The sequence below is a fragment of the Seriola dumerili genome, unplaced genomic scaffold (genome assembly GCF_002260705.1).
Source record: "Seriola dumerili isolate Sdu_G_001 unplaced genomic scaffold, Sdu_1.0 BDQW01000091.1, whole genome shotgun sequence".
NCBI classification, from domain to species: Eukaryota; Metazoa; Chordata; class Actinopteri; order Carangiformes; family Carangidae; genus Seriola; species Seriola dumerili.
Window position 1 is genome coordinate 2093221 of NW_019174346.1, and position 71602 is coordinate 2164822.

At 40.3% G+C, this 71602-nt stretch overlaps 4 protein-coding genes across 5 annotated transcripts in view; 3 read left to right on the top strand and 1 right to left on the bottom strand.

Annotated features, from left to right (window-relative positions):
• tmem164 (transmembrane protein 164) overlaps nt 1-10101 on the top strand; it is a 24477-nt gene extending 14376 nt beyond the window's left edge. Inside the window, exons 3-6 of the mRNA XM_022745869.1 lie at nt 4488-4554; nt 6217-6295; nt 8264-8364; nt 8684-10101. Coding sequence (XP_022601590.1) covers nt 4488-4554; nt 6217-6295; nt 8264-8364; nt 8684-8890 — 454 coding nt within the window. The 3' untranslated portion in view covers nt 8891-10101. The remainder of the gene's footprint in view (nt 1-4487; nt 4555-6216; nt 6296-8263; nt 8365-8683) is intronic.
• A 6835-nt stretch (nt 10102-16936) lies between these two features.
• Nucleotides 16937-28717, bottom strand: ammecr1 (Alport syndrome, mental retardation, midface hypoplasia and elliptocytosis chromosomal region gene 1). Its single transcript, XM_022745768.1, has 6 exons — nt 27237-28717; nt 21549-21659; nt 20340-20454; nt 19831-19921; nt 19615-19711; nt 16937-18128 (listed from the first exon to the last, which is right to left on the bottom strand). The coding sequence occupies exons 1-6, from the start codon at nt 27710-27712 to the stop codon at nt 18014-18016; spliced, it is 1005 nt and encodes a 334-aa protein (XP_022601489.1). The 5' UTR covers nt 27713-28717; the 3' UTR covers nt 16937-18013.
• A 5397-nt stretch (nt 28718-34114) lies between these two features.
• LOC111222234 (chromosome-associated kinesin KIF4-like) lies at nt 34115-48546 on the top strand. 2 transcript variants are annotated; one of them, XM_022745882.1, is made up of 32 exons: nt 34115-34303; nt 35024-35077; nt 36001-36145; nt 36283-36397; nt 36554-36744; nt 36907-36996; nt 37112-37278; nt 38062-38156; nt 38343-38462; nt 38693-38868; nt 39078-39139; nt 39257-39389; nt 39623-39681; nt 39964-40069; nt 41730-41837; nt 42103-42279; nt 42591-42694; nt 42848-42992; nt 43100-43210; nt 43347-43430; nt 43717-43830; nt 44035-44190; nt 44326-44423; nt 44826-44955; nt 45082-45252; nt 45363-45482; nt 45581-45658; nt 45915-46016; nt 46308-46457; nt 46862-46984; nt 47313-47417; nt 47680-48546. In XM_022745882.1, the coding sequence occupies exons 3-32, from the start codon at nt 36023-36025 to the stop codon at nt 47887-47889; spliced, it is 3723 nt and encodes a 1240-aa protein (XP_022601603.1). In that variant the 5' UTR covers nt 34115-34303; nt 35024-35077; nt 36001-36022; the 3' UTR covers nt 47890-48546. The 2 variants fall into 2 exon arrangements, with proteins under 2 accessions (XP_022601603.1, XP_022601602.1); XM_022745881.1 differs by lacking the exon at nt 35024-35077.
• A 9039-nt stretch (nt 48547-57585) lies between these two features.
• LOC111222357 (adenylosuccinate synthetase isozyme 2-like) lies at nt 57586-66050 on the top strand. Its single transcript, XM_022746066.1, has 13 exons — nt 57586-57835; nt 58373-58475; nt 59304-59372; nt 59492-59542; nt 59619-59685; nt 59774-59881; nt 61273-61354; nt 62584-62710; nt 62793-62947; nt 63778-63902; nt 64014-64111; nt 64987-65136; nt 65243-66050. Exons 1-13 carry the CDS (start codon nt 57626-57628, stop codon nt 65296-65298), a joined length of 1401 nt encoding a protein of 466 aa, XP_022601787.1. The 5' UTR covers nt 57586-57625; the 3' UTR covers nt 65299-66050.
• Nucleotides 66051-71602: the final 5552 nt, after the last annotated feature.

Here is a 71602-nt window from a genome sequence, read left to right on the forward strand (position 1 = left end):
ATTGTAATGAATTTGCCGGAGTTTATAGTCTCCTCTCCTCAACAACTGCTCTGGTCCGGGCAGTTAATTATTCAGGAGAAATGATTGTGTTTTTGCCAGAGGGAACACGATGTGGGATTTACACAGAAATAAATACAAGCAAGGGTCACTTTCTGCCGCCACACGGGAGTCTGTGGCTGCAGCAGTAGCTGTGTCTCACCTGAAGTAGCCGGCTAAAAATAAAACGGAGAGTCTGAGACGCTTCATGAAACACTCTCGTACTGGGAAAACAAAATGCTAAAGGAAGCCGGGTCAGAAACATAATATTCATCCATCAGGTCAAGATGTTGTCTCACACAGTGGACTTGTAATATAAAACTGTCATGGAGATTCCCAATGACAAAGGCATTTCATTTCTATCCTGGTTCAAGTGATTGACAGTTCTAGTTTGTGTAAACTTATATTATTATATTTTTTATGTATCTTACGGTGGCTGACGAGGGCTGACACGCCGCCACGCCCCAAAACATTTCCACCAGGAGAAACAAGCTGCAAATTAAATGACGTGCTGCAGGAAGTAAAAACAAAAACATGAACAAAGAAACACGCAGCAAATACAGAAACGATGCAACAACAAAAACACAGAGAAACAAATGCAACAGGCAAAAAACTTTGCATATCCAGACAACACAATGGAAGAGCTCCAGGCCTGTAGGGGGAGCTCTCAGTGGAACCCCCACAGACTGTATATAAGCTAATCCTAACACTTTTTCTGTTGCTCTTTTGTAATGTTGAAAAAACTACGACCAAATATCAAAAAGAACACAAACCTTTTTGTCGCCTCTTTCCTCCCTCATACTCTCTCGTTTGGTCAAAGGTCAAAGGTCGTAGGTCTGGCCTCTTGGGTCGAAGCTCAAGCTTCTACTCAAGGTGTTCCACCTAGAGCCCCCCCTAGAGGCCGGAGCTCTTCTCCGCTGTTCTGTTGCCTGAACACTCTTGTGTTTCTGTTGTTGCATCGTTTCTGTATTTGCAGCGTGTTTGTCCTTCATGTCTTTGTTTTGTCTTCATGCAGCACCTTTTTTCATTTGCAACACTTTTCCGTTGTTGTATTTGTTTTGTGTTTTCATGTGTTTTTGAATCTGCATCGTTTCTGAATTTGCAGCTCGTCTCTCCTGATGAAAGTGTTTTGGGTCGTTGCAGCATGTTGGCCCTCGCCGGCCACCGTAGTATCTGCATAAGAAACAAATGAAAGGTCAAGTGTAACTGCAGCATTTGTACCATAAATGATCAATCATCCAAAATATTAGATAAGGTATAAATAAAGTGGTAATCCCTAAAATGTCTGATTTCGTGACGTCCATTGTTACCACGTAACAGCAACAGTCCACGATCAACTGAACAGAAGAGCTGGTGCATCTGTAGACTCATACTAACACATGTTGTTTTAATAATGAAGTTTCCACCACGACGAGCAGCCGTGTTCTTCCAGGCGTCTTCCACACGGTCATTACTCCCTGATGAAACTCAGTCACTGGCAAATACATTTAGTTTCCTGTGATTGCTTCAAAATAAGAGCCCCCCACCCCTCGTCTGTCCAGAGACTCAAAGTGGACTCATGTTTGCTGCGTTTATTCCATTATATTACAACAGCAGATCAACACTGGAAACTGCACATTTACACTACCGTTCAAAAGTTTGGGGTCACTTAGAAATTTCCTTATTTTTGAAAGAAAAGCACTGTTTTTCAATGAAGATAACATTAAACTAATCAGAAATACACTCTATACATTGTTAATGTGGTAAATGGTTTTTAATGCAATATCTACATAGGTGTATAGAGGCCCATTTCCAGCAACCATCACTCCAGTGTTCTAATGGTACATTGTGTTTGCTAATTGCGTTAGAAGGCTAATGGATGATTAGAAAACCCTTGAAAACCCTTGTGCAATTATGTTAGCACAGCTGAAAACAGCTTTGCTGGTTAGAGAAGCTATAAAATTGACCTTCCTTTGAGCTAGTTGAGAATCTGGAGCATCACATTTGTGGGTTTGATTAAACTCTCAAAATGGTCAGAAAAAGAGAACTTTCATGTGAAACTCGACAGTCTATTCTTGTTCTTAGAAGTGAAGGCTATTCCATGCGAGAAATTACCAAGAAACTGAAGAGTTCCTACAACGGTGTGTACTACTCCCTTCAGAGAACAGCACAAACAGGCTCTAACCAGAGTAGAAAGAGAAATAGTAGATTAATAATAGAGTCTGTAGTTTGAGAAATAGACGCCTCACAGGTCCTCAACTGGCAGCTTCATTAAATAGTACCCACAAAACGCCAGTGTCAACGTCTACAGTGAAGAGGCGACTCCGGGATGTTGGCCTTCAGGACAGAGTGGCAAAGACAAAAGCCATATCTGAGACTGCCCAATAAAAGGAAAAGATTAATATGGGTAAAAGAACACAGACATTGGACAGAGGAAGATTGGAAAAAAGTGTTATGGACAGACGAATCAAAGTTTGAGGTGTTTGGATCACACAAATTATGCAAGAACTAGGGGTGGGCGATATGGCAAAAATATCATATCACGATTTTTTAAAAATAAAATCATGATTTCGATTTTATCACGATCTTAAATTGGAAAAAGAAAAACAGACAATTTTAGACCAAAGAACCTTTCTTAACAGATTTTATTTCAAATAGTCGCAGTTTTGCCTGCATGTGCAGATAACGTAAAGTTTAAGGTAAACAACAACAACATTCTGGTTCGTCGTGTTACCACCCGACGTGCGAACGGTTTCTGTGCAAACTTTGCAAATTACATTTGCTTGCGCTTGATCAGTTGCGGAAAATCCAAACCAATTCCATATAATGGAGGTGGAATTTTTTTTAACGACCAACTCCGTTTGGCTTTCAGCCATCGCTCTCCATGTGCTACCGCTACACACACAAACAAGGAGGCGGGTAGGAAAGCGCGTCACTGCCCGTAATTCGCTATGATTGGTCGGTCAGGTTGACGACGTCAATACGTCTGGTGCGTCGGTGCGTCAGCATAGAACTGCAATTTATAGAATGTGCCCTAGACGATCCCACGATCTCTGCAGTTTGAAAGATGGTCTTCACGTTGTAATCCTTCACGATCTAATATCGTCATATCGCCCACCCCTAGCAAGAACTATTTAGGGAAGAAGCAGGCAGCTGGTATTCTATCTGTAATGGAGTGGCCAGCGCAGTCACCAGATCTCAACCCCATTGAGCTGTTGTGGGAGCAGCTTGACCGTATGGTACGCAAGAAGTGCCCATCAAGCCAATCCAACTTGTGGGAGGGGCTTCTGGAAGCGTGGGGTGAAATTTCTCCAGATTACCTCAACAAATTAACAGCTAGAATGCCAAAGGTCTGCAATGCTGTAATTGCTGCAAATGGAGCATTCTTTGACGAAAGCAGAGTTTGAAGGAGAAAATTATTATTTCAAATAAAAATCATTATTTCTAACCTTGTCAATGTCTTGACTATAATTTCTATTCATTTTAAACTCATTTGATAAATAAAAGTGTGAGTTTTCATGGAAAACACAAAATTGTCTGGGTGACCCCAAACTTTTGAACGGTAGTGTATATATGAAGCACAGCAGATCATTATCAGCCATTCATGTGTTGGATTAAATTAAGATTGTGAGTAGAATTTACAGACACCAGACAGTGTTTGGAAGAGCGTCATTATTTAAACACAGTGATGAGGGGAAAATGTTGGACAGATGGTTAATGATCAACAAAAGTTGTGAATTTGAATATGAATCAGATTGTTTTTCCAGAAAGGTTCGGAGCCTGTCACAGTGACAGCTGGGTTTATTTGAACTGACACTCCTACAACGCCGCTGTTTTCCCACTGACCTTAGCTGTCACAACAGTTATTTTGGCTCATTTGATAAAAAAGAGCAGTGGGAGGAGAAGATGTGGGTCCACACTCCGACACATGAACTTTCATATGCGACGGCTCCCACAACAATTCCTGTGCAACAGATTCCTGGGCTGATGACGACTGTGTGCTAACCAGAGGCTTGGTTATGCCGGAACAGAATATGTAGAAATAGTGATTATGTCATGACATAAACTTTGTGGGATTTCCTGATGGATCATAAAAATGTCACATCCCTACAACAGAACACACACACACACACACACACACACACACACACACACACACACACACACACACACACACACACACACACATGAGAGGAAGTGACACTGCCAAAGAAAGAGAGGCAGCTGCTGCTAATGGCATCAGGGAGGACTCTGATCAATTTTTTTTTTCAGCAACATAGAAGATGATCTGCTCGGTCCTCCACCTGTTCCTCTGAGCTGCTATCAGCTCTAATCAGTTCAAGATAATGTATCAGTAATGCAATGATTACAGAGTTTCCTGGTAGCCTGAGACAGATGTGATGGAGCGTGTGAGGTTTATCAGATGTTTAACTTTATTAATACTGGCTTCTGTTTGTCCCGTGTGTTTTCAGGCTGCAGGTCCACATGTTGAATGGTGCATTACTGGCTTTAATGTTCCCTGTAGTCAACACCAGACTGGTAAGTAACCAGTGCTGGAAATATCTCCAGTAAAGCCTTGATCTCATCCACAGCTGAGCCTTTGTTCTGTTTCTGAAGTTAACAAGGATTCCTGTTCATTATCCACATATTTCATTTTTCATGACGGCTCAACGAGAGAGCAAGTGTTTAATCTTTGACGTGTTTAAAAAGACTTTCATCTCCTGCGCGTCAGGAACGTGACGCTACTAAATAAATGTTAGTGTCTCTACTGGAGCGTGAATGTGAAGAACAAATTCTAACATACAGGAGTCAGAATGTCAGACAGAAAGCAACAGAGGTAGATCTTCTGTTTTAAGTGAAGGAAACCAGCGCTGCTTGTTTTAAAGGCTAACAGCTGCAGACCAGGACCAGCTGCTGGAGATCACGCCCAAACTTCAAATTCAGTCTGATTAAATCAAATCAAGTTTGGACAGTTTCAGCTTTTAAACTAGAAGCCCCTCCTCATGGTCGTATCCCTCCGCCACTCAGACTAGTTCCAGGTTATAGTCACTGTTGAGTCAGAGAAAATATGAACCGTGTGTGTGAAACTTTGTCATAATTTCTTTGAAGTCATGAGTAATGGCTAAAAAGTGTTTTGTGAGGTCACACTGACCTTGACCTTTAGCCTTTGACCACCAAAGTCTAATCAGTTCATTCCGTTCAAATGAACGTTTGTGCCACATTTGAAGAAGTTCCGTCAAGGCGTTACTGAGATATCGCGTCGGTGAGAATGAGACGGACGGACAGCCTGAAAACAAAATGGCTCTTACTGTCGCCGGCGTGGAGGAATAAAAAGTTTTCCAGTCGTAATACGATCCCCGTGAAAATCAAATGTTCACCACAGAAATATTCTTACCTCAGTAAATTAAAGGTTTTCTGCCTCAACTCTGTTTCATCATCATCTAAAGACGGGAGACGTCCGGCCTGAGGAGGAGCCTCTTTTTAAAATCAATGAACATTATGTCGTCGGTCAGCGCGCGCTTTAAATCAGTTTTCACTCAGATATAACAAACAGAAGTGTGAGCACTGAACACTAATCACATTTAATAAGAAAGGGACTTGACTGAAAAGGCAATTTACATCAGATCCTCATAAATCTTGAAAAAGCATTAAATTATCCATCGTGTATTAAAATGTAATAACAGTACACATTTACACACAATCACTTGTATTAATTAAAAACACTGATCTCTGACCTGACTTTATTTTTGATTTACACCATTAATATTAACCATCTCCAGTCGTGCAGTGTGTGTTTATTTGCCCATTAACGAGCTGACGCTAAACTACTTCATTCGTTACTTATTTTCATTTTGCACATTCCTTTAATTTTCTTCGTACATGTGGAAGAGGCCGACGGCTCCGCTGACCCCAGGTGACCTCCCGCTCTCTGTTAGCATGAGGTCACACCCCTTCCCTCAGTACAATAATGTTCTGAAGATGAGTCAAATCAGCCGCTCCACCTGTGAGTGCTGGTCTGTCTACAGTATACAGATGTGATCGCCAGATGTTCAGACACTTCTTCTCTGTCTCACAGTAAAAACACTGAAACATCCAAACAAGAACACTGAGGTCTCAGAAAATTAAATTTCTACTTAGAGTCAGCACAAGATCCGTGGCTCTGCCTGGCGGCCATCTTTAATCTGTGTGTTCTCTCCACAGCTTCCCTTTGAGAAGGAGATCTACTATATCCAGCACTCCATGCTGTACCTGGTGCCTCTCTACCTGTTCAGGAAAGGAGGTGAGTGTTGATCTTATTTTGTTTATGACTCTGTTCAGACCAGTTCAGGTGATCTAAGTTCAGGTGTGAACACACCTAAGACACATTGAGGACACACCTGAGATCCGGTCACTCAGACCACATTGGGAGGTGGTTTATTTCACTGTTGTTCTGTGAACACACACACACACACACACACACACACATACACGCACACACAGAAGCTTTAAACTAAGACAGAGTGTAAACACAGGGACAGGTAAGTAACTGGTCTCATTTCACAGGTTCGGTGTGTGGTAGGAGAGAGAGAGAATCAAACCTCTGCACCATTGTTCATCAGTCATGTGACACTGGAGTCCAACAAAGGAATCGTGTTGTTCCAGTTAAACTGATCTAGTGGGAGCGTGTTTGATGTTTCCTCTGCGCTAACATTACTGTGAGGAAACAGGAAAAGCCAGTTTGACACCACGTCCTGTTACTGGTTCTGCTGTGGTCACACACTGTTTCCTCCGTTCCAACAGGGAACACTGGGTGGAGGCAGAACTTGGTTCTTTAGTATTTCATCTGTACGAAGTAAAAACAGCTGGAACGGACGAGACGTCTCTCTTTAAAACCCGTTCAGGAGGATCTTGTCGGAAGTGGGTGATGAGGTCAGGGTAACTGGCTCAGTTACCATGGTAACTCAGCGCATTAATTTGCAGAAGTTGTACATGTCGGTTGGTCAATAGTTTGTTACCAAAGGCCCAACTTTACTAACCCCACCTCTCTTATGAAAGGACACACAGAGGTCTCTGTCCTCTGTCTGTCTGTCGGATCATGATCTGCTCTGAAACATTCACCGTCCTGTAATCACTGTCAATAAAAAACGATCAACCTGAATCTTCAGACACGTCTATAAGGAATAATCTCTCCTGGAACACTGTCATCAGTTCAAATACCAGTGTAGATTATGTGATGTTTCTGAGTGAGGGGGATTTTAAAACTGGACTAAATGTAGTTTAAAGTTCTGAGTTCAGGCTGCAGATGGTCTGAACCTGGTCTGAACCAACCAGAGGTGGACAAACTACACAGCTCCATTACTTCAGACTATAGATCCTGGCCCTGCTCCTGGAAGTGTGGTCGTGGTTTTAAACTACATGAATCTTTCTTTAAACCTTGAAACTCAGACCTCAGATCAGACCGAGGTCTCTGTGAAGGATCTTCTGCCTCCTCTTTATCGAACGTCTCCATCGTTAGGACGCTGACAGCTTCAAACATGGCTGACAGTGGAGGAGTTGGCTGTGATTGGTTTTTCCTCTGTGATGAAGTCACAGTGTATGATCTATCACATTTTCAAAATAAAAGAAAATCCTTTCCACTGATTAAAAGCTGCTTCAAAATAAGACTACATAAAAATGTAGTCAAAAGGACAATATTTGTCTTTTAGTGTAGTTTAAGTTTCTAAAATAAATATACTCAAGTAAAAGTCATTAAAGAGCTTTTTAAATGTAAAATAGATCTAATCTAAATTAAATCTCAGTTTAAACCTAGGTGCTTTTTCAAATCAAAACTGGGTCAGACTGAGATCACAGTCGCAGCTCTATAAATAAACTTATTTCATATCACATGTTGTTCTTTGTCCCCGTCAGGTCGCAGCTGAATAATGTATTTAAACATTTACTGAGCAACATGTCGACATGTTACTTCATGACTCTTTTCTCTTTCAGCGCTGCTGCTGTGTTTTAAAGATAAATTTACTGTTTCACTTTAATTTTTCTGGCTCCACTGGATTAAAATGGAGGCTCTGCTCCCTATTTACCCGTTGTCATGGTGATTCATAGTATCGGAGCCCCGTTGATGATCATACTCAGAGTTGACTGAACGAACTCTGATCAGGAACCAAGAGATTCAGAGTTTCCCAGCTCAGGTTTCATCAACTCAGAGTTCAGGTTAAATTCAGACTTTGTTAACCCCCCCCCCCAGGTGTTTTACGGGTGTTTGTTTTTGCAGGTGTTTACAAGCCTGAACCTCTCGGGGACATGTGGTGGGCGCTGCTCTCCACCGGCATCCTCTTCCTCTATCACTTCCTCTTCCTGCAAGTCCTTGGCCTGGTAAGATGGAGCCCCCTGCTGGGCGTTACCTGACACTCCACTATGCAAAGTACATGAGTGAAGGGATCACACCATCATCACCAGTAGCTTATTCACACACAGAGGTGTGGTCAGCAGGAGTACATTGATATATGATCCAGTGTTATACAGTTCTTAAAGTCATTTCTGCAGTTAATTAATAAGGATAATAAAGATTTACAGACTGAACTCAGTCAGGTGAGTTTATTTTAGAGCAGAAATGAATGATTCTAAAAATGAATACAGTGAACTCATGATCCAGCTGGGTAGTACTTGTTCTGATTAGTCTGTCTGTCTCCAGGCGACTGAGGTCAACCTGAACAACATGCTGTGCCCGGCCGTGTCCGATCCCTTCTACGGGCCTTGGTACCGGGTCTGGGCCACGGGCCACCAGACCCTGCTGACCCTCATCCACGGGAAGCTCCTCACGCTCCTGTCTCAACACACCGGCTCCGTCTGCAGAAACCTGCTGGACACTCTCCGACTGCGCAGCAAGAAAGTTGACTGAATGCCCAGGAAGTCGCACCGAGCCGCTCTCTCTAAACGCCTGCTATTACCGCGCAGAATTTTTTTTTAAAGCAACATTTTAATGCATCTTTTAAGACTTACCATCTGTTTTACTGAAACACGTCAGCATTTCAGGGCCAGTGAGTCAATGTGTCATTCTTTTAGTGTTGTATTTGGCTTGCATACATACTTGCATGCACAGACGTAATAGGCATTTGAAGGCTGGTAGTTAGCAGCAGTCAGTGGAGCTGGCCTTTGGTGGGAAAACAATGTAAGTGGATTTGTGGGTGATTTCTCAAGCTGCCTTTTCGTAACTGTTTTAAAGACAGAAAAACGAGTCGCTGAAATGTCACTACTGATCTGCAGTTGTTACACTCTCAGTTCTTTACGTGGTTGTCATGATAGATCTATGTTAGTGGGTAAAGCTGCCATTTTATTTGTCTCCAGCAGATTGTGAATGTGAGCTGTTGTAAAAGTTATTGCTTGTTTAGTTGGAGGTTTTTGTTTTTCTTTGATCACCTCTCAGTGTTGTCATGACTGAAAAAAAGACATTTATTTATGGCGTCCCTCTGTCCTCACTCCATCGCCCACGTGTACAGGTTATAAAGCATCATTGTCAGTGGCCTCTCTCTGTCTCCAGTTCCCATCATTCCAGTTGTGATAATCAGGGGACATGAGGATGTCTTACATGCCGAGTGAGGATTCGTGGATCTACACTGGGATGTTGTTATCACCTCTGCCAAGGAGGGAAAGTTTTTTCTGTTGTGTTACGGTGATATTGGACCACAGTCAGTGAGGTTTAGACTTCAGTGAGTCGTATCGATGAATGTGACGTTTGTCGAGACAGAAAACATCTTGACAAAATGTATCTGGGCTGGATTCATGCTTAATGACACTTGAATACAGAGACGCCCTGAAGTCACTCCACCACCTCCACGAGTCACAACCTCCGTTTCATACACGGAAAAAAATGCATCAGATGATCTGCATGAAGTCACTTCGAGTCGCTTATTGACTGTCCATGCAAAAGAAAGTATTAATTATTAGATTGATAATTGGAACATGTCAGTCTGGGTATATAACATTTCAAGTATGAGGGACGTGTTTATTACTGTAGCATATTATACTGTATTTCACTGTAAAGAAGGGATAAGAAACTTTTGTATTTCTATTGGTTTGAGTCTATGTGCTGTATTGACAATAAAAGTGATGTTGACCAAAGTTCACATGTATTATTTCTAACTGCTCAGGGAATATTTAGGTATATTATTTATGTGTTGCCATACTTACCTTGGGAGTTTGAGTTTGTGCACATTAATTATTCATTACTTTTTACAACATGTTTCCATTAACACGGTGAACGGCCCTCCGGCCCTCACAGCTCTGCAAGTGACTCTGCACACTTAACTTTTTAGTAAATATGACTTACACATTTTTGCAGGGAGTTAAATGAGAATATTGATACTCTCTCAACTCTTAATGCATTTCTCATAACACAGCAAAAGCTCCTAAAACCTTGTTCACATGTAGAAACATCCAAAGTCAGTCAATCACTTCAACGTTGTCACTAATGAATTAAACCTTTTTACCAGAGCTTCAGACTAAGACGCCAAATGTTTGATACTTTAATAAAAACCTGACTGACTTTAGAAAAAGACAACTGCAGAAAATATAGAATAAAACTGTTCAGACACAAACTGCTGCAGTTACAACAGTAACGTAAAGTAGTAAATTACTATATTCTGTTGCAACATTGCATTAGTGTTCACTGTACTGTCACTTTATAAATGTATAGACACGCCTGTGGAAGACAGAGGAGCTTTAGATTTAGAACATGGTTTATCCAATAATTCACTATAATGCAAGAGAGAGTTTGACATTTGATGCAAAAACTTGATTTTTAGATGTTTTTACTGTATGATATTTTCAACACTGTTTCATTTGCAGCAGATTTGTGGCACTTTGCATTTTGTGTGTGGTTTTGAAAAATTGAGAAAATGTGTGAAAGCCGTGACTGCGGAGAGACAGATGATGAACATGGACCCATGCATTGAAGAACTACAGTACAGTAAATTCACAATATATACAGTGTGTGTGTGTGTGTGTGTGTGTGTGTGTGTGTGTGTGTGTGTGTGTGTGTGTGTGTGTGTGTGTGTGCGCATATTTGAAGAGAGTTTAAAGTGATTTGGTTGATCACCCTGATGCTGCAGGACAGTGTCACAGTGACAGAGGGACTGAAGTGTTTTCGTGAGTCAGAGGAGAAATGAAATGAAATGAATCAACACAGTGAGAAACGTCTTTAGTGAAATATGTGTGGACACGATGGGAGTTTGTGCAGATACAGTGAGGAATGCTGACATGGGAGAGGAAATGATGAGTGAGCTTTAGAGCTGCTTGTTGGTGGACTCTGAACAGAGCCAGGCTAGCTGTTGCTCTTTATGTCTTCATGCTAAGCTAACCAGCTGCTGGCTCGTGGCATCTTCTCATCAAACAAACAAACAAATTACCCAAATGCTGAGCTTCTCCTTAAATACCGGAGCTTCTCATCGCTCCGCAGGAATGCCTCTGATGCTAAGCTGCTGCCTGACTCACAGGCTCAGGCTTTCCTACTGTACGTGCGCCTCACTGTTCTCTGAAAGGTCAGACGGGGTGAAAAGCTTTAAGTGCAGCATATCGACTGAAGTGAGAGCTGCAGAAGGTTTTCAGCAGCTCATCGTTACAGACAAGAGAGAGGAACTCGACCTAAAATTACCACACAGGCTGCAAAGAGGCCGGAGGTGACGACGGTGGAGGAAGTGTTAAAACATGCTGCTCCTCTTTTAAAGTGCTTAAATTATTTCAATGTCAGGCAAAGGCAATAGAAAAGTGTCTTTTCACTTGATGTACAATTAGTTCTTGGTCAGCACAAAAATAATCACTGCTGGAGGAACTGGAGAGTAGTAAGAGAGTAATAAGTAACAAGACAGGAAACTAAATACAACCCTGATGAAATAAAGAGAAAATGAGAAAGAACATGGACTTTATGGAGTTACTGCTTTTAAAACCCCAGTTTGAACTGCACTCATCCTCAGTGTCATTTATTCAGACACGTGGATACTACTGGCTACACACAGACCCACTCAGACTCAATATCATGTAACCAGCAGCAAAGTATTTTCAGATACACCTGCCCAGACTTCTCGACTTGCTGCAGAGGCATGTGAGGATCCGTCTCCTGCTCACAGACCCACATTAACCACATGTGCAGGTCGGTGTTCGGGTTTGTTACCAAACACAAGAATACAAGACGGTAAAACTGGTGATGGTGAAAACACAGTGACGTGTTCCTGTATGATCCAGTCCGCACGTGACGCCTGATGTTCTTTCACATAATGGTGGAAAAGCATTGATTCACTAGTGGCACATTATCAGTTCATATATTTAGCCAATTATTTCTGATGATACCTCGACAGATGGTCTGTTGCTCTATTTGGTTTGTTTGGTTTTTTTAGTCCAGGTTTTGTCTCTGATGGTATGGTATGAACTAAATTTAGTCCCAGAAACGATGTACAGGCGATCGGGGAAAACACACAGACCTCAGTGTGGACAGTTTTCATACGAGCTTCTTTAATGAAAAGTTCTTTCAGTGAAAACTGTTGACAATGAGTTCAGTGTTCAGAGAACCAGAACAGAACACGTACAGGGGTTGACCTCCTCCACCAAACCAGATGAACACTTTGTCTTGTGCTATTGTATATATGTATTTATATACAAAGCATATGTATGCATGGGGACATATATAATGAGGTCATGCGGTGTAACTGCACCTGACTGATCAAGGCTTCACAGTGTTGACACAGAAGTGAGTATTCATCAAAGCAGGTGTGAATTGTAACTGACCAGAGGAACTATCACTAATCAATTGATGGTATTGATTTGGTGTTGGAGTCGTCAGGATCTGAATGTGACAATTTTGTTTCAAATGTTGAAATGACAAACTGTTTGTTCTGAGCGTTTCATCAGTGTGTGTGTGCTGAAAGAAAATAGAGTGACACATTTTCTCTTTTCAGTTGATTTTGTATTTTTTATTGAATAAATGATTTAAAAGGTAATAACAATGTTTAAAACTACATCTTCACAGCCATTGCTTACATACTCAGATAACCCATCTATATATATTCTTTCAACCCTCCCCACTTTTCTTTTGCAATTTTTTTTTGCAAATTTCTTTTTTTTTTTTCTTTTGTTTAGTTTTTTTTTGTGTTTCTTTATTTTTGTGTTTTTTTCTTTTGGAGTCATACTATCATAATAAATGCCCGTTTCAAGTCTCGTCACACTAACAGCAATTCAATAGGAAAAGAGGAAGGGTCTAGCTCTACAGGGGATGGATTTGAAGTTCCCAGTTCATATTATTCCATCAACATTTTTCAAGTTACTAAAGCAGAGGAAAAAAAAAAGATCCAAAAATCGAAAGGAAAAGAAATAAAAGTTGGTATGAGGAGTTACACCAGGCAACCCTCCCAGCCCATCAGGCCACTGCAACAGAAAAAAGTCATTTTGTACAGTGACACGTCTTAGAAGTCAGTGTCTCAAAAATTCAGAACATAGAAAACCACTAAAATAATTTTGAAACTAGATCCAAAATATTCTTTTGAAAAGAATTTATTTTGATGTACAAAAACAGTCATTTTCTTTTTTTATTTGCTTTTTTAAATCATTTTTTAATAAAAGTCTCAAACACAAGTTTATTGTAGTTCTTATTTCATTTGTCATTATCATTATTATTATTGATTCATTTATCCTTTTTTTTTTTTTTTTTCTTTTTCTTTAAATTCATCTATCAGTGCGATTGTATACCAGTGCAGCTACTGGGTCCAGAGTAAAGAAAACAGGCTTTTTTCATCTTTAATGGCATAAAAAATAAGGAAAAATCCATCTTTTATACAAAGTATAACTGCTGGTCTTTAGGGAAAAAAACATTTATAAACCCATAAAGCTAGGAGGCACACCATGGGATTTTCATTTTTGTAAATTATAGCAATAATAATAATAATAATAATAATAATAATAATAATAGTAATAATAATAATAATAATAATAAACAAAATAAGTAACAACAATTTGCAACCAGTTTGAACCATCCTTGATGCCACGTACGGCTTCAGAGACAGACTCAATGAAAACTCATTGAAACACTGGGTTGCTTCATAAGTCAAGACAGTTGAGAAATCGCACACACACAAAAAAAAAGACATAAAGAACATTTTGTCAATTGCAGGGGTGTTTTTGGAAGGACAGGAAGCCAGGCCTGAAGAGCAGCATTTGGGCATGGCCGCTGGCATCTTTGGTTCAGTCAGACATACGAAGGTAACATGAGCTTGAGCATTCCTACGAAATATGAGAATGACCACACAAGGAATGCTGAGGCTGAACTCTAACCCTGGTATGGAACCAAAACACAATCTGCTACAACAAACTACGAATGTCGTTCCATAATGTCCCATGAGGTATCAATGCTTTAAAACAGTTAATCAGTACAGAACCAGGACTATATTCTGCATGTTCTACGTAAAACATGAACTCTGCGTCCCATTAGAGGAGATGCTTACCTTCGACACAGTTTAAGAGAGGCTGTGAGAACCTCGACAACAGGAACCTTTCACTACTCGACAAATCAAACTTTGCCCTTACAGGAGGTCAAACGATTCAGCAGCTAGAAGGAAAACGGAGGATGTGCTCGCAAACGGCAGCATCCGATCTTCCAGGAGAGGCGACGACCACCACTACTGCCACTATCTACTGAACGACACACAACACACCTTGACGAACTAGGCCATGAGGTTGGGCCACAGTGTCGGGGGTAATCGGGGGGAGAGGAGGTTAACGTGTGACTTCTTGTCCTTTCAAACCTGCAGGGGTGTTGACTTGCACTGGTAGGAAAAAAAAACACCTGTTGAACAGATCTGCATATATCAAGGATAGTAAAGGTAACACATGTAGGATTTTCTCTTAATACACCACTGGTCGATTGTTAGAACGGCCATTAACAGTACATTCCATAGCCCCAATGACGTGTTGCTGCTGGGACTTGGACTGGGAGGAGATCTGTTTTTTTTCCCATAGGGAACTGATCCCACAATCACCCACAATCACCCACACCGGACTTAACGGAAGCAGAGGTTCCTGGGGCTACTGTTTGTATCGCCGACGGTCAAACTTCAGTATTAAAATGTGCCGTCGTGACTCATTTCACAGCAGTGCACTACAGAGAAAATCTTACATGTAGCATCTTTAAGTATGATATGATCAATGAGTCCGCATGACCAGTCACGAGCTGTGACCACCCCAATATGAGGTCCGATAGCACCATATTTGTCTTTTAAATCTCTTAATGGTTAATAAGAGTGTCTAAGCCATAGATCAAGCATATCATGGATAAAACCATAGGTCTCATACTCAGACATACATGCAACAAAATACATTGCATGTGTATACAAAGACATATATGTAAAAGAGCATGGTCAATTTGGTTTTGCAGCAGAAAAATTCAGGTTGTGCTGTTTTAAATGGACCAGGAAGTGAGTGTCTGACTGCTCCTCGCTGAAACGTCTTTATGTAGTGTGGTAGTGAATTCTTCAGGAAAGCATACATTTCTCAAGAGGCCTGAAACTGTCTTCCCGCGGTTTAATCATGTAGGGGAACAACACCACAGCGCCCAGCGTTAGTTTATGAGTTAGTTTAAGTGAAAGACGTGAGGACCGGCGTCTGGGTCAGACATGAGCCGACAGGAGATGCAGACATACAGGAGCCCCCGTATGTCTACGTACTGATGGCATCTGATTTAGGAAACATCATCTCAGCCCCTCCCTTACACTGTGGTGTGAAGACCGGGCGAGGACAGAGCAGACCGGGCCGGAGAAACACTCAGAGCATCACCTACTGGTCCATCATTTATGAAACCATTAATTTAAGGCAACACAACTGAAATCTGGGTCATTTCGGGTTACTGTGGATGGAGTGCCAAAAGCCCTTGACATTTTGCATAAAGAAAAATAACCTGTCAGTTAGTAAAGGCTGTTACGAAGAAAGATGTTGGTCAAGTAACAAGAACCTCTCAAAAATTCCAGTTAGCAAAACTAAAACCGAACCCAAGACGAGCGGATCACGTGATGAGCTTAACAACATTCTGGAAAGTGATTCCAACTAGCCTAGTGTGTGTGGATGTGACTCACAACAAGTAATATTTGGATGGGAAATGGCTTCTTAAGTCCTTACAAAGCCCTGGCTTTTTATCAGCAGACCTCAACAGTGAGCCTCCAGGCCCCACGCAGAGACTCTGCTCTAACTAATTCTGCTGTGTTTGCTCTCACCCGCTGCCACACAGCTGACAACATGGACCACAAATCAAAACATTTCCTGTGCCGTGGACACACAGATCGACGGGGTCTCACTGAACAGCAGATTATCAGGAGGAGAATGGTGGTGGTGCGGTTTCAACAACTAAATCAACTGGCTGCACTACGGCAGCGGCACAATGACATGCGCTTCTAAATGACACAAACATGTTAATTAGCTCACTTCCTTTGTGCGTCACGTCGTGTAACTTCATTCAAAATGACGATTTTAATACAGCATTCCGGTGGACGAGTGACAATGGTTAGCTATAATCTGAAAAGGCAAGACAATGTTTCCACAACGACGGGGGGCGATATACAAGACTTCCGACAAATGACTGAAACCGCCGCTTCGACGCGTGTTCAGCGATGCAGCCTTGCCTGAGGCTGGCTGGTGTGAGGTTGCATTCACAGGGTGGAGACCCCCGGTATTAGAGGTTGCCAGTTAAGTGGCACCAAATGTGAACACCTCAAGCCAAACGACAGACTACTCTTACAAAGTGTGGAATAAAAAGAGAATATGGCTTTAAGTAGTTACAGCATGTCCCTGTCAAGTGACTCCCTGCCAGTAAACTCAGAAACCAACAGACACAGTAAATTTAAACGACAGCATTTTTCATGCACATACTGTTTTTTTTTTTTTTTTTTCTTTCTCTCAGGACCTGTGGTTACGCCTGCCCCCCACCCCCCCCACCTGCTCCAATGCAGGGAAACAGACCCACGTGTAGCCCATTTTACATAGATAATTAACAATTCACCTGTGCGGACATATTATCCTCAGACAAAATGGCTTCCTCCGCAATTACTTTAATTTGAAAAAGTTCAACAAAAAAAAGAAAGGAGGGAACACAGCTGTGAGCTCCAGCCAAACAAACGCAGTTCAAGGTTTACCACCACAAACACTACAAACACTGAGGGAGGAAGGTTTCCAAAAATCTCTGTGGGGAATCTTTAGGTGAAATCCAATTTCTAATTTACTCCACTGGTTTTTTTTTTTATCTTGTAGCAGACCAACGTCCATATCCACACACAGAAATACACACACGATTGTGAGCTCAGACAATAAACACAACCAGCAAAGACTGGTCAAAGGGCACCACAATCATACTATCTATACTTTGGAGTATATAGATCCCAATAAATAGTTCCAACTACAACACTACAAGAGTTTACAAGGCTCCAACAACCTCAACAGTCAATCTTTTTTTTTTTTGAGAGGAATCAGAATAGAGACGACACAGCCTTTGAGAACTGCAGTTGCCTTGCTACATGGTATACATGTCTGGATATTAGGATAAAGAAAGAAAGAAGGAAAAAAGAATTTTCTTACTAAATGTAAAATTGTAGCAAAGCCTAAACAATATAAGCATGAGACTAATCTACTGTAAGAGACTTCCTTCCATCCACAGAATCAAACACCTGATTAGGTTTGCTGAAAGACGCAAGATTAATAAAATCTATTATTTGTTAATTTTCAAAAATATGAATGAAGGGGGTTATAGATATAGGTATACATATGCTGCAAAAACTTAACCACAGGCAAAGAAAAAGAAACGTGGATTTCTTGCCATAATCAAATGATGCTTCGTTGCCACCCGTTGCCATGTCAACGTCTGGGAGACGGCCAGCATGGCAACGGAAACTATCATCATAAAATGGTACAGTAGTAGAAATAGCTAGACCAGGAGGGGGCTGGCTCTCCTGGGAAAAGGTCCGCGGAGAGGTCCAATGATTGGTCATGCGGCTCGCTGTCAGGAATAATGGTTGTAGGGTGGTAGAGGGTGCCCAATGCCATTCTGGTAGTGATGGTGCTGACGGTGGGCGATGTACTCTGCATAACCCATTGTCATCTTCTCGCTACGGTACCTAGGAATGAGAAAAGACGTGTTGGTAAAGGCTTGACTCTTGTGTTGCGTTAGGAAAACTACGATGAACTAGCCTGGCGTCGCGGGAACCTCTCAGTTCGTTTTCAGTTTCCAGGGGACATTGGTTGGTCGTGGACCAACCAATCAGAACAATAGCTGTGTTCCGCTTCAGGGGCCGCATCCTTCAGAGGACACTGTCCAGGAAGGCGTGGTCCTTCGTAGACCGTGAAGGCCGAACTGAAATCAGACGGTCCACGGCGGATTTACACTGTGCGTCACCAGCTGTTCCTGCTGCTACTGTGCTCCTGTTGCCTAGCAACCTTGACAACACGTAACTTTATTTCTCTAAAACTTGAGGTTTGAAGGCCCTTGGTTTTAACAGCTTTACCGTTAGCTGTTGAACTGAGCTGAAACACAATACGTAGATTTAGAAATGGCTCTCTGTCAGTGCTGTTGAATGAATCCTGGGATATGTTCGGCCACGGAGGATCCACCTTTTGGATCCTTCGTGGCCCAGGTAAAGAGGGACGCATTTGTCGGCCGCATTTGAAGGAGCCTTCGAAATGGGACAGTGTAGTCGCAATCGGTCTTCAAATGCAGCCGCTGAAGGATGCGGCCTCTGAACTGAGGCACAGCTGACATGAAGCGCAGAGCGACAGGAAAATGTAAACAGGCTGCCATGTAAGTGCAGTAGTTGTTCTTTTATAGAAAATATACCGTCTAGTTGGTTTAACACTGTTGTGATAGTGGATTCAACAGACTGTCTTCACATCAGCGGCAGCCATCTTGGTTGTTACCGAAAATGCTTCAGTGACGCTACTGTATAAGCCATCGCATCAAACCCACCCCATTTTAGATAAATGGTTATGATTGGGTCAACTAGTTTCTGGGCAGATGGAAATCTATCTGAATCGGGGGCAGACCAATCAGTGACAGTGAATAAATATGAGCTCACTGATTGGTCTGGTTTCCCGGCTGATGATAAGCGTCAGTCTGCACCTGCAGTTACTCTGTACAAACAGTTTACAACTAGAGGAGACTTTGGAAGCCTCAGTCAGAAGAACAAACATTTTCAAGAGTTTTTTTCTTCACTAAATTAACACTGCATATCATCAGATTCACTGTGGACAGTTTAAAACATTTAAATCAATGTAGCAGAGCCAGAGACATTTGTATTCCACACCTACTTCTTCTTAATCAAAACCTGGCTCCTGCATTACCCACAATGCAACTTGACTGCTGAGAGTTCAGTCAAAGATTTGGCTTGTCTTTGTCTTATACTAGAAGTGCCTCCAGGAGCTGCTGGCCTCGAGCGGAGATTAGGTCTGGTGAGCTCACTTCTTTGCAACTCCACCAGATTTCTACCATTTTTAAACTTTCAGACTGAATTGATCAGCTCTCCTGCAGCTCCCTCTGAAGCCGCTAAAGGCTTTACACAACTTTTTCACACATGCAGTAGAACTCCCCAAGAGTAAGTGTAATCTTACCTGGTTAACTTAATGGTCTTCCTGAAGTCATTTGTGATGGGAGCTTTGTAACCTCCCTTTCGTAGTAAGGAATCTATGGTTTGAATGTGGTCCCAACCTTGATAAAACAGAGATGTAGGGTTTTACACAATTCTGAACATCCAGATTTAGTCTAATATTAACATTCTTTATGAAACCAGCATGGGCTGGACTGTTAGCAGCACAAAAAGATCTCACCTTGCTCCTTTGCAACCTCTGGTAGGTAGGTGGCGGTGCGCTTTGATCCTTTTTCATTGAAAAACTCTATCCTAATGCCGTGAACACCCACCTAGAATCAAGACACACAGAATATGTTTAACCCCATAAATCTCACAAAGGCAAAGTTGTTGCAAAGCTATTCAGTTGTAACTGTTCTTTAAGGCAATGTGAAGAGCTGCTCCATTTACAACCAAACGCTTTAGTTTTTTTTTCTAATTGTCATTTCCTTTAATACAACACAGCTGGTGGACTCATAAAAAGCTGTTAGTATTACATGAGGTTCTACATGCAAGTGAATATACAAATATTTACTTGTTGTTGCAGTTTTAATAATTTTGTTTACAGACATCCAGAGAAAAATCAACCTCAAAGAAATGTGGGAGAGCTGCTGAGCAGGAGTGAGACAGCTGCGAAGCACCACAACTCTTAAAGCAAATGATATTATTGCGTGTTCGAGGGCGACTCCGGCAGCACTGCGGGCGTCTTACCTCCCAGTCAAGGTAATCACCGACGTCTTCAAAGTTGGTGAGAAGAGACACTGAGCAGAAGAGGCGAGGCAGCTCATCCCTTGTCATAGGGGGGAAGCGGCTGTCTTTAAGGGCACTGCAGACAGAAAAGCACAAAGCAAAAACACCATTATGGGAGGAAACTGAGAAAGTCGTTGTCACAATCGAGTATTAAACTGCCCCACAGTTGGATTACTACGTGCGGGATTTGAAAATGAGATTTTTTTTTCTTCCCTTTTTGAAACCGAGGTTAAATTTCTTAAGACATTCAGGGGTCAGCGTGGTTGCAGCACAAGCCCTGATAATGGCTGTCCACAGGGCTGTTTGTAATGTGTGTATATGTACACATTCCCAGTAAGGAGCTGTGTGTGTTTACATATATTAGACAGGTGTCAGGTGTTTCTGCCCTCAGGTCAAGAACTGCTAGTGAAGACATTCCACACCATCTTTTGAAAAGAGTCTTTTTAAACATTTTCTCAGACTCAAGTCTGCAAATGTTTTAGTTTTAGTTTCAGTCTTCTCCACATGCAGGAGTCACAGGTTACATGATATTTAAAAAACAGTAACATAAATACTGAACTTAGATTTCTAACCCGCTTTCAACCCACCGGTAAGATGACATATGCTGGTTTCACCCCCGTCACTGTGTTGGTCTGGAGAGGGTATAAGATTGTCCAATACAACTACACAAGGACTATTTATAATCACAACTTTGCATTAATTAAAACTTCTTCACAATAATCCACACATTACAGTCACAGTATAATACAGGAGGTTATTGGTACATTTTATTTGTATCAGTGCTTTTCATCTTGATCAATAAATTGTGTTGTTTGCACATTATAAAGTGCACTCTGTTAAAGAAACGTGTTTACACATACAGTATATCAACAAGATCCATCTATCTCAACACCTGAACAATGAATGACGCTTCTATTTTGTTTTTTTGTAGATTTTTATAGTAGATAAAATTAACATAAGGGCATTAATAACTTTTCTTTAAACCACCAGGATCTGGGCTCAAACAGACACATGCTCCCCACACACACACACACACACAGATACAGAAAGCTACACAAATGAAACAGAATAAAAATGAATAAGGTTCATTCACTTTAATTTACTAGCGTGTCATTATTTTTCCACAGTCATGCTCTGTCACACTGAGGCTAACTCCATGTTGTTGCTCACCTGGTAAGGGTGTACTCCCTGAGTCCTGAGTGCAGATTCATGGCAGAAAATGTACCTATACAACCCCTCAACCGCTTGTCTCTGCCTATTTTCCATGTGACAAACAGCGGGCTGAAAAACAAGAAAGAACAACAGGCCATGTTAAAGCAGCTGAACTTAAATAACACACAGAAGATGTACATGTCTGTGGTGTATAAAACTTGTTCAACAGCACACATCACATGGTTAATTTTGCTAGTATGCCAGAGTTGTTGTAATGTCTCTTACACCATGATGGATCAGTTAACAGGCGTTTGCTCGTGACCCACCCATAACTGGATAATCAATTCTTTTTTTTTGTTCATGTTGTTATTTGGGATTTTCCAACTCTTTTTTTTTTTTTTTTTTTAAATAGTGAAACTGCTTTGTGTAAATTAGCCAAGGGAAAAACATGGTCAGATATAAAAATTCTCTCGTCCGATTCATAAACAAAATGTGTGAATGACAATGAACAACCCAATTAAATAGTGCATAACAGGACAGGACCCGTATTTCAGCAGAGCATATGATGATAACAGTTTGAAGGCATCTCATTTGAGTTTGCGTAAGTGCACTTCAGGGAACAACACTCAGTGTAGTGACAGTGATGGGAAGAATCACAGTGGATCAGAACCAAAATTGTTGCACAACAGGGAATGGCTGCCATGCTGTATTGTGTAAATAAAGACCAACAACCTTCTCATAGATGTCTGATGGAACAAAAACACTTCACTCGTTTCCTACACTGTCCACATAACTGCTTCGATCAAGCCTGACTGCATCCATACGTGTCTTTTTATACCTCAGTGTATTTTCTTCCACCGAACTACATTGTCGTGTTGTGAGCGCTGTGACGACACCAGTGGGTGCAGGGCAGTTCTGTGGCTGGACAGATCCACTGACAGACGGCTGCCTCTACCCTGGCTGCTCAAAAGTAAACAGCAGATGTCCTTTAAATCTTCATTGTGTAAAGTCAATCTGATTTACTGACTTATTGACACTTGCCCATCTTGTTCTCACATACCGCTGCATGGCTGCAGACTAGTCATTTTATTTAATATGAGCACCAGCGCCATTTTAACAGGACCAATTAAATGAAAATTCAGTCTAACACTTTCATAGTTTCGCACCATTACTTGTGTTACTGATGAATTCTTTAGTAATGAAAATAGACGCCTATTATTTTACAGAAATTACAGTGTTTTCTCCTCTTGGAAACTAGGACACTGATGACAGTTGTTATTGATATTTACTGTAATTTCTCATTTTCCGCATTCCACCTTCCTTTTTCCCCATTCCACCTTCCTTTTTCCCCAAAACTTAATCAGTAATAAGTTTTTCTCCCCTTTCTTGTTGGAGCTCCGAATACAGCAAAGCTTGGTGAAAATGTTTCTCTCTCACTTTACTTGTGAGAACTGAAAGACTGTAAATTACACAAAAAAATCAGAAAACAAAAAAACAAGTATCATGAGGAAAGACATTTTCAGAACATTACTGGTACTTCAATTTAAATACTGGTTCGTTGAGAATATTTTTGGTCCTATACTCTTTGAATTTAAAAAAAAGGCTTTCAAAATCCAATTTTACAAAGAAAAACAAACAGGAGACATTTCCTCTTTGATAAAATCTTAAATTTTATTTTTAGCATCTTCACATAATAAACAACTGTTTTACAAAAGTAAAACCAAAGTTTCAAGATCCGATTCAAATAAGTTCCAATAATTAAAACAAAAATATAAATTACAAAGGAACAAAACATTACAGCTACAGCAAATACTGCAGGTGCCAATAGTTCAATGAGAAACTACTAAGATTATCTTACAAGTTTTACTGAGAAGTTCCTGGGAAAAATATTGCATGGTTACAATCCCGTAGCTTCATTTTACCTTTCCTGGATCATTTTCTTCTTCTTCAAATGGTGGTGTCTTCTGGTGTTGTCCTCAAACGAAGGGAAAAGGTAATGTAGAAAAGAAAAAATTGCTAATGTTGCTCACCATTTTGATAGCACAATCGATAAGTACGTTCAACAAGCTAACATGTTTGCTAGCTAGATATTACCTTTAAACCCTAATATTACCTTTCAGTTGTTGCTTTAGCTTACTATAATTACAAAATCAAAGCAACATATGATATATAACATCTCTGTTATCTAACATTACACACATTTCACTTCGTATTACCCCACCGACTAACTACAGCAGCCTTATCCTGTTATACAAACATTCAAGTCAATTGAAGTTTGCTAGCTCAATTAGCCGACTAGTTATGCTAACGTACCTGCAGCAGTGCTCACCGTGGTTCTGTGGTCCATTGGTCCTCTTGAAGTCAAAATGAAGCAAAATTATATTAAATTGTTGTAGATTCAAAGAATTATATGTTGAGTTGCAGCTCTCCGCGTGTGGGCATCCATTTAGAAAAGACTTGCTGTTTTTACTAAATGCGTACAATATGTAAGCTAGACACCTGGTCTCCAGTCTAGACAGCAAAAATGTGATTCAAAACTGAAATGGGCATACAGCACCCTGCTGACTTCATAAAATAAAGAGCACATTTTCAAAATGTGCCTGATGCCAAATTTTAGAACCACTGTCTCTAAAAAATAATCACAAAATGGTCACCGTCTGAGGACCTTCGTTGTTTACTGGCTAACTTTGCAGAGCACTGTGTCTGTGTCAGATGTTGGGGTCGTTCTCAGCGTTCCAATAATTCAGTCTGACAATGCCCCCGAGTGAAGGATGTGTCGAGGACACCACAGACCATAAGCATGGGTTTCTCAAACCTGTGGGAGTTTTCACACTGGTGGGCATTCGCCTACTACACTCCTAGTCATGACTGGCTGGTTGGGTTTAGACCTTGGTTTCATGTGGTGAAGGTTAGGCACAATCCCGGTGTTCACCCTTTAGGACCGACAGACTTAAGATCAATTCAAATGGGATTTTTTTCTCTAGAGGAGATGGGAAGTTTAAATATGTCATGTTTAGATTAGTAATTTTGTTGATTTTATGTGGGTTTTTTTCTCCTCCAAATGAACCTGACACATACAAGCTTAGTGTCAATAAATTGGCATCTATTGTAAATGAAGGAAAAGAACAGGAGCTGCCTTTGTGTACAACTCAGACTTTCTAAACCCCTCATGAACACTTTTCATATGTCAATATGCAGTCTTTGCTGATGGAAATTAGCCACAATTTACAGTGTTCTAAAAAAGCAAAACATTAGTAATATGTAAACTACTGTTGCATTATTCAGAAAGAAAGCAGGAACCACTCAGTTTTATTAAACTACATATAAATATGAGCCTTGTACTTTACTAGTCTCAGACATTTATTAGCCCAGGTAAAATGGGATTTGACAAAAGGCTGTTCCATTCTTGATTAGGTATTTGCCCTGATTACAAAGGTGATGTCACTTCATGTTTGTGAAGGTTTAACACTTAGTGGGGACACTGAGACTGGGACTTAAGAGTAAGGGTCTTGTAGGACAATTCTAAACTTAAGACAAACTAAAATACACTCAGTTTTTTCCACTGGAAGGCCAGATTATTATTTTTGTGTGATCAGTGTCCACACTGATCTGGCTTGCTAGTCTAGTCTACAGTAACACCAGGAGAATACTCTTAGAAAGGACTAGGAAAATATTCCTGTCAGTGTCGGGGTGTGGACGTGTGTAAAGAGGCAGCCATGTTTGGAATCAGGAATGTCTGAAATGTTTCACAGAAAAAAACAACAACACACAGACAACAAGTAATACCATCCAACATGTGTTATACCAACAATACGAAATATCAATATATAAATATATTTTAGTATTTACACTATATTTATATTGTAACTCGAAGAATGTTTGTTAGAGTGATGGATTTGTATTTCTCCATCATCTGACATTTGGCTAGTCTATGGTAGAGAGAGCTGTATCCACTCTGTCTGAGGCCTGCAGATTTATTATTAAGTGACAGATAGAGATGAGAGAGATAGAGATGCTAGTATGGTAGATTCTGAGGGTGCACTTGTTTAAGGCTCCAACATGTTGGATTGTCTTTCAAAGGTCAACATGTGCACAGAAAGCAGCATTTCAACAAATTAAACTTTCTTCCAATAAAAATTCAAATATAAATGAAAAATAACTTTAGATTAGATTGGTGCAGAGGGAGGAGAGATTTTGTTTACTGCATACATATATGATAATCATGAGGGATTTTTTTCCCATAATAGATAAGGATTAGCATCCAATATGTTGTGAGTGCTGGAGCTGCATCTAAAAATACATACTTGGATCATTTACAACCCCTGATATGCATCTGTGTTTGTGATCAATGGTCAGTCTTGAAGTATAAGACTGCCTTTCATTTTAATTGTACACTTTAATTAGTCACAGGACAGTAGAAAGATACATTTAAAACAACAATACAGCAATTTTTAGACATTTAAACGTGGTCCTTGTAAACAATTAAGCCCAAACGTTTTTTCAGCCATTTCAGATCAGTACACTGGAGGAGTCAGCTATGGCTGCAAGTGTAAACAATTCCTTTGCAGCCTCAACATGTAAGTAAAACGCCCGCAGTCACATGCTATCGCATTTCAACGTTTGTGCAAGGAGATGTTACAATGTTTCAGTGGAGGGCGCAAGAGTGCGGTTATGGGCAGAAAATGTAAATGTAATACTCTCATGGTTAATTTGCTGAGAAAAAAACCCTAATGTTCAGTGAGTGCTACAGTTGATTAAATACTGTTTGTTTCCTATATTAACTTAAAAGTATTTTTTATATTTGGCCGTAAAGAATTCTTAGAACTGCTAAGTACTTAGCAAGAACCACCGTTTCTTTGTTGGTTGATGCCAAACTCGGTTAGGTTTCCTTTAATTCCACAGTACATTCACCGTTACCATTCAAAACCAGCTTTAATCTAAACAACTACCTGACCGTGATATTAAACTTTTAATACACCTAGCATTAAATTAATTAATACTTGCTTATGCTTATTAGTGCTTCGTTACCAAACTAATGTAGCTCATAGCTAACAAAGCTAAGCCTATTATGTGGCAATCCAGAGTTCATTGAGGGTAACTTGAAAGATTAAGAAAACAAATGTTAACTTTTGATGTTTTATATTTGGCGCTTTAAAAATGTCTACCCGGACAAGCAAACCCGCTGCTGTTAAACCGAAAAAATAAACGATGTTATCTCGCTAGTTCCACCCTTTCTTTAAGTGTTAGTGGTTAGCTGGTATTAGCTAAAAGCTAACAGGCTTAGCTAACGTTAGCCAGTATTATTCGAGTTGGACAAACACTATCGTAAAAATATTTTTTCGTCAAGTAAGGGATATCAGTAAGTGACAGGGTACATCATTCACTAATAGGTAACACAGCTCGGTAATTACATATCAGATGATTCAGTTTAGCGTTAATGTTAGGCTAGTGTAGCTGCAGGCCAGTGCAGACTGTCTCTTTGACAAGGCCCGAATTCCAACTTGGACAAATTAAGCTGTGGTCGCGAGTTTTTCGCTTTAAATTCATTATAAGTAAAACGTTGTTTCGATGTGACAGTTAGTGCTCTCAAAAGTGAAGCAGGAACTGAGGGTGAAGCCATCAGGTGTACCGCAGCACACATTTGTTGAGAGAAGATACCAATGAGCTTTGACATGCAGCAAAACAACAAAAGACAAAAATACTCACTAGGGATCATTTGTAAACCTGGGTGTTCTCGGAGGTTGGTATCCGTACAGATGGCAATAAAGCACGTCAAAACAGAAGCAGCACATCTCCGCCGAGACCACCATTTTTCTGCCTCCACTTCCCGAACCAGGTCCCGGGCTGAGATTCGGGGAGAGGCCGGATGAAGTGTAACCGGCCGGGGCTGGGGACAGAGCGTTTGTGCCGCTGCTACCACTACTACTACTGCTGCCACTAACGTTACCCCCGGGTCCCCCCAGGCCGTTGGCTCTGCTCACGTTCGCCGCTGCTGCAACGGTCGCGGAGGAGCCAATCCCCAACTCCGAGCCACAATGTCCGGTTCCTGCCACCCCGCTTCCCGCCCCCACCCCGCCGGGACCCCCCGACCCGGGCGATCCCGACAGTTTCTGCTTCTTCACCCCGCAGCACCCGGCCGCCATCTTGGAACAATCTGCACCGACACACCGCTTCCGACCCATAACCGTCACCGCGGGAAGGGTGGGGGGGAACGCCGACCAGACGTAGAAATCCCACTGCGTTGATACGTATGACGGACAATACTCCACTTTCACTCTTTTATTTTTTTGTCGGACGACGAAATAACCGATGTGGTGAGAAGACTGCAATGTCACCCTAGCGTTGCCTTTAAAAATGCGTGACTTTGCTACGCAAAATCCATAGCTGGATAAGCGTTTTTTCCTTGAGTAGTCAGCCAGTCCAGCTTTGGACCACGGTGTTCCAGTGGATCACCGATAACGTCAAGTCCCGGCCGAATATTCACCCCGTCTCCCTAACACGACACCATCCGAGGCGATCTCAATCAGTTCCCCTTAATCATACAAGTTCAGGGAGTACACAGTCCGAACAGGCCGCAGATGACAGTAGCCAGGCGGTCCAGATGTGAAGCCGACAGCCAGTGCGCTGTAGCCCCGCAGCACACCTCTCCAAGTGGAAGCCGGGAGCTTGAGTACGCAGGACCCATAAGCTTCAGCAGAAATTGCGCACAATGTCTTGGACAGCGTAGCTTCTCATTGCACCAGCTTGTTTGCTACTGCCTCACGAACTTCTAATTACACAACAGGCCCAGTATGTTGGAATTCCAGACACTGGGATAACGCAGAGTAAAATGGCATCTGACAATGCGGGGTTGGCATGGCACAATGAACCGCGTCAGCGCCGAGCAAGTCATTTCAGTACCGTTAGGCCACAGTTTGCACCTGCATGATGTCTGTTCTTGGACCTGGTTAAAATCTCAATATCACCCCCGCGTCAAATGTAGAGCTGAAAGTTTTCAGTAACGGTTTGTTTGGAGGTTGTCATCCGTTCATGAGGATACATACAGAAGAGCATTCTAGTCCGTGAGCCGTGAGAAATCCTCCGGGTTTGGCAACCCTCGCTCCGCACCCGTCTCTCTGCTGCTACCATTCAGTGCTGTTCGGGTAAAAGCCCTGTGATCAGTCTGTGGGCACAGGCATCGGTGTCGTCGGCACGCCGGAACCGGATTCAGAAAAAGTGCTGCGCTCACTCGCTACACATTATGCGTAGCTTCTGGGGGTATCAAATTTGCAATTCAGAAGAAATGCACGGTGCTGTGGAAGCATGCGCGCTCATCACGCTCAGACGTGTGTTTGCGTGCGTGCATGGAAAAGTATCCCTAAGTTATAAAAGACATAGGACCTGACTGGTCTTTTTCTGGGGCTATTTGCTGTACAGCTGTAATGTGAAATGATTTCCTGTGTTTTGGTGACGTATCCTTGAAGCAAACATCTCTGTGGGGTGAGATAAAGTTGACAGCTCCTCTGACTAATTTGTCATTTTAGTTTTATGTGCTCAGGCTGCTGGTAAACTCATGGAGCCCTGAAACATTAAATATAATCCTGTCCCAAATCCCCTGTCCAGTCCCCCCCCCCGAATCATTCTCCTCCACCCCCACCCCCCCACCCCAGCACCCCTGCCTTTTGGTGGGCTACACAAGTAAATGAATGAGTGAAGAGAGCAGTGAGCATTGTCTAAATGTCAGTGATTAATACACATCATAGGATCAGCTGACGATGACGCTGCCCAGACTCATGATGCAGGGCTGAGTGTGCTGGAAAATGAAAACACTCTGCCGGACAGAGGTAAATATCGCCTGGGTGGGTGGGGACAGGAGATCTTCATCTCTGGATGTTAAATCAAATATCTACACATTGAAATTCTGAAATTAATTTAATGGTACTTCTGTCCCCTCCCACTCCAAATTCCTTGGACTTTGTGAAATCTTCCAGGCTACTGCACATAATGTGAAACAATATAAGGCTGACTGCTGAAATAATACAGATTGTGACATTTGTTTTCCATACTTTCCAGGAGAATCATTCTCCAAGGTTTATGGTCCAAATTACCAAATTTAAAACTCAGGCCCAGACAGTTTACAGTGTCCAAAAAATCATCAGACTTCAAACCTCCAGAAAAAATGATCTCAGAGGAAAATACTCTGTGGCACTCAGTATTTAAAGCCTGGCTGACATTAGAGAACAGTGTGATGAAGTTGAAAGTAGACTGTAATATTACCAGTGCTATTTTCTTTATGTGTGGTTCTGATTCCCTACAACAGGACCAGTGCCAGTGAAACTGACGTAAATGTCTGCAATATTGCAGTGCAGCTCGTGCTTGTATTAAATGCATCTTCAGGTTAATGTGCACTCACTGTCCACCGGCTTTGTCTTTACCCGCATTTGCTGTCAAGCCCAGGCATATTTGAGATTATCATCTGGGCCAAGGCAGTAAACTGTAGCCCACAGACACCCCTCACATAAAGTGCCTCATGACTGACTCAGCAAAAGGCTTCAAGCCTGTTTTAAAATGTACAACTAATTATTGCTGGCTTTAGTGGATATTGACTGAGCATTTGCCTGCATTTTCCTGGTAACAGACCTCCTTGGGCAGACTAAAGTGCACATTAGGCTAAATAACTTGAGTTAAAGCAAGGGTTTGAGTGCAGCCGGAAACCCTCTTTCTCCTGCAGGAAAGACTCCCCCTATAATCTGTTTTATTTGTTCTTGGAAAAACAATGAAAACATGTAGCTCATACAAAAATTGACATGGTGACTGATTTCACATGATTCAGACGAATTTTGGTTGTCATTAAATTTGTATTGTAAATGACACAAGTGCTCATCATAACATTTCTAAACAAATGACAAGCAAATGACAGCAATGCCCTTGGAAATCATTGCACTACTTCTTTGCCCACATTACATTTTACTGCCCAGTAATATACATGTAAAAGCCATAACAGTGGGCTCAACATTAATATGACTGTCATTATCTTTGCATGTTATTTTTAAGACTATTCAAACATTTTTTAGAAGCCATTTTATTTTTCATACCTCTAAAATACTTCATTTGCTAATTTTATGATAACAGAGGCTGGGTGTGAAGCACACACATCCAAAAGCACTTTAACAGGTGCTGGATCAAGAAGATTAATCTAAAGGCAAAAGTAAGAAAAAAGATCCACACACTGTGCTAATAGCTCCCAGAAATGTTCATAAAACAGCAACGTTTCGATCTGCAATGATCTTCATCAGGCTCTGTCACTGACTGTCTGGATTTGACAGAGCCTGACCAAGATCCTTGCAGATCAAAATGTTAATTATTTCTGGGAGCTATTTTCAAAGTGTGCAGATCTTTTCTCCTACTTTGGCCTTTGATAACAGCAGCTGCCGTGGCTTCAACAGAATAATGTGGAAGGGTCCTTAGTCATGGCCGTGTATGTGATGTGATATGGCTTTATAGCCACATTCAGCACTGTAAAGTCATTAAATGTATATCGGCTCTGATTTAGATATTTCAATGATAAAGTTCTACAGCATAATACTGAAGTTCTTTCTAATTAATTGATTCCCAGCAGACTTAATTACTGTTTTAGCTGCTTAGACCAGATTTGTTTTGATCATATGTTACATTTTCAGGAGTTAATGTGAAACTCCATTATAGAACCTTTAGCTTAGTTGGGCATTAACTGGTATGTACACATGGCTTAGTGCAGCTGACTGGAGTGTTTTCTCTTCAAAAGCCCATTCATGCGACTATTGGATTTTCGGCATGGGTGATGTCATTGCAATGCAATCCACGCCATCCAGATTACCTTTTGAAACTACAACAGGAAAGGGGCAGCAGGCTGATTTACCTCCTTTTCCAACTACAGTGTAAGAGAAGGCCGTGCTGTTCGAGGTCAGTGTGGCTTTAAGTGAGGCGAACGGGCTGAGCGTATGGTCATAGAGCGTTTCTGTCTGTGTTGTAATCTTCCTATTCAAGAAACATTCTGCCAAACCCAATCATCAGTTGGTGAATATATGGAGAGGATGCACTGGTTTGTTCCATTCATTCACTGCCTGTTCTATTCTTGGGAGCAGGGACAATCTGGCATGTTGTTATTAGGCCTTGTGGTGGAAATTCCCACAGAGGCAGGACTCACTCGCTTCTTAGATTTCTTGTACAATAGCTGACAGAAGACAGAGAGTTAGTCATCTGTAAACATAAAGTTCAGTAAAACCTCACAGGTTCTTCAAAAAGTCAGAAAATACAATATAACACTGTATTTCGACTGCATGTGAGGTCAACCACATACTTCATCACTGGTTGAATGATTGAGACTAAAGAGAAAATAACGGATGTTTTTACTTCCATAATAGCCAAAGTACATTAGCAGGAGTTTTGCTTAATATCAGTGACTCAGTGATTGCTCCCAAGTCTCCTGCTGAGATTTCTGAATATCAAAACAACCCCTTATTGTTGGCCAAGCTCATGTTGTGGCACAAAACCTCTCCACCCATTAGAGTCTCAAAGCACCCTGAATCCCCCCTACCTTGTCCCAATGTCAATGTGTTAATACCTTTATGATTTCAACTGCTCAGATAGTGGATGATAAATAATCAATGTGGTGGTTAAGATGGTTAACATGATATAGGATATACCTCTAGTGGATGTGTACTCTCATAGCTCATCCAGTGTTTGTATGAGAGGTCAACAGCCTCTGTCAGAGGAGGGTGGAGGCTGAGCAGACATCTGTGTTAGAGTGGATAAGCTCTATCAATGTTGTTGCAGTCCTCTGTGGTTACAAGGTTGGTAAAGGTCAGGGCTTGCATAGGACCCCATTACAACAGAGCTGTGTGTGCTCATTTGTCCTGTGCATTGGTACGATGGGAGAATCATTTTTGCATAATTGTGGGAATTGAGAAATATGAATGCATCTAATCAGAGTGCAAATGTGCTGCCAGTCAATGCTCTGTCTTTATGCCACTAGACTGCCTGATTCTCCTCCCTGCAGAAACCCTGTCACCACTCTATCTGGACCCAGCTGTTTTCCCTTCTGACTCCCAGTGTAATGACCTTTCTCCTCCAGCCAGAACAGAAGAGTCACTCCTCACTTCCCATTGTAGGCTGAAAACTCATCTCATCAAGAGGGATGTCATGTCACCCTCTCAGCTTCTCTTCTGCCGTATCTCCCCCCTCTATTTGCACTTGTCTTGAAGAAAAAATAATCTCTCCTGATTGTTTTCATTTCTTAACGTGGCATGTCTATCTTACACAATTACCGAGTCCCATCCGGTTGCCTGGACAGCATGGCTCTGATGCTCACTCTCTTCCCTCTGCCTCACACCGTTGTCTTGGTTGTTTTGGAACTGATATGCTTTGTCTCCCAGCTCTCATTGTCAGTTAATGAGGGTATGAGTCAGGTAATAACAGTGATTCACCTCCATGACTCACTCTGTCATTATTGTTATTAAAATGTATTAAAGCAAGTGAGTGCAGTTTTCAAATCAACAGGGAATTTAAGTTATACCTGCAAGCTTGGGTCAACACAGAAATTAATTAGGTTTTAGTTTAGCCCAAAGCATTAGTGCATTACCAGATATGTGCTCAGCTCAATGGGACAAGCATTTGGATATTGAATCATTTACAGACTTAATTATTCATTGGGACAGTCAGAACAAACCTCTATGAATTTTTGAACTCTTGATGAATTTGTTCCAGGATTCTCAGGGCAACATAAAACCTAATAAATATGAAATTGTGTATATTAAAATCAAGATTGATTTCACTGTGTAGAAGGAACAAGCTCAACAAGAACCCATACACAAATGTAATATATGTACATATATTGAATTCCATGTATGAAATATGTGTACATGTAAAATAAAAACACATATGTAGCAGTTATACTTGAATCCTGTTAAAAATTGGAACAATTTCATATTCATCTTGATGTATGTATTCTTATATTGTAGACATACTGTATGTTATAAACATTCATCCCAAAGGCAAATAAACTTGCATATATAAATTAAATATATTGTTACCAAATATGGTTGCAACATATGATCATTTAAAAGTTTATCATATAGATATTTTTATAGGCTATGTGTACATATGTGTACATATATGTTATAAACTTATATCTTCATATATCCAGAGGATGTCTATATGTGATAATAATATATCCTCTTATAGGTGACATATATGGCAACATCACTTTTGATAGAGGGACATATATGTCATATATTACATTTCTGTATGGGGAGGAAAAACAAATGACATATAATTAAATTAGGAGCAGTAAAACATGCTTCTGTTTGTATGTGTTTGCTTTCATTGCAGCAGATTAAACACCAGATTAAAGCATAATAATTCACTCAGGAATTAAGATGAAAGGTGAAAGAGTAACCGCGAAAGAATACAGTCATTTCTGGTAAATCTCCGTTGTGTTAATACTGTGTTTTTCTGTTTTTCCTGTAGAGGTCAGTAGAGCGGCCCAGCTGCGTTGACTGTGCCATTAATCCACACGTAGAAGAAGAAGGAGTGGGGAGGAGCTGGGTGTTTGAAAGTGGCGGGCAGTAACAACATTCATCTCATGGATATCGGTCTAAGTACACGGACATAGAACAAAAGTTTACAACAAGTGACACGGAAAAGTAAACGTTTTGTTACGACAGTCAGATATTGGTGGTCTTCATCATCAACCACAACCACCGGATACCTTTTTCGTGATATTTAAACGCTGGCGCTGGACAAGCCGTGAAGAGGTAACGTTAATATCAACGTCTTGCTAATAACCGCAGCTAGCTAGTTAACCTTAAACTGCTGCCCACTTTAACTTCAGTTAGTTATTCACCGTCAGCTTGGTTGAAGACGGTTTGTTAGCTTAGCGGTATGGCTGTCAATTTAGTAACAATTGCACTTTTATCGACCACTAACGGTGAAATTATATCTTGAGCTGCAGTTTGTATTCATTGAAATAAACGTTATATATATTTAATTAGCTAACTGGCTCGTGTATCTCGGAGACAGAACGACCGAGTAAAGTTCCATTTAAAGTTTGTATCCTAAAAAAAAAAGCACATTTCCATAATAACAACAGCTTATTGTGCAGCTCGGGTTTGAGCTGTCTGAACGATGGGCTGAAAGTTATGGCGTCATCCTCATACAAATCATGGAGCTGCACCATAGACAGTGTATAATGGACTAACCCCATGGACAGTAAGGACAACACCCATGGTGATTCTGCTGAGACATGGGGACATTTTCTGATTCACCACTAAAAACCATTCAACCTCCGTCAGTCGTATGTAATGTGTCAAACAAAAAATATGTACATCCATAGTGACACTATTAAACTATCCATAAATAAGGACACAGCCGTTGTCCATGTCAGAGACTTAATTTACGAGTTTCAATCATTTGAATACCACATTATAATTTCTCTTTGGGGAAGAATTTAATTGTCATTATTCTGGCTCTGGCAGGAGGAAAGAAAAAGCAACTGATGCTGGGATTCATACCTTTGATTCACACCTGAGGTGCTGTTAGCCCAGTTTGTTTGTTGATACTATATTGTTACACTGTGCCACACACTTCACTTTGATTAAACACAATCACATCACAATTTATTACATTTTAACACAGAAAAATTGGATGGCAATGAAATGTGCGTGATATTTCCATTTCAACTGTATTTATTGTGTCCAGAAAGGTATAATAGTCAAGGTTTTAGGAATAAGTATAAAACAATGGGACTTTTCCAGACTCCATAGACATTTTGTAGCAAAATGTCACACTAACACCAAGTCAACAGATGTAATGTAATATCCCAGCTCAGAAAGTACAGCTCTGCATTCTTCAAATTAATTTATCAAATTAATTTTTAATTTGTCAAGTTATCACATGTATATTGAGTGAACAAAATAATTATATTGTAATCCAAGCCCCCATGACAGTTATTTCCCAAACACTACTCTGATGTTGTCCCAGAGTCTCTGTTGAGTTGATAATGTTCTTTAAATTAAATGTTTTTCCTGCTGTTCTGAAAATATAACACACACTTAATAGTTCATATGGATATATAGGCCTTTGCTGAGTCTATTTGCGTACATATTGCTTGCATATGCTGGTATCATAGACTGAAAGTTCAGAGTTATTGGTTATTTAGGTCTTTTTTTCAATTAATCTCTTAATCCTGAAAGACATGTGTGTTCACATGATGTTTAATTCCTCATGTCAACATGGAAGAAAAATCTTACTTTTAGAAATAATAGGAGATCACTGTAGGTCTATCTAGCATTGCCTTTTTTTATTTATTTAAGCTGTTGTCTCTTATTTTAAATGGGGGTTTATCAGAGTCTTGTCCGTTTACAATATTTGATGTCATGTTATCTTGCCACATTATTGGACTTATATTACTTGGTTTCATTGTGACAATCTCCTCTGTTTCTTTTATTACTAGGTCTTGATTAGAATCTTGCATCATGACAAATGAGGATGCTAAGGTGATCCCAGTGCGGGTTGCCTTGCGATCTCGCCCGTTGGTATCTAAAGAAATCAATGAAGGATGTCAGTGCTGTCTCACCTTTGTGCCTGGGGAGCCACAGGTGTGTGATCAACAATTTATGTTTTTTATGTCAAATCTAGAGTAAAGTTTTTGTACCAAGTCAATTATATCCATGTGTGACTTTTAATTTTATTTTATGCAGCTACACTTAACACTATTTATGTTGTTTGTTTTCAGTTAATTGTTGGCACAGAGAAGGCGTTCACCTATGATTATGTATTTGATCCCACTGCTGAACAAGAGGAAGTCTTCAGTACGGCTGTGTCCCCCTTATTGTGTGGGCTTTTCAAAGGTAACAATGTCTTTGAACATGATGATTGATTGAAATGTCTTTCTGGATTTATCAGCTTTGTGGGAGGTGCCATTGGCTGCAAAAACATAACATTTAATTAACAAAATTATTATTATTTTTTTTTTATTTATTTATGTTCTTTTGTCCTTTTTGTAGGCTACCATGCCACAGTTCTTGCATATGGACAGACAGGATCAGGGAAGACCTTCTCCATGGGAGGAACATACACATCAGCTCAAGAGAACGATCCTTCAGTTGGAGTTATTCCACGAGTTATCAGAAGAATTTTTGAGGAGAGGGAGAAAAGGACAGACTGTGAATTCTGTCTGGCAGTATCTTACCTGGAGGTTGGTGGACATGTATTGTTCACTCTGTGGTGATTTCTCATCATTAACTTTTTTTAATGACATTTAGAAATGTATTGTGGTCCTTGGCATCCAGCAAATGTTATTTTATTGCACATTAGCCTTTTAGAGTAATTTGGTTAAGCATTTTCCTTTTGATGGTAGATCTACAATGAAGATATATTGGACTTGCTGTGTGCATCTAAAGATAAACCTGCCATCAGCATTCGAGAAGACCCCAAAGATGGCATTAAGGTGAGTCACTGAGCTAATGATAAACAAACAGATAAACCGAAGTATACTGCACCCATGTCTAATTTTATACCTCAGTGTCAGCCTTTGTTTTTATTGAAAATATGATGTTTTACAGATTGTGGGTTTAACAGAGAGGCAGGTGTTCTCTGCCCAAGAGATGGTGGGCTGTCTAGAGCTTGGAAACTCTGCTCGCACTGTGGGCTCAACAGCGATGAATGCTGCCTCTTCACGCTCACACGCTATCTTCACCATCACACTGGAGCAGCGCAGAGGGACAGACAAGTCAGTTTGGTGGAGTTTTTTCCCATAATCATTTCACTATTTTGCCTTAGTCCACTTTGCCCAAACATACACTGCAATGACATGCACTCAGAATACATGTTGACAGTGCTCCTTATAATGTGAGAGGAATTATAAATACTATGATATTCAGATCCCAGCCTCCTTGTCCCTGCTGATGATGATGCTGCCACCACCATGCTTCACTGTAGTGATGGTATTGGCCAGCTGATGAGTGCCTGGTGTTCACAAGACATGAGTTCTGCCCAAAGGGTTAAATTTTTATCTCATCAGACCAGAGAATCTTCTTCCTCATGCTCTCAGTCCTTTAAATCCTGTTTGCCAGACTCCAAGAAGACTGTCATACGCCTTTTACTTAAAGTGACTTCTGTCTAGCCACTCTGCCCTAAAGGCCCGATTGATGTGGTACTGCTGAGATGGTTGTCCTTTCGGCAGCTTCTCCTATCCCTGCAGAGGCCGGCTTAAGTTCTGTTAGAGTGACTGGTGTTTCCAAATTTCTTCCATTTCACAATTATTGAGGCCTGTGTGCTCCTGGGAGCGGTCAAAGCTTTAGAAATGGTTGTATACCCTTCTTCTGATATTTGATATTGACCAAAACTGATTTGACTCAACATTTGTGTTTGTGCTGCTGTTTTTCATGAAGATACAGGATATGATACTGCCCCTGGGGCTACTGTGTACGTGCATGTCCACATCATGTGGCACATGAGGTAACATTTTCTAAATATGGTACAAGTTGAATATTTGTTCAATCTTTTGTTACAGAGTTGATTCAGTTGTTTCAAAGCTGCACCTTGTGGATCTCGCTGGTTCAGAGAGACAAAAGAAAACCAAAGCAGAGGGAGATCGTTTAAAGGAAGGTAACATCAGTATATATATATATTTCTTTAAATGTACTCATTTAAAATTTGTCAACACTCATTGTACAATTCTCTGAAATGATAATATGCTGCATTACAATATTTATATGTGCTGTCTCTCTTGTATTGTAATTGTGACCGTAATAACAGTATTTCTGTTTTGATGCTGTTTATTTTCATCTTCAGGCATCAGCATCAATCGAGGCCTTTTGTCTTTGGGTAATGTGATCAGTGCACTGGGGGATGAAAGCAAGAAAAACACCTTTGTTCCTTACAGAGACTCCAAGCTCACACGCCTGCTACAAGGTAGACTTTGATTAAGATGTTCAGAAGTTACATATTGGGCATTAGGTCAGTCTCAGATACCATACTCACTATGAGCAAATCATATTCAGAAAGTTTCCTTGCTTTTATTGTCTGGTTGAAAGTTACTGGTTAATCAAAACAAGCAGGTGTTGAAAGCAGCAACAATTCAGCACAGTTAATGACTGCAGAATAATTTTACTAAGCAAGCTCTTGTGTGTTTGTTTCCTCAGACTCTTTGGGAGGCAACAGCCACACTTTGATGATTGCATGCATCAGTCCTGCAGACTCAAATATGGAGGAAACCATCAATACCCTGCGATATGCTGACAGAGCTCGCAAAATTAAAAATAAACCCATAGTCAACGTTGACCCCAGAGCTGCAGAAATGAGCCGTTTGAAACAACAGGTACAGACATTAGAGAAAGGGTTGAGTTGACCTCACAATCACATCTCAAACTAACAAGGTAACAGTGCTGCAGGTTAAATGCAGTTCAGTTACTTGCTTAAAAGTAGGAAATCTGTGTTTATATTGATTACTGCTTAGGAGAAAGATCAAACTAATATGAAAACATATGATACAAAACCTTCCTTCTTCTTGATTTCATACTTGTTTAGGTTCAGGAGCTGCAGGTGATGCTACTTCATGCCCGTGGAGGAGTCGCTCCAGTGCTCTCCGGGTAAGACATAAGACATTTCCCAGTTACATAATGCCCCAGAATGTAAGATAAAGGCACCCAGGGTAGATATCACCCACAACAAAGGGCCATAACAGTTTCATGGTTCGTCTGTTACAGGCCAGCGTCAGGGGAGAATGTGTCTAAGCTGGTGGAAAGGAACCGCGCTCTGCAGGACGAGAACAATAAGCTGAGCAGGGAGCTGAGTGAGGCAGCTGGACAGACCGCCCTCATGTTTGAGAAGATCATTATGGTGACACACATCTCTTTACCATTCCCTCTTCCAAAGTCAGTGTTGAAAGCTGAGGGGAAAACTTTCTGTTTGTGCACTTGGGTAGAAAAAAAGCAAGACGATTGATATTGCCATCAAAACAAAAAGTAAAAATGCTTTTGGTTTATCTTGTTATGTGTCCTTTCTCTGACTTTTCAGTTCTGCGTTGTCATCCATTATTTTTTTATCAAATTGCGTTTTGCTTTATTTTATAGACGGAACAAACAAATGAGAAACTGCAAAGCAAACTGGAACAACTGCGGCACCACGCAGCGTAAGTTTGCACAGGCATGAAGCCAGGAGGGTTTTGGAATGAGTGTGACAAAGCTTAAAGAAAACTGTGCTAAGTCATTCTTCGTAGAGCTTTTGCTTAGTTTTTAATGCTCTGAGTAAATCTATCCCTAATGTCTTGTAATTGTTGTTGCATGCTGATGATCTCATCAAGAGAAAAGTTCAAAGGGTTTTAGTTCTGAAAGACTGTGTTTTAGGATATACAAGGTTTATCGGCCATGATGTTGATTATATTGGACCAAACTTTTATCTACCTTTATTTCAGATGTACTGTGAATCTTGAGAAAGTGTTGGAGACGCTGGAGGACCAGGAGCTGAAGGAGAATGTTGAGGTGATGCGGAACCTGCAAGACGTCATCCTGGAGCTCAAGGTACACGAGTCAACTTGCATCATAAAGCACCAAAGACAGCAGAGTGTAGTAATGCAGATTGACTTTTTGTAGAGTCACTTGATTAATTAGATTTAATTAAGAGTTTAATTGAAGGTGAGTGCATTCGTTAGTTGCTGCACTTATTTCTAGATCGCAGTATAAATGTTTTTGTTTGTTTTTTCATCAGAACTTAAGCAGCGAGTTGTAACAGTTTTACAGCCCAGACAATAAGTATTTGGACTGTGTTCTTCAGGTTCTGTGTCACAGCACATTCAACCTGAAATAGAATAATGGGATCTACATTAAAGATCTGTGTGGGAGATTTAACCTTTCAACACAGTGTCCAAATTTTAGGGTTTTATAAGCAATTAGACAGAAACACATGAAGTCAAAGAAAATCATCATATTTAATATTTTGTGGAAATCCTTTGCAGTCCATGACAGTCTGAATCTTCCCTGGTGAGGGTCTCCCAGGTCTTCACTGTAGACTCTGGTCTCTGTCTTTAGTCTGGTCTTCAGCAGGTGGACTGCAGCTCAGTCAGACTGAGGTCAGGTGATTGACTTGGCCAGTCAAAGATATTCCTCTCTTCACCCTGAAAAGCTCTGGTTGCTTTGACCATATGTTTGGGATCGTTGTCCTGCTGAATGATGAAATGTTGTGCAATGAGTTTTGATGCGTTTGGCTGAATCTGTGCACAGACTGTTTCTGTATACCTCCTGTTGCTTTTGTCAGCAGTGAAATCATCAATAAACGGCAGTTCCACTGGCAGCCATACCTGCCAAAGCCACAGCAGAACCACCACCATGTTTGACAGATGAGGTGGTGTGTTTAAGGTCATGACCTGGTTCCTTTTTTTTCTCCACATTTTCCTGTTTTCATGATTTTGATAGAGATTGATTCTTGCTTCATCAGTCCATTGAACTTTGTTCCAGAACTCTGCCAGTTTCTTTTTGGATGTTTTTGAGTACTGTAGCGTGGCCTTTCTGTTTTTGAGGTTTACTAGTAGTTTGCATCTTGTGTTGAATCCTCTGAGGTTCTGGTCATGAATCTCTTGATCGATGACAAGGAAACATATAGACAGCATCCTGGAGAGTGCACATGATTTTATGAGACGATTTTACAAGACTCCTCAGTCTACCAGGTTGTTTTCCATTTTCTAGTGTCATTCCTCACTTGTTTCATCAGAACATATAACTGTTGATTTTGGTTGACCAACTACATTTTATTTTCTTGGAACCTCATTATTACCTTCTTCACTTGTGTGGTTACATCTTTACTCCTCATTAAGACAATTTACCGCAATCTATAAAAGGAAAGTCTCAATCATCTCTGAGCCACCGGAGCTTTTTTGTGCAAGAACAAATATTGAAATGACACGGATTCCCAAGAAACATTTAGCTGACAAGTGTCCACTTACTTTTGAACCTGGTACAATTTGGACACTGTGTTAAAAGAACTATATCACATACAGTTCTTTCAATATTGACTTAAACCATGTCAAATTAAAGCTGAGACTTTGCACTTTTTTGTTCTACATTAAAGTGTTAGTGTCCAAATACTCACAGTCTGGAGTAAGAATGCAGCTCTGGATGATTTGGATGTTCACCATACTATTTGTTCATAATATTGATTGTTTTACCGTTTGTTGTATTTTCTAAGAATGAGAGCGCAGGCATCGCTGCCTCCATCGACGCTATGGCTGCAGGAGAGGATGTACCGGAGGTGTCCGGGAACGGCAGTAAAAATGCAGCAGACGAATCCTCATCAGTACGTGACAGTTTCGTTCTGTTGATGTTCAAATTGAATTACATTTATTGTTAAAGATACCTCACAAACTTCAGAATTCTGCTGTTGTGCTTCATTTTTACACTTTGTTATCAGATATGATAATGATAATATTCAGCATATTTTTTGAATCAAATTTAATGTGGTGACACATTTCCTCTCTTTCACACAGTGAATAAAAACTATCTCGATTTACTTCTTTACTTTTGATCTAAATGTAATTTAAGATGTTTCCCACCTCTAACAGGATGCCATTGTTGGTAAGGAGTCCCCAGAGGGCTTTACAACCCATCATGCACTGCGGCAGGCCCAGCTGTCCAAGGAGCTGATTGAGCTGAACAAAGTGTTGAGTTTGAAGGAAGCGTTTGTGAGGAAAATGTGTCAGAATGACAGCCAGCTGGAGCCGATGCAGTCAGAGCACCAGGTATGAGAAGTTTGGATCCATTTGACTTTCACAATACTTTAAAAAACTGCTTTAATTTCAATTATTTAATCAGAACATTTGGACTTTCTGACACTGATTTAAAAAGGGTAAATGTTTATTACTGTAGTTAAAATGCTGTACCATCCACTAATTAACATGAGGTGTGTCATCTATTGTAGAAGGTTCCTGTGAGCGTTGAATTGGGTTAAGTTTAAAGCATTGTCTTTTTGTGTGATTGTATTAATTATGACACAGTTAATTGTTGAGAAATGATGGACAGGTTTTAATCTGCTGGACATTGTGTCCCACAGAAAAATGTACATAGTCTGCAGTCTGCGGTGGATTCTCTGCAGAAGGAGAAAGAGGACCTGGTTCTGGCTCTTCAGTCTGCAAAGAAAGACACTAACCAGGCCAAGTATGAACACTGATTTTTGTGGTTAGGTTTTACCTGAAGTAATATTTATGCCTGTTTATGAAATCAATTTATTTTGATGTAAAATCAAAAGTAATCTCATCAGCCTTCACTCCTCATTCCCTTCTTCATCTGACGTTCACCACCGTCTTCCAGGCTCAGTGAGCAGCGGAGGAAGAGGCTGCAGGAGCTCGAGGGCCAGCTCGTGGATATGAAGAAGAAACTTCTTGAACAGTCCAAACTGCTAAAGCTCAAAGAGTCCTCTGTTCTGAAAGTTAGCAAGCTTATGCAGGAGATACAGGTAACCAGTGATTTTCTTTGCTTTAGTGTTTGTGATGGCTGCGTTAAGCATCTTATTTAACAGTAAACATGTAGTAAGACCACTTTCTGTGCTCTGTGTTCTCACAGGCGATGAAGACCCAGCGAACACAGCTGATGAGGCAGATGAGGGACGACTCTGAGAAATTCAGACACTGGAAGAGCAAGAAGGACAGGGAGGTGCTGCAGCTCAAGGAGAAGGTGTGTGAAGATCGGCTTCTTCTTGAGATGCTGCAGGACATTTTATCCATAAATTCACTCAGTATTTTTTCTTGTACTAATAGATTCAGGTTCTTTGTCTTCATGAACCTCACAGTTTATTTGATCTGTTTTACAGGATCGTAAGCGTCAGTATGAGTTGCTGAAACTTGAGAGGGATTTCCAGAAACAGGCCAACGTTCTGCGACGTAAAACTGAAGAGGTGAGGCCTCTCTCTGTTGTCTGTGAGATCTAAATGTAAATATGCTGGATTTAATATTTTCAACATATGTAAATAGCAAATACATACTGTATATTTTAAATGTGTGTTCCCAAATTGTACTAACCTAGTTACAATCCTCCGAGTCACTTCACCTGTTTCTCTAATTCTACAAGAAATTCAGTTTGAATATCATCAAATATATGCATTCATATCAAGCTGCTAGAATCAAATGTACTGGAAATTAGTTAAAGTAGCTTGTTACAAGTTTTTATTTTTTCCCCTCCAGGCTGCAGCTGCAAACAAGCGGTTGAAAGATGCTCTACAGAAAAGAAGTGAGGTGGCAGATAAACGGAAAGATGCTCAAAGCAGAGGAACAGAGGGACCTGCTGCAAGAGTTAAGGTAGTAAAACTCCTCTGTAGTTGCCACGACTTTTATTTGATCTATTAGTACAAAAAACACTTATTTATTATTATTGAGCTTGAGAAGTTAACCAACAGTTGCAAATATGTTGAAGCATAAATATTTCTACAAGAATATTGACAGAGTTTCTATTGTTGTATACTGGGCATTGTATTGTTGTTAACTCTGTATTGATGTGATCAGACGTGGTTTCTCAATGAAGTGGAGGTGATGGTCAGTATAGAAGAGGCTCGGCGCCACCTCAGCGATCTGCTGGATGACAGAAAGGTCTTGGCTCAGGAGATCAACCACCTCAAACAGCAGATCGATGCCGGGGAGAGACCAGCTCCCAAAATCAGGGTGAGCTGAGGAATTTGTAGTTTTACTCACACAAACTTACAAACACAAAGAATATGCACAAAGTGAGACATTCGATGCCGTAGCGGAGTAGAAATGTTACAAAGCATCAGTCCTTTGATTTGTCCTTCCGTGCAGCGTCGGACACTGATCATCTCTGAGCTGGAGACGCACGGGGCGCTGGAAACACCTCTGACCAAACAGGTTGAGAACCTGGAGACAGAAATGGGTCTCAGGTGAGTCGGACCTGTTCAGTTCATTTGATTTGATCTTTTGATTTGACCAAGATTCATCATACTCTTCCTCGCCGTAGACTGAAATACACCCTCCCCTCCCCATTCTCTGAGCCATTAGGTTTCTCATCTGTGCAACATTTAATGATACACAAAAATGTCTGAAAATGGCCTGCTAAAGTCTGCTGTGCAATATAAGTCACCACCACTTGGGCAAAGTGGATTGTGCACTTAAAGCACTTACCAGATACTGTATGTGCTTTTATTTCTAGTCATTTCAAAGGATTTTGACTCTTTAAAACCACAATATCAGTTTTCCAAAAATATCCACATAAACATTGAATTTATTTTCTATATTATTATTGTTCAGCAAAGGGATCGTCAAAGGGATTTGTATTTTAACAGGAACGCCCAGATTGCCGACCTCCAGCAGAAGCTTCTTGTCGCAGACAGTGAGGGGCGTTTGAAGCAGCGCATAGATGGCATCACAAGCATAGTGGATGCCAAGTGTGCCCTTAAAGTCTTGATGTCTGAGGTGACAGATTATCTTCTCTAGGAAGTCCAGGAATACATAATTTTATATTCACACCTGTGTGTTGAATGGGTTAATAGTACATTAATTTGCTGCTTCCTGTTTGCATTTAAAACCCTTTTTATGTAGCTGGTTTCCGCTAAAACAGCCAGTGCCAAGCTGGAGAGTGAAGTCAAACAGGAGAAGGGAAACTCACAAGATTTAAGGAAGATGTTGGCTGATGAGAGAAATGTGATGTCAACCATGGACATGGAGCACCAGCAGCAGTTGGTGGAACTAGAGCAGAGACATCAAGAGAAGGTGTTCATGTCTGTTATCTCCTCTTAGAGACATGCATATTCATGCTCTGCTCTATATTTATCTGTGTGTGTGTGTGTGTGTTTTTATTTATTTACACTTTCTTTGTACAGGTGCTTTACCTCCTGAACCAGCTACAGAGTAAACCCATATGTGGAGAGTCAGACAAAACGATGGAGAAAGATGAGGAGAGTTCAAAGGAGAAGGAGCTTCTCCAGCGCCTCCAAGTTCAGGTTTGTCTCCACTGAGGAGCGTGATTAATCAACCCTTGTCTCAAAATCATGCAGAATCATCAGATTTATTAACGTTGTTATTTGTAACATCGATTTAGGAAGAAGAGCTTGAAAAGCTGCGAGAATTGAGCGAGCAGAACCAGAAACTGGTGGAGCAGAATGAGCAGTACAGACAGGTAACTGTATAATTAACCCCGACATTATTGGTTTCCATTTTAATGTGAAGTTGAATTAAAATGATGAAAACCACGGACTTGTGTCTAATACAACTGAGGAGAGCAGATACTATTCACAAACCGAAAATAACTACTTTTCTGCTGACTCCATTATAACGATTTGTAATCTTGTAATTAGACACTATTTAATTACATGGACTGTGACTGTAGATGTGATTTTACTGTATGACCATGTGTCATGTTTTTTTGTCCACAGAAACTGTCATTGCTTCACTTGGCAAGTGGAAAGAAAATCCTTGTGCCTATGACCAACAACGAGAAGAGCCCTGAAGAGTCGTTCGACTACGTTCCTCCAAAGGTTGAATACTGCAGATTTTCTACCTTCATGTTTGTTGTGTGTTTCAGTCAGAGCCGGTTTAAACTGAAAGAAAACACTGCACCAAGAAAAGATACTGTGAACGTCATCCTCTTTAATTTTATACAATGTATATTAGATTTAAATATTTATACTGATTATACTATAATTATAGTTAATTAAAAGCAAGGTCATAAAAATAGCATAAAAACAGAAGGTAGCTTCACCAAACTTTTTATAGGATAAGTCCAAGTGTGTTGATTTGTCTTTGCTTGTTTTCTCTCCGAACAAAAGCCTAAAGGGAAACGGTTCACCACTGCCAAAGAACCGGTGAACATGGCCATCAACATTGAAGAGCTGATGTCTCCCAGTGAGGAGGAAGAGGAGGAGGAGTGGCGTCCTGAGAAGGAACAAAGAGCCTTAAAGAAGACAAAGGCAACTGGGGTGAGACTGGGATTAGGATTGGGGACGTCTTCAAACTGGTCATTTGTGTAGTAAACCAGTGAGACATAGACCCCGACTGTCCTCAGAGAAGATCATGAAGGGAGAGAACAAATCACATCCAGGATATTTAATCAGCTTTTTAATGAAAAAGACCACGTCATTCAAAATGCACTAGACAAGTGAAAAACTGAGATACCATCCAAAGGTTTACAACTTTTAAATTAAAGTTGTAAACCTCAGGTTATTAAATCTCTTTAAAGGAAGATAATAAACCTTAAACAGTGGACGTGTCCTCCAGCTGCTGTGGATGGTGCTGAGCTGTAAATGTTTTGTAAGAATCAGGATAGTGGGATATTAAGTTGTGATGGAAAGGCCATGATTGTAAGCAGCTTGTCTTCTGTCAGTGTGTGTGTAAAGGTCGCTGCGGTACCAAGCAGTGCAGGTGCCGCAAAGGAAAGATGACATGTGGGGAGAACTGCCAGTGTGATCATGAGAAATGTCGAAACATGAACAACCAGGTGCCTGCGGTAAGTCTCAGTTATCTCAGTTAACAGAGGTCATTATTAGACTTAGACCTTGATTACAGAACCTATTATAGAATAGAAATATTAGATATGTAAGTAATTATAAAGTAATAAAAATAAACCTGAATTACCTGGTATTAGTTCAACAGGTTCTTATGTAGTTTGTTATTTATTAGCACAGCCACAGACAGCGTCTCTCCTGTCCAGTTAGATCTGTTTTTCACTGACAAGATTTCCTTGATTTTCTTAGTTGAAGATGTTTGATTCTTTCATAGATTACATGCAGAACAATAAGCATTGTTCTCAGCTTTGAATGTTTTGTTCATTTTAGACAGAAAGTGTTTCCAGAGACTCTGTGTCTCATCAAGACTCGTCATCCGCCAGCCCTGACAACACCACATTCTTCAAGCCGCCATCTTGTACTCCCACCAAGAAGGTAAACTGGCTCCTGCTGAGAACTCAGCGGCACAGATTTACCATCCATATGGTGACCTTCAGTGACTGGCATGCTTTCAGACTTAAAGAAGAAATGATGAATATCAGTTCATTTGAACCTGCCACTACTTTATTCTTCCTGATTATTTAGTCAAGCACTGCCTATGATTTTAAATGTATATGTTATATATGTGTAGTATCAGGCCTGGAGCTTTAAAGCTGTAATGCAGAACTTGTACTAACATACTAACGTACCATTTTAGGTGCTGAAAGAAATCGGAGACATGGGACACACCGCTGCAGACTTGAAGTTGGTCAGGAAACCTCTCCTGCCAGAAGAAGAGGAGGAGGAAGACGAGAATGAGGAGGAGGACAGAACAACCGTCAGCTTCCTCAAGAAGAAGAAACGAATCCTGACGAGTTTTCAGAACAGCTTCTTCTCTGGGTGCACTCCCATCCGAGAGGAATCTTAGTGAGGACAGTGTGGTGGGGCTTTTTACATGAGGTGTCTGTTCGTGTTTGTCAAAATGTTGTCCGTCTTTTTATATGTGACTAAACTGTTGTGTAACGTAACTTGAAAGTAGCTGTAAAACACTTAGTTTTCTGTAGAGGGTAACAAACGGACTGTGAATAGAATTAAATTGTTTACTGGATTTCACAATGAGATGATCAAGAAGCCTGTACGTAGCGTTTAATGTATTACATAATGATTTCCCATAGAGTAAGACTAAATTTACTTTCCTAATAAGTAAAATCAGTAGTCCACCAATCTACAGTCACAATTTGACATCAGTACTATTCAACACTTTGTAGCGGGACGTGTGGAGGAGCAGCCACTCTGCTTTTAGTATCAGCTGAATAAAGTCTTACACTTAAATCTTGTTTTTAAACAACAGTGTTGGTGTTTAATATCGTAGCGTCATAAGTTGATGGAAAATAATTTATTTCATTCTTGAGACTGTTATGATTATGTTTTACTTTTACTGACTTTCATTGGAGTTTCTTAGTAGCAGTTAAATCTTTAAGTTAAATTGAGCAGTGTAAGTACTGGATATATTAATGCACACATTTCTTTCTTAAAAATCCCCCAAACACTCAAAGAGCAAAATAAACAGCAATTCATAAAATGACCATGTCTCTATTTTCTTTTCAACAGGATGCAGCTGCTAATCATGTCGCTAATGTAAATTTATATCACTAAAGTCCAAATTACTTGAAACATTGATGAGCACCCTTTATATGTTCCACGTTGTTTTAAATATTGGATGAATAAAATAGTAAAATTAATATACAACTAATTTCTTTCTGTACATAAATAATTATTGAATGTTTTAAGACCAGAAGGTTTTGGAGAGCAATTAAATTAAATATTTTCATCAAGCAGAAATGCCAAACATTCAGAATAGCTCATCATATGAGGATCTGGACTGGGACAATTTTACGGTTGAAAAATCCACTTGGAGCCAGTTGTTGGATACACTTTCTAAATTACATATTTGTGGCGTCTGTTCTGCAGGTTTGTCTGAATTCTTCCAGTTTCCTGTGGATTGCAGAGCCGTCAGGCACATTGTCAAGAACACAAAGATATTATTATACTGTGCAGTCAGAAGTCTTAAACTCATGGTGTGAGAGAAGCAGCTGGTGATAGACTGATGCGGGAGCTCTACATGTTCTCTCTGTTGAAGACGAGCAGCATCTGCGTCACGTTGGTTTGTTTCTGTACAAAGCAGAATAACTCAGTGATTGGTCACTGAGTTATTAGTGTGATTGTACTGACTCATAGCACAAGTACTGCAGATTATAACGAACCTACAGGGGGGCAATACAGTTTCTGATGAATGCCAGTGATTCAAAAGTTGAAGGTCTCTCAAGGTGTTTTGGCATTTTCTGACTTTCAAGCTGTTGTTCCCTCTGCTGCCAACAACAGCTCTCCACCTGGTGGCATTTCAAATCACTGCCAGCTCCTCTCCCTCTACTCCACAAACATTTTGGCCTGAATAACAGCAAAGGAAACTGCTCTTCTGGCTCTGATGGCTGTTTCCCAGACCAAACAAAAAGCAAGACAAAGCAGTATTGTTTGACTTTACAGTTTGTTTATTGATTTTTCATATAAAAAAAACCAAGAACTTGGACTTCATGAACCAAAACACAGTGAAAATGTTTTACTAGAAAGGGACATGGCGGCAGATGAATACACGAGTAGCATATAACAGATACAAGCCGAGGACGAGGACGAGTGAGGCTGCATGAGGGTTGAGAGGGTAAAGATTTCATAGGGTTTCATTCAGGTGGAGGCTTAGGAGTTTAGAAATAGTTTGAGAAAGGAGGAGAGGGGGACGTTGAAACGCAGAGTCCTTCACATGAAGGCGATCAATATCAGGTTTAGGAGAGAGACTCATTAAATGCCTGACATGGAAGTACACGGTAACACACTGTGTTATGTTCTCTGCTCTCATGAGCAAATGTTGGTTCTGATATGAAAATGTGGATTTCTACTGTTGGGTGGGAGGTGGGTTCATTCTGAGCCAGAGGCCTTCTGCTGTTGTTGCAATGCATTCTGGTCACCAACGGAGGGCAGTAGAGGTCAGAACACCTGTGAAGGATAGCTGTGCGTTCATGTCATTCCTCAGTATCCAACACCATCCACTCAGGTGCACACCCTCAGTGCGGCAGAGGTGTCCTCGCCCGAGAACCCAACGGCTTTGGACATGGTCTTTTCTTCGTCTCATAACTGTGTGTGTGAGATTTAGTGTGTTTGTTGACAGTTTAGCTCTTAAAGTCAGACTGGTTCCTCGTCTAAACATTGTCAGCAGCTTGTTTATTATGTACGAAGATTGTTGAGACTAAATTTAAATGTGTCCTCACTGATTATAGCAGTTAGAGATTCAGATTTACAGATACTTGGGGTTCTGTGCCACAGTGTACATTTTAAATTGTGAGAATATGCAGCAGTGAATATGAGCAGATTGTGCACTGAATGTTTGTATTGGTTTACCAGACTTAAATACACCTCAGATACAGATGCAGCAAACTGCAGCTTCTAAACTGTAATTTTATTCAGAATAATTGATAAATCATTGTTTTAAAACTAATATGACAGACAGTGTAAACAAAATGTCATTAAAGGTTTTGAAACAAGTCAAAAACATGAATTAAAAGCATCAATAAATAGTCTTGTTAGTTAAAATATGAAAATAGAGTTTACAAAGAAATACACCTTAACACTGTGGCTGAGAGGACTGTCTTGTTAGCTTGACCGCTAGCTTAAACACATTGAGCTCCAGCCTTTTTGCTAGCGACTTAGCTGAAGCTAATTCCCGTCATAAAACTACCAGCCTGTGTACGATATGTTAATGATCCATGTACTGAACTGTGTCATAAAATCTTGCAAGAGTTTCCAAAGCATTTTAGCTATTGGTTAGCGTCTGCTAATAAAGTTAGCCTGGTAGCTCACACATGCTTCTTTCTTGGCAATGAGTTGAAAGATAAACAGAGTAGTAAAATAAATTGAGTTCATTTATAATTCATTTTATAGTTCATTTATTTTGTCAACTAATTTGGGGATAAAGGAAGTGTGTTCACTCCATTTAAACTATTAATTAATTCATTATTGATTATATTTATTATTTTGACTCATGGCTCAGGCCCAGGATGAGCTCCTCTGCTTTAAAAAGGAAGTTCTGCAGACTAAACACAGATGAACAGAAACATGAATTAAAATGGGACAAACACGTATTATATCTTACATTCATGTTTTCATGTTTCATATTCATGATATTTTAAAGCCTCGGAAATCTTTCCTTGAAAACTGTTTTTTCTCAACAACATTAAATCATGTTTGGACAATATGAAGAAACTTATGACGTGCTGCACTTCTTGATTCTCTTGACTTAATGTTAAAAACACCAAAGCACAGTAAACGGAAAAGGAAAGAAAAAACACTGTTTGTTCTTTATCTGAGAGACATTAGTCATGGGATATCTGAGGCCTGGCTGTGTGAAGTGGAAACATGTTTGAAGGTTTGAAGAGGCAAGTTGGAAAAGCGGACGTTTTATTATCATCATGTTTGACACGATCATGTAATATCTCAAACAAACACACGCTTTTTCTTCTTATCTCTGCTCCTCAGTTAAATATGAGGAAAATATACAAAGAGGAACGAACTGAAGTAAAATGAGGGGATTGTACATGTGAGTTCTCTCTCATCAAACCTCGGGACAAATTTAAATACATATAAACATCATCCGCAGATACAAAACAAAATTAAAGTGAGGCGAAGTAACAGATGTAAGATACAGATTGTTTTAATCTTAAATTAACTCAACAATCTGTCTATTAAAAAGAAAATCGTATCCTCTAATGACGTCAATCATCAGTTCAACAGTTCAACCTCAGCCGAGATCTGAGGGCTGCATGTGACCTTGTGCACGAGATAATTTCATGCTCAGCAGATTGATGCTGTTATCTGATCTAAATTGCATCTGAAATTATTACGACCTTTGTCACCGTCCACTCTGAGGAAGGAGAGACGACTTTATCTGTGTGGCAGATTAATACTGAGCTCATATTCTCTCTCTTAGAGACACTGGACTCTGCACTCAGGCAGACCAACCCCTCGAACATCTGAGATAAGATAGTTCATGTGTTTGAATAAGAGACGAGCCGAAACGTATAAAAACACTTTTACTAAGAAGAAAAATGTCTAATTTTTCTTCTTTTTTACAGCGATGAAGGTGTTTGTGCTGCAGCTGCAAAGTGAGGCCTTTAAAACAGAGATTCTCATGAGAAAAGTCACGAGGATGAAAAACAGCCGCATCCCGTGTCATTATGAACCTGTTGATATGACTCAATAGACTTTCACCCTGTTTGATCACCAGATGCCATCATCACTTCTTCTTCAAACAAATCAGAGTAAAGACAATGATTTAATATAAGAAGAAGGTTCAGTTACAGAAACATGAGCTTCAACGCAGAGAGGAGCTTTTTAAACCAGTTTAAAACATAAATGTTACTGTACCACAGTTTACCACATGGTTTGAGTCACATGTCATGCGCCATTTTTACAGTCGACTAAAAGTCTCTACAGTTCATCATTCAGGGTCATTTACCACCGGATGAGGTATTTTATCCCACTGTAATTCCAGTTATTACTCCTTGTGGCATTATTAATAATTTCTATGCATCAAAGTTCACTCTGCCCCCCCCCCCCCCCCCCCCCCCCCACAATCTTTAACACACCATTCAATCAGCCTTTTATTGTGCTGTCGTTCACTCTGGCTCTGTGACTACAGTCCACAGTCTCTTTCTTCCTCCTGTGCTATTGCTTCATACCTCCGAGCTTCATATCTGCTTACTCCAGTCACTGTGCGTAGGTGTGTGTGTGCGTGTGTGTGTGCGTGCGTGCGTGTGTGTGAGAGAGATGGATGCAGTCATAAATGTGGCTCACGTGCTGATACCTCGTTGCATCATGGGTATCTTTTAACAAATGTTCCTTTACATGGCTCATTTTGCAATATACACTTCAATGAATATGTGACAGTCTTACGAATCACAGCTAAGACTCAGAAACAGCACATCTCACAGAAGGTGCACTGGGTTCCTCTCTACAGTCATGTGAGGCGGTGAATACATATTTTGTGGCGGGGACAAAAGAGATGTGCTTGGCGCTGGCCCTACCCTCTGTGTCAGTCAGTGTGGAATCAGGATGTTGGACTGAGGGGCAGGGCGCTGGGCCTGTTAAATATTGACAGCGAGTGTAATAATTAACCTTCCACCAACTCCTGATCCCTTAAACTGGCTGCTCTGCCTCGCTGCCAGTGCTTTGCTGCCATTGCTGCCATTTACATCAAAACGCAGCTCTGCCAGTCGCCGTCCACGGCCGCTGTTGCTCTCTGTGTCTTTGTCTGTCTCGGCCCTGGCTGCTGAGTTTCTACTTGTCTGTGCTCTATTTCCCCTCTGCTGCTCCGCCTGTCCCACCACAACCTGCCGCTCCTCAAACCTTTGGCCTCGTCCTGTGGAAACCAGCGGGTCATGCATCTAAAGGTGAGTACAGCTCCTGCCCAAAACCGACGACTGTGTTCTGTATGAAATTTACAATTTAAAATCATGTACAAGGACACCTTCAATTTATTTTCTCCAAAGGACAGTTGAAGAAAAAGTAAGTGGTAAAAAGGGAAAACCTAATTTCCCCACTTTGGTTTGTTTAACTATAATGAAAAAGCTCGACTTTTGGGGAGACATTACATTTTCTAATACAAAATCTGTCTCACTTTAATAGTCTGAAGTCCACAACTACATTTCTATGAAACATTATAATGAAACGTACAAGTTTAGGTCAGTAGTATTATTAGGGTTTTTTGGAACAATGAATAAAACAAAGTAAATGTTCCTGATGAGTCAGAAGGTCGATGGCTGCCGTCTGATTGGTCTATTCAACAGAGTAAAAACCAAACAAGTACAAGTATAGGTGCTGTAACAGAGCTGCTAATCATTTAATTGCTTTATTGTTCTGTTTTTCTGCGCACAGTGTTTTACTGCAAGTCAAAGTCTACAGAGTTATTACTCTGCAAGCTCCACAAGACAAAAAAGAAATAAAAAAATAACATGATCAGGTTCAAACTGATAGATTATTGACAAACTGTGAAGCCAATCTTTTAGTAATTAAGAGGACGAATGTCAGAGCGAGCAGGAAATGTGAGGCCTGCAGGTACACAGGTCAGACACACCCATGTATTCACATATTGAAAAGCGCCCTCATGTTGACAGGTACCATAAAATCTGTGTTATCTCTACAGGCCTTGGCCCTTTGGCCGCGCTGTTGGAAGAGTGTGAGCAATGATGCCGACTCTTCAGGCAATAAAAACTGGGAGGAGGAAATTGCCGGGTCAAAGTCACTTGCGAGTGGAGCCTCCTCACGTACTAAAGCAGCTGCCTCCAGGTGCACATGCTGAGTTGACCTCTGTTGCTCTGTTTCTCCTCTTTCTCTCTCGCTCTCGTCTCAGGTGTATTTCCCAAACGCCCAGAGGAAGCAGGAAGTGCGATCTCAGCACTCGGAGAACAAGTGGAGAAGCTGCGGCTTGTCGTCAGTGACGAGGCGTCTGGTGCTTTCTGGATGTAACAGCAACTCCATGTGGAAGTGTTTGTCTGTTCCAGTGGAGGTGCTGTTACCTGCAGAGAGCCGCCACACACGGCGTGAAGCTGCACATACTGACTTCACCCTCTCCTACTGAGACGGCACACCTCACTGTCTGAGTGTTTCCTGTTGATGTAGCTGAAGAACAATGGGACACGAGGTGATGACCTATGAATTGACAGCCAGTGGCTGTAACATCTGCCTGTCAGTTCTGTAGGCCACTGCTGCGTTTTCCCCTCTGAACAGATACAGATGGACAAGATTTAAGTTTGAGTTTCTTGCAGCTGCTGCATCAAAGAGTCGACTGTAACTTTGTGGTTTTAACATGAATTACAATTGTTTTTGAAGAATCTTTTACAATAAAGTCTGAATGCTGCTCTGTGCATGGACGAGTCTGTCGTTTGTCTGCTGTTGGTGTGAATAAGATTCATTTTATTTATATCGTGCACAATTACTCATCATAAATTACCTCAAAGGGCAGGGGTAACAAGGCATTTAATCATTAACCTATGTGCATAAACAAACACGACGATATAAACATAATTAAGATGAAGTTACCTGAGCTCACACATTGACTGACCTCATGCCGACACAGAATCTGAAATGTCCTCAGTGTGTTTAAATGAAACTAAACGAGGTGAAGAAGTGTCACTGCTTTGAAGTCTACGTCGTCTATCTAACATTTTTGAAGAGATCCCCCTTCATTTCAAACTGATCATATTTATTTAAAAAAAGAAACATAAAACAGACAAATTACAATTTGTCAACAAGGAAATTGACTTAATAATGAATGTTTTCATGATACATGACGTTGCATTATGTGATGTGGTGTGTGCTTTGAATTGAAAACAACTGTGGTGTGACTGATAACAGATAGGTAACTTTCACTTTTGCATTCACACGTTCACTGGATAGTTAAAGGTTGCTGAGGATCAATAATGATTATTTCTCTGCAGCTGGTTTGTGAGTTCATATTCAACCCAGGACTCTATCATCATTGGCAGGGTGTTCCTGATAAGATGACCTGTAGCTCATCAGTGGAGCGGCTGTTATTCTGCTCATCTGACAAAAGAACAGAGAATAGTGATTTAGACAGAGTGAAGATATCTTCACCTGCAGCATCATCACTGAGTCAGGTGACAGTTGCTGAAGTGAACTGTGCGTCCTCCACATGGACACCATCCAGTCCTCTGCACTGACCATGAACAGACCAGGTCGTCATATTAATGCAAAAATGACCACCAAAAATACAATGTACTCAAACCACAGATTCCCTAGTTTACTTACTAATAAAACTACAAATTACCACAAGATATAAGTATATCTTGAGACAGACATATAATAAGACAGATGTGAGGATTTGAGCAGGAACAGCTGCAGGTTCACTCTGTGTGAGTTTGTTTGCTGTGTTTTAGTTTAATGCAAATTTTTTATTGCAACAGGAAAGAAAAACAGTGAGTTCTGACCTGGACTGAGAGGAGCCTCACAGGTTTACACACAAGTTGAAAATGCTGCCTTTGCTGCCACCTAGTGGTTAATAAGATCACCTTGATGCACTCATTGAATCAGTGCTGTGTTTGTTATAGTGTGAGTCAGTGTGGAATTACTGTTTAAGACTGTATTTTGACACAGGACGCTTCACAGGACAGGAACACGAGATTAGATAGTGATGCTCGGCTTCTTAGGGCCTGAATTACTTGTGTTTATATGCTTGTGTCCATTTTACTGATTCATTTTTATTTAATCAAATAACAATAAACCAGTTGATACAGATTTGAGCTGGTTAAAAGGAAAAGTCAATTATTGGTAAACACATGAAATGATTTAAAGACTTGGGAGAACATTGAAAGATGGATTTCTAGAACTTGTAATTATAAAGTTGCATTATCGCCAATTATCTGTCTCTTTCAAAATATTGAAAGATTCTTAACTGGATGGCAAATTATTTTTCCCTCAATACTATCCTCATCGTTATTACTCATTGTCAAACTGGAAAAATAAGGGAGCACCTAAACTTAAAAAATGTAAGACATTAATGAAATATTACTTGAGCACTGAAAGGACAATGTGAGCGGACAGCAGCAGAGAGAAGCAATTCTACTTTCTAAGTGTATGGAACTAAACTACAAAAGCCACAAAACCATGTTTTTGATCTTGTCTTGTTCGTGTGTGTATATATATATAAATAAATAAATAAATAAATGTTATATTGTTATATTTTAGAGCCTATTATATTTCATTTATTGAAGAAGAGATGATTATGTAATATGTTGAAATATTGAACGTATTGTTTTCAGACCGTTACTCAATCAAATTAAAATAATAATAATAAAAATAGAAAAAAATAAAAATGGAAATAAAATTAATTCTTTAAAGTAATTTATTGTCTATCCCTCCTCTACATGAATAGTAAGTGCTTGCTTGCATAGAAGTGATCTTTTACTTACCTACTGATTAATCAAATAATGAGCCTCAATCAATGATGAATTGGTTTTCAGGGAAGGAGGCTTTCTATCTAAATGTATTTAATCAATCCACTGTGTGCTAATTTATCGCCTATTAGAGCAGAAAAACGCTCAGTTAACGGGTGAAACCACCATTTCTACCAATAAATGTTTTTGAAACTGAAAATCTACTTTCCAATAGAAAATGAAAATCCACCGACAAACGACAAAACGACCAAAAACAAAGGAAAGCGAGGTTCGGTACAATATGGTCGTAATACTGTTATTGATTAACTCAAAACAAGCCCGACCGGGATCAAAGAGACGGAGACGGAAGTGGAGAGGAGTGAATCATTTTATCTTTGTGTACTCTTCGTGAATCCCCTGCAGTGTTCTGATTTAATTAATCATAAAACAAATAAGAACTTAACCCAACATGTATATGTCAGTTATTCAATTAAAGATTAACCAGATAAAATAAAATAATAATTAGATAACTATTTTTTTAATATTGTGAAGAACCACAGAGAAAATCACAAACTTCGCCATCTTGTGGTGAAGAGGAGACTCGCACTTCCCGTGACGCAGAGAAACGCGGTAAAACGATATTCCGGTTTGTAGGAGGGCAGCAGCATGGAATCCGACGGCACCATGGCGAACGTTAACGGGCGAGAGATCGTGTCCCTGAACGGGGAGCCGGTAGTCAAGCGGCCCCGGGAAAGCAGCCAGCAGGATTCCCAGAACAAAGTGACCGTTGTGCTCGGGGCGCAGTGGGGCGACGAGGGCAAAGGAAAAGTTGTGGACTTGCTCGCAATGGATGCGGATATTGTTTGCAGGTGTCAGGTACTTATCTACGTTGAGTTAACATCACATTTTACACGCTGACTATATCACACAGTGTCGTTGCTGTTGATTAAAATGTCCGCTCATTGTTCCTGGAGTTCGGTGAAAGTCATTGCCGTTTAGCTGCCGTTAAATATTCATGACCTGGTTCCGACGTCAACAACCTTGCCTGACCTCCCGGATGTGGAAGTGCTAACTTGGTGCTAGCAAGCACTGCTAACCTATTTCTCTCTGCCAACTGGTCGCAGAATGTGAATTAAATCCAGTAAATGAGCGCGGTAAATACTGATAACCGTGTTAAGTGACTGTTACATCACCTAAGGCACTAACCTCCAGTTGTTATCCAGCTGTTTCTCTTCCTCAACCCAGAGAGATTTAACAGAAGAGTTTCATCTTGTAGCCAGAGCCACCTGGAAACACTCTGTCAACACAGGCTGACGTGTTATATAAGAGCCTGACATTGTAGCTGCCCTCAGTGTTGATTAGTCTTTCTGCTGTGTACTTGATTGTGACTTGACTGTGTTGCTCTTTTTCCAGGGGGGCAACAATGCAGGTCACACGGTGGTTGTGGACTCGGTGGAGTATGACTTCCACCTGCTGCCCAGTGGAGTGCTCAACAAAAAAGCGGTCTCCTTCATCGGTACGAGACCATCCTTCTGTTTTGTTTTGTCTCAGGCGTGAAGTTTGGCGGGAAGATTAATATCCCAACAATAAAACAATAACATGTCAGTATATGACCATTATCAGCAGACATGAAAACAGCAGACTGCCTTATCAGTTTTTATGTGTCATGAGGAAGTTGACCTGCTCTAATTGTTAGATGTGTCGGTGTACACACAGGATCAACACACACTGTGTCATTCATTAGCTACACACAGGTAAAAACTGATGCCCTGCTCTAAATCCCACCTTCTGGAAGCTTTTTGTTGTTGTTGGTTTCGTCTTTATGTTCATTTGACCTCATATAATCAGAGGGTAGATCGAATAACACAATCACCTCACCATACTACTGAACAGCAAACATCCTCCAGAATCACATCAAAGTTGAGTCAGTGTGGTTCTGACTCAGTGCTGAAGTGTTAGATTTCATCAGTTAGGTGTGGCTAGAAAACAGACGCACGGTGCACAGGAGACCTTCAGGGACTGTACACAGCTGCACAAAGATTAAACTAAACCAACTGTTAAACAATGAGTCGTTAAGGTAAATGTACTCGGTGCTCTTGTATCTTAATCACCATTTGTGATCCAGTGTTTTCTTCATTTTGCATTTCCTCTTTTTATGCTTGCTGTATTTTTCCCCTCATGAAAACAGGAAATGAGAAAAGCATTAAAGGAACAATTTTTAAAGTGAGCGGCAACACGATGTGTTGTGTAAATAAAACCTCAGAGAAAATATTAGCAGTTTGTTGCGATAAGATAATGCATGAAGTAATTTCCCAGTAGTTAAAAGTCTAATTTTACATTACAGGTAACGGAGTGGTGATACACCTGCCTGGTCTGTTTGAGGAGGCTGAAAAGAACCTGCAGAAAGGCAAAGGTAAAGTTTTATGAATAGGAGAGGTGCATTGTGGGTAGTAATACGGCCCAGACAGATGAGGTGGAATAGATATTTGTTGTAGTACGAAAGTATGATGTGATTTATCGTGTTTCGTGCAGGATTACAAGGATGGGAGGAGCGATTAAAGATTTCTGATCGTGCCCACATTGGTGAGTAAGATTTCTTCATTCAAGTTCTTGAGTCACAAACGTCTCCTGACTGACTGTCGCCTCTTTCTGCCTCTAGTGTTCAACTTCCACCAAGCTGTTGATGGGATCCAGGAGCAGCAGCGGCAGCAACAAGAAGGGAAAATGTAAATATATTAATTCTTATACTGTATAATTCTGTATTTGGCTGAAACTTGTATATTAATGTGTAACTGGTTTCTGTTTGGTCTCCAGTTTGGGAACGACTAAAAAGGGCATCGGACCTGCGTACTCCTCCAAAGCTGCTCGGAACGGTCTGCGAGTCTGTGACCTTGTCTCAGATTTCAAGGTTTTTGAGGACAAGTGAGTGTTTCTTTATTTTTATCTTGTCATTTCTTTAGTTATTTTTCATGTTTTCTTCACATGTTGCCTCATCATTCGTGATCTAAGATGTGATAAAAAGCTAGAACAGCTGATGGAACCTCTGATCAGCATTTTAAGTCACTAGGTCAAGTTTTGTAATAATAGTTTAATATTTAAAAATTTTAAGAGCTTCTTGAATCTCTGTACAATTGAGAGAACAGTGAATTTCCTCTTAGGTTGCAGAGCATTTAAAGTTATAATCTGTAACTTTTCCATATTAAAATGTCTAAAAACAACTAGATCTGTTCTATATGTTGTTGAGTTGTATTCTTACATTATCACAAATGTTTCCATCAATTCTCGAACCAAAGAAATCTGTGTATTTTAATGATGGTAACGTTCCATTGGTCACCTGTCAATGACATCATATCCTCTATGATCATGTGTTTTTCTGACAGAAGCTCAACATTGACTTTTATCTAGTTTTAAGCCACAGACACTTTTTACACCTTGGTGGTTTTCAGCTCTATATTTGAACCAGATGAAGGATTTTAGTCGTCGGACGTCTGGATCTGAAGTTATCAGAGAAACAAGCTGAGGAAATGTTAGACAGCTCAGCTCCCAGCCACTGGAGACGTCCTGTCCTGTGTCACTGAGGAGTGGTCAATGGTTTTTTTTTTTTTTTTTTTTTTTTTTTTTTTTTTTTTCATTCTTTTTCTGTGTTTCTCCTGGTGTGATTGTTGTGGAGAGGAGGACTCCTCTGTGGATCATTCAGCTGCTGGTAAAAACCTGCAGAACGTCTGGTTCATAAGTTATCAGAGAAACAATCAGAACAAAGGTTAGCATCAATCTCAGCTCCGACTCCTCCCTGAGTCTCTGTCCTCCGTACAGCGTCGCTCAAACACTGACTTTAAATGTGAAGCTGCTTTATTCAGTGTTTTAACAGTTAGAATCACCAGGTCTTTGATTTCCTGAACCACTGACACTGAAGTTAACTTAGTCTGTTCATCTTGGAGCAGCTCTTTCCAAATGATGTCCCTAAATATCAGAATACATTTAGTTTAGAAGTCAGTTAAAGAGCATGTAGCATGGCTGCTGTAGACATTAGGAGGTGCTGCTGGTCCCTTTTTGTTTTTTATATCTCCATCATGTATCACAGTAAGCAGCTGTGGTTTTTAGCATCATCGCTTTGACTGCTGAATACTTTGTACCTTCTCCCACCAGCTGGTGGCGCCACCTGGCCGTGATACATGTGACATCTGGCGCCGCCATGGTTTCATAGAAGCTTTATAATATCTCGTCTGTCCTGTATATCATGTTGTATATTCGCAAACAGAGGGGCTGCACGAAGACTTAAACAAGCCTGTGTAAATGAAACTCTCTCGTTGCAGGTTTCGTATGTTGGCAGAACATTTCCTGACCATGTATCCAAACCTCAACGTCAATGTCGACAGTGAACTGGAGCAGCTGAAGGTGAGGACAGGTTATCAGTTAGTCAGGACTGACAAAACCACATATCACAATATTATATGACTCATTTGATTGACACTTGGGGCCTTTTTCACATGAGACATGTTGCCATGTCACAGCAGGAACAAAGGCAGGCTGAATTCCATTTAGCTGCTTGTTGTGAATGCTGCCTCACTGTCACACTCTCTGACACTTGAATCAAATGGAGCCGCAGTTGATGTCAGCATTTCCACCTGTGCTTTCCTACTGTGACAAGTCAAATGTCTGCTGTGGAGAAAAAAAAGGCCTGTTAGTTTTAAATATTGAATCACTGTCATGCTGCTTGTTGATGACATCACAGTGATCAAGGTTATTTCTTTGCCAGCGGTAACACTTTACAGTAAGGATACCATTATAAATGGTTTATAGTCAGGTTATTAATTCAGTTGTTAACACTTTATAAATCATAAATAAACAATTATAATCAAGTTATAACTCAGTTTTCATACATTGATGCAGGCTCACTATTTGGCAACGTCAAGTTAATGTTTACTACTCATTAATCTGACTAATAAGTTACTACCATTTATAACTGGTAACAGGAGCTTTATAGTAACTCATTGATAAATTAAGACGTGTTTAGAAATAAATGGTTGTAAAAACGAGAAGAAGAAACATGAAGGTGATGGAGGGAGAATCACAGAGATGTGAACAGTGGGACAAAGAATGGGTGAGCAGTTCACCAGGTAAAGGAAGGTTCCCACCTGTGTTCTACCTGGATGTTAAAGTCCTAAAGAACAGACCAACCAGCAGAAGAGCGAAACTTTCTGACCATGAAGGTGCTGACGGTGGTTCATTGTTAGTAACTGAACAAACATGATGAAGCAGCAGCTACAGATGCTGATGATGGAGGAAACAAAGAAAGCTCAGTAACTAAGGAGACATGAGGCTGAACAGTACAGAGACACGTGGGCTCACTATTTGGTAAGCAACAGGTCACCGTTGCCCTTTTTATCTAATGTGTCATAACAGCTTATAAATGATTTATAAAGTGTTAACAAGCTGATTAATGAACTAGTTATAAACCATCCATAAATCCTTTATAAGTTGAGTCTGATTGTAAAGAGGTACTTACCGGTTGTAATTGGTTTTTATTACTGAAGAGTCTTTTTCCTCATACATGATGAACTGTAGATGTAAACCAGAGATGGTCCCTGTCTGTGTCTGAGTGTCTGGTGTGACTGTTTCCTCAGGGATATGCTGAGAGGCTGCGCCCTCTGGTGACTGATGGTGTGTACTTCATGCACAAAGCTCTGACTGGACCCAGTAAGAAGATCCTGGTGGAGGGAGCCAACGCTGCTCTCCTGGATATTGACTTTGGTGAGCGACAGTTTGTGGGATTGATTAAGAAGCTGTGTTGATGTTTTTGGCTCCTGGGTTTAACGAATGTTTCTTGGTCCAGGGACGTATCCCTTCGTGACGTCCTCTAACTGCACTGTGGGAGGAGTCTGCACCGGCCTCGGCGTGCCTCCGTCATACGTCGGCCGAGTATACGGTGTCGTCAAAGCGTACACCACCCGGGTGGGTGTTGGTGCTTTCCCTACAGAGCAGGACAATGTGAGTACAAAGACAGTTTTTAAATGAGTTGATAAGAATTATTATAATTAGAGAGAAATGTTGACAAATTCATCACAAGTAAATCCAGCATGGTCCACTGGGTTGAAGGATTACCACCGTCATTACAGCCAAGCATGTGATTATAGGACGACAAGGACTATATTAATCAATCAATCAATCAAACTTTATTTGTACAGCACTTTGCATACAGGTCAGTGCAGTTAGCAGAGCTTCACAGACTGATGAGCTGAAAAGAAAAGGACAACTCAAGAAAGAAAACTGACAAGGAGATACAAGCTACAATTATATTGTCATAGCTTTCAATAGCTATAATGACATCAGCAAACACAAACAATCATAAGAAAATGAATGATAAAAGAACATAAGATAGAATCAAATACAATTTACATCATAATAACAATAAAATAAGTGAATAAAATAAAGTGACTAACGACTAAAAACCAGATTTAATTAGGAGCCAGGCTGAAGAGGAACGTCAACACTTCCTGCCACTCTCAGGTCGTCATGGAGACTGTTCCATCAGCTCAGACCATATTTAATTGGTGGTTAAAGACCTAAGGTTTTTGGTATATTGGTAATTTACACAGTCTCCACTCAGTTTTAGTCGTGAGGTGCGTGTGAAACTGAAGCGGAATGTTACAGGAGAAAGACGTGTGCTCAGCTGACATTCCCAACAAAAGTAATACACACAACAGGCAGATAAACATTATCCCTAATTATCTGGGTGAGGTTAAAGTAAATCTAGTTCAGTGTTTTCCTCTGTAATCTTAGTCGTCAGTTCACAGTGTGTTTGTCCTCCGGTGCTGCAGGAGATCGGAGCGCTGTTACAGTCCAGAGGGAGGGAGTTTGGCGTGACGACGGGCAGGAAGAGGCGCTGTGGTTGGCTGGACCTGATTCTGGTCAGATACGCCCACATGGTCAATGGCTTCTCTGCGTAAGGAACATCACAGCATGTCACCTGCTGACGTAGATGAAGTTTTTACCGTTACAGTAGAAACACAGTAGAAATGTACAGAGTTGAACAGAGTGACTTCTCTCTTTGTAGAATTGCCCTGACGAAGTTGGACATTTTGGACACGCTACCTGAGATTAAAGTGGGTGTGGCCTATAAAGTCGATGGACAACCTCTACCAAGTTTCCCCGGTAGGTCACTCCCACCTGGATGTTTCATAGCTCTGAAAAATATCAGATCAACGGTCAAACATTCAGACGTAGTAAGACAATACATCACTGCTGCTTTAATACATTATAAAGATAAACACTAGTTTAAGAACTTCAGATTAGCTCTTGATTATTATTTTCATCTTGTGTCAATTATTTATTTAGAATAATTAATTAAAACAACTGAAAATAATGAAATTATTTTATATAAAACTTTTACCACAAACAAACACTGAAGCAGAAAATCCTCACTACACTGATTCTGCACTAAATGTGTTTAGTCCCTTTTTGTCTTGACATTTTTATAATGTTTGATTAAAAATCTTAATTTTTAAGATGATCTATCCACAAAAGTTTTAATGCCAGAAACATAATTTTCTTTTAACACAGCTTCAACATCAGAGCTCCTCTTTAGGATTTGGTTACACATGATGAGCTGAACTTTGATGCTCCCTAATGTCTTATTATAAATGGCTCAGCTTTTACTAACAGGAAATGCAACATCTTGGGTTTGTGAAAATCTGTTTTGCAGCAGCTCGTCTGTATCTCTGCTTGTCGAGTCAAATGGAGCAAATTGAATTTTTAAGCTAATGAACCGGAGGAAGATGAAACGGCTTCTTTCTTCTGCTCCGTTCGACGCTGCAGCTGCACGTTCACACCGGTTTCCTGTACGTTCATCATTTCTGTGGTCAGATGTTTGATGAAGTGGCTCTTGTCCTGATTTAGAGTTCATTCTCCAAGTGCTGCTTGTGCTGCGTTCAGGAGCACCACAGAGTATCAGATTAGATAAATCAGTAACTGTAAACAGAAACAACAACGTCATTTTTCAGTCAGCGTTATCGATCTGCCTCTTGTAGCAAACATGGACGTCTTGACGCGGGTGTCGGTTGAGTACAAGACGCTGCCCGGCTGGTGCTGCAGCACTGAGGCGGCTCGGAGCTTCGAGCAGCTGCCGCCCGAGGCGCAGAGTTACATTCGCTTCATTGAGAACTTCCTGCAAGTGCCAGGTTTGTGAAGAGACACTTTACATTAATGGACAAACTCCAGCCAGACACTTCCTCACTTTGCCAAACCTGCCAATCACAGCATGTCTTTTGTTTTTTCTCATTTCAGTGAAGTGGGTTGGAGTCGGCAAGTCCAGAGAGAGCATGATCAAACTTCAGGTTTGACAGGAAGACCGGAGGAGTTTAAAATTCAGACTCTATCCTAAAGGAAATACTTCACCAGCAAGGCTATTTGTGAAACTCTTAGTTGCTGCTTCTGCATCACATTTACAATAATTCCTCATAGATATAATTTATGCATTCCACAGTGTTTTCTATATTTATTAGGATGATAAATTTTAAAACCTGGTGTAAATGGATCGATCAGTCTTTATTCCATTCCACAGTAAAGCACACAGTTTATTTTTTTAGCATCCGAAGCTAATTAACCTTAATTGACATTCACCATATTAGTTTTTTTTTTTTTTTTTACATATACTGTATTTGACCAACAGATGTAGAAGCCTTGGTGTTAAACAGGAGATTATTTTTAGATTTTGTAAAGAGATGGTGAAACGATTGGAAGCCATCAGCGATCAGTACGATTGTGAACTTTTCTATTGAACAGTTTTAAACCACAAAAACATGAACGCATCTCGGTTGTTAAGTTTGTAACAGTATTTTCATAATGATTGTTGAATTGAACATTGTGCTTTTTAAATACTCGAGCGGATACATCAACACTAAGGAGTTTAAATAAAGCAATTCTTCATGAAGGTGATTAAGTAGAAATCCACACAGAGACATCAGTGTTTGTGTAGATGTAAACGATGCACCAGACCACATCTCAATATGTTTTCTATGACATTCATTTTGTCAATAATGTAAAAGACTCTTATTCATCTTGCTGTTATCAATAAAAAAAACTGTAACATTTAGTGTTTTGAGGATTTAGTTTATGTTTATTCCGACAGTCAGAGCAGCAGCCATGTCTCAGTGACGCCGTGAAGGAACTTCTTCAAATGTGACACAAACTTTCACTTGGACTCAAGGATGAACTGTTTGGAATTTGGTGGTCAAAGGTCAGTGTGACCTCACAAAACACTGTGAAGCCATAACTCAAGACTTCACACAGAAATCATGACAGTTTCACACATGGTTCATATTTTCTGTGACTGGATAAACAGGCATGTAATGTGAAACTAGTCTGAATGGCGGAGGCCACGACCACGAAGTGGGGATTCTCGTTTTCCAGTAAAGAGTGTGAATGTGTAAAGTGTGAATAATATGTTTTTGAGACGGTAGTTTAATCGTTGTTGGGTTTTAATGAGAAATCTAAGGGAGGAAACATTGTTTTACAAAAACATCCTCATCGTTCTGCTCCTGATCTACCGCTCAGCTATTTTCTTCATATTAATATTCTACTTTCTCATTGGGGTTTATAAATAAAATAAAGAGACTGATAAGGGAAATGAGGTGACTGTTGGACCTGCGAACCTGGTTCGTTCTTGCTGCTCTCATCCAGGCAGATGTTTTTAGTGAGGCTGTTTCTCACAGACCAAAAACAGCTGAAGTGAATATTGGAGTCAAATACAACTGAATGATGCTAATGTTTCTCCCTGTCGACTGGAAGTGAACAGGTAACATCACCTCTATAAGGTGCTAATGTTGTAATTACTGTAATATTATTGGTGCTGCAGGTTTAAAGAGTCTGGATAGTGTTTCCTGGTGTTGAAGTTGCTGAAATGCTTTTGTAAAGCAGGTGTGCAGCAGCAGACGCTTCAGCAGGTTGTCCTGTAATATTTTTCTCTCTCTCTCACTCTTCACATCCCTTTTAGTTAAGATGACTTCCTCTCGTGGTTTAAAAGCTTTTCAGGATCAGATTAGAGTGTGAATTAAAGTGTAATAAATGGATTCCTTGGCCCATCGATTGGAGGTGTAACAGTGAACTGGAGCTTCTCAGGTGTTTCAGTGTCTTTCTGGCAGATGAGATTCTGCTCAGATGATGTTGGGTAGAGCTGTGCTGGGAAATTACAATGACATCATTAAATACTCTGTTGGATATAGTAATAAAAAGTCATACAGGTTGAATAAACTGGTAAATTGTTGGGCGTGTATCAGTACTAAAAGAAGCGTTGGGGAGACGCCAGTCAGCCACAGTCCTGAGGCTGCAGGTCTGAAGAGGCACCGCAGCCCCACACTGAAACACCTCAATAACTGTTTGAGGGATTGTTATGAAATATTGTGCAGATATTCATAATCCTCAGAGGATGAATCCTGCTGACTTTGGTCGATCACCTGACCTGCCTTGTGGCGCCACCAGTGAAATTTCCTTCAGCACAGACGATCATGTTCCCCTGAGGATGTAGTGTGACTTTCCAGAGCTTTAAATAGTACTAAGTAAAGTTGGAAGCAACCGTCTTATTGTATATGATTAATGATTAATTCAAAGCAACGAATGTTTCAAATTCACTACCGTCACTTAACAGGCAGTTGCAGCTCATTCAGCTCTTCATCTCATTTCATTCATATCACATTTTGATTTTTGTGCTGCTGCCTGATAAAATAAAACATTTTTTCCTTCAGTGTTTTCTGCTGCTGTTTGTTGAAAGTGCTTCTTCCCTTAAATGACCAAAGTTGCAGACGTTTGCTAACCAGTCAATTTCCAGTCCAACAAATCCCTGCATCATCAGAAATGGCAGAAAGTGAACTTACAGCAGATGTAAGATGGCTTAATTGAAAATAAAGTGCTCATAATAGCGGTGCAGTCCCCCTCCTCCTCCTCACGTTTCTGTCTGTCCCCTCCCTCCCTCCCTCCCTCTCTTTTATTTACTACCACCTTCCCTTAGCTGTAATTTTGAGCACAATTATCATCGGGTCAGTCAATACAAGGGTTTTATTTCAGTGAAGCTTCTTCTCAGATTCCCTGAACAGATCTACTCCCAAAATTTACTCCTGACATTTTGTTTTCCACCTGCTGGACCTTCATTGATTAATCTTCATTTTGACAACAAAACCACAAACAATTAAAAAGGAACCTGAAATTGCAACCATTGATCGACAAGAAGTAAGGATTTCTAACTTCTCTGCATGAGTGACTGTTTGTCTGACCTGCTTAGTTTTGTGATGAGAAAACAGGCAAACAGGAATCTGCCTGTTGTACGGCCCTGTCATTAGTAGAGGTGTTGTAGAAACTGCGCTCTTTTCAGGAAACTGCAGCAATGTTTTTATTTTTTTGGTGTTTTTTTCCCATTGAAATATTAATGATGATGAAAACAGATTTAAGTGATTCAGTAAGAGGGAATCGTTTTGTATGAGCAATGCTAAAGTTGCCCAAGCTTTTGCTTTTCCTGCAGTTTTTTCTCCGCCTGCAGCTTTCTGTTTAACATCGATTACTGCGTTCACTTGTCCTCACAATAGATAATCATTTCTTAGACATTCCTGGGAAGCTTCCTCAAACTGCTCTGTGGAGTAATAAGACACCTGTTTCACTGCAGCTGGACTGGAGCTCTCACACAGATTGAATTGAAGGAGCTAAATGTATTTAACAGTTTATGTGGTTGAGAGCACGAAGTGAATCCAGGTCTGCAGGTACGGATCAAGTGTTTGCTGGAAAAGCTGGAGAAAGACGTGTCAAGTGCTAAATCATTACGAATCATCTGAACACATGACAACACGATGAACAGACTGACGCTGTTAAACTGTGATACATGTGTCAGTCTGTCGCCATAACCCAGCTACAGCAATGTCAGACACTCTACCAGTGATTAACAGGAAGAGATCCTCTGTTTATTACACCTACAACTAGTTAATAAGTGTTCACTAAAATGTATGTCACATATCAAAAATATTAACTGAAAACAAAACAGCAGAAAAAGAAAATGTATGTGATTTCTTACGTGATATTTTAGTATTTTTATTGTTTAAAAGTCCATGACATGAAAGATGAAAAAACAAATGCACTGATGCATTTGTTGTTACGAGTGAAAAAAAAATGATATACCCTGTCTTGCGTGTTATATAATGACAGGGTGTGTCAAAGAATTTAATCCAGTCATTTGTAATAGAAATCTGCAGATGTGCAGGTCACATGTCGTTGTTTAAGGTTAAATTTGTTAATTTTATTTTGTACAAATAAGTGAAATCATGCTAAAAAACAAAAACAAACAAACAAACAAACAAAATCAAAAACAAACTCAATCAACAGAAGAAAGTTGGACGTTTTTAATCTCTTTAATTAAAAGAAATATATTTAAATCCAAAAGCATCATTTTGGTTGAACTCTGTCCCTGAATCATACTTGAGATTTAAACTGTACATGTGAATACAGATATCAGCTAAATGGTCTTTAATGTTTTACAGTACATCTCTCACAGTATAGATACATATATAAGTATAAAGTATACCAGAGAACTCCATCTGTTTCCATCCAGCCAATCAAAGTGATTCATATTAAACCACATTTACAATAAACTAGAATTACCATGGTGATTGATTCCCTGTCTGTCCAGACCCATTTAATATTTGAAGTGAAGACGTCTTAAGCACGTGTTCTGGTGAAGCGGATGTTACGACTGTCCTCCAGTGGGAAACATGTCGTCTTCGCTCAGACGTGTTCAACCTGACAACACATGATCTGTTCAACATCAGAAATATAGGCACAATCTCTTCTTCTCTTCCTGAGATACACGATCAATAATGACTTGAAAAGTTTTCACAGAACATTATGATGTCATAGTGAAGTTGACCTTTGACCTGTCATCATTTTATTGTTTTAGACATTCGTGTTAAATTGTGCCATGATTAGTGTATGAATCTTGAGTTATGGTCAAAAACATGTTTTGTGAGATCACTGCGACCTTTGACCTTTGACCCTTGGCCACTAAATTCTAATCAGTTCATCCTTGAGTCCAAGTGGATGTTCGTGCCTCATGTAATGAAATTCTCTCCAGGCATTTCCTGATATATCGCGTTTATAAGAACGGGATGGACGTGAGGTCATAGCGACCTTGACCTTTGACCTGTGACCGCCAAAATCCAATCAGTTCATCCAGGATGACGTTTGTGCCAGATGTAATGAAATTCCCTCAAGGTGTTCCTGAGATGTGGCGTTCAGGAGAGGGGGACAGACGGACGGACAGCAAAGAACAATAAATGTAAAAATAAAACATAATAAAGTAAAAAAATAAAAAATTAGAAGAGGTTATTTTTGGCTGTAAAAATGGACGATCACACGTTGTTTCAGCTGGACTCACGGACTCGAAACAAAGTGTGAACGAGGATTTCATTTGTCCACGTCGCCACCTGCTGCTGCACGTTTTGTTTTCAGCTTGAGTTACAGAGACGCAGCAGCAGCTTCAACCGTCATCACTCTGCAACGTATGACCTCCACGACCCCCATGACCTCCACGACCCCCACCGACCCCCACCGACCTGCACCGACTCCCGCCAAGAACATTTCAACATGAAATATTTAGAAAGAGGAAAGACCCGTCTCAACACAAAGCTGATTTTACTTAAAGCAGCTGTTCACAACTTTCCATCTCATGGCCCGGTTCAAAATGTCGACAGTGTTGTCGGCTCACGTCTGACCCCACAACCACTGTTGATTTTCTTTCTTCATGTATCGAGGCTGATCAATCAATCACTGATCAATAATGATAATGATTTATGTTGTTGCCACATCGTATGTTTCTTCATTATATTAGAATAAAAAGTGAGAATATATTATTAGGCCTCTGTATTGTTACAGGGTCACATGTGGGCAGCATTTTTTGAGATTTTCAAGTGGGCCATGAGGTAGAAAATCAATCAATCAATCAATCAATCAATCAATCAATCAATCAATCAATCAATCAATCAAACTTTATTTGTAAACCCATTTTATACAGGTGAGTTCACAGACTGATGAGCTAAAGAGAAAAGAACAAATCAAGTATGAAAGCTGATTTTAGCTGGATTTTAAAAGCTATAATAACATTAGCAAACAAAAAAACTTAATTGATAACAATTAAATTAATAATAAAAGAGCAGGTAAAATACAATAAAATACAATTTACAACATAATTACAGTAAGATTAGTGAATAAAATAAAGAGACTAATGAGTAAAACCCGTGTTTACTGAAAAGCCAGACTGCAGAGGAACGTGAGTTTACGTTAAAGATTTCAACACTTCCTGGTTGGGATCAGCTGATTTAAGATAACGATTACATAACACAGTAACCTGAGCATAATCATCTCACTGATATGGAGAGATGTAATTCCTCTCAAAACACTATTACACCTTTGAAACATCCTGACATGGCTGAAGTGATGAACAGTGAGTCACTTCAGTCTCCTCCATCTGTCTGAGAAAGCTCATCTCCACCCTGACGGCAGCAGCAGCAGCAGCAGCAGCAGCAGCAGCAGCAGCAGCAGCAGCAGCTCTGTGAGGCGGCTGGTGACGAGGGCGGGATGGTGAGAGGGTGAAGTGAAGCTGAGCTGACAGTG

Excerpts from the sequence above, each read along its gene's own strand:
- ammecr1 (XM_022745768.1), bottom strand. The coding sequence starts at position 27,712 with ATGGGTCGGAAGCGGTGTGTCGGTGCAGATTGTTCCAAGATGGCGGCC. Across the intron at positions 19,922-20,339 it reads GTGATTACCTTGACTGGGAG|GTGGGTGTTCACGGCATTAG; the intron begins GTAAGACGCCCG and ends TCTTGATTCTAG. Across the intron at positions 18,129-19,614 it reads AAGACCATTAAGTTAACCAG|GTACCGTAGCGAGAAGATGA; the intron begins GTAAGATTACAC and ends TCTCATTCCTAG.
- LOC111222234 (XM_022745882.1), top strand. The coding sequence starts at position 36,023 with ATGACAAATGAGGATGCTAAGGTGATCCCAGTGCGGGTTGCCTTGCGA. Across the intron at positions 36,997-37,111 it reads ACCCCAAAGATGGCATTAAG|ATTGTGGGTTTAACAGAGAG; the intron begins GTGAGTCACTGA and ends GATGTTTTACAG. Across the intron at positions 42,993-43,099 it reads AGCTTATGCAGGAGATACAG|GCGATGAAGACCCAGCGAAC; the intron begins GTAACCAGTGAT and ends GTGTTCTCACAG.
- LOC111222357 (XM_022746066.1), top strand. The coding sequence starts at position 57,626 with ATGGAATCCGACGGCACCATGGCGAACGTTAACGGGCGAGAGATCGTG. Across the intron at positions 58,476-59,303 it reads AAAAGCGGTCTCCTTCATCG|GTAACGGAGTGGTGATACAC; the intron begins GTACGAGACCAT and ends TTTACATTACAG. Across the intron at positions 62,948-63,777 it reads TCCCTACAGAGCAGGACAAT|GAGATCGGAGCGCTGTTACA; the intron begins GTGAGTACAAAG and ends CCGGTGCTGCAG.